Genomic DNA, 55,917 nt, shown 5'->3' with positions numbered 1-55,917 from the left:
TTTACACATTCCTCTAATGTGATTGACTGCATCATATTTTTTTTAATATAAAATAACCATTTTGATCAATCACATCGATAGAGTGCGTAAAGAGTACACAAAAGCGACTGTATATAATAAAACTCTTTTGGTATAGTTTCAACTTTTTAATTAGCCATCCCAATTCCAAATGAATGAAACATTCTTCACTCATCATCCATACATCACATATGTGTTTTTATTTATTTATTCTTAACAACTGTGTAATGTAAAGATGATGAGTAGAGAACTTATTGCAAATCACAATCCAGTACTATGATGATCAAGATGGTGCCTGCATGGTTCAAGTAGTAGTACTGCAGCTAACTTGTAAACATACTTATTTTTTATTTCTAGTTTTTTTCCTGGGCAGTTTGAGGGGCCGGTAAGGGGATCCGAACTCCCTCTAAGAGCCCCTTGGTCGACCATATATAGGGACGTCCATTATATATATGGAGCAGCTAGCTAGGTATAAGGGGATCAGAGTGGCCGGGGAGATGCCAATCCGCCATGCAGCTTGAAAATGGTTGACCCAGAATGATCATCCTTCTTTAATTAATTATATGTGTCATTTCTAGAAATTTGCATTATAATTTATTAAGATGCATGGATTAAGAATGGTTGCTAGCTCTAGCTAGTTGAATTTGATGGCACACGCAACGTGCATGGTCCGATGTTTTTTCGGTGCACAATCAAATTAAGAATGTTATGTAAACATATATATATATATATATATATATATATTTCTTAATTTATCCCATAAAAGTAACAGCTAGCTTGGTTCATAAATTAAAAGGCTGGTGTAGTTGGACATCCTAGCCACCAAAAAGGCCATATCTTTCCTATTTGCAGTACCCACCTCGGCCACCAGATCATCAACAAATATATTTTCTAAAGCGAATTAAAAAGAAAACGACGTCACTTGCGGCCTCTAGCTAGCTAGATTATTATTTAATTTATACCACAAAGGCAGGCATGTTTAACACAATAACCCAAGATCAAGTGAACTTTTAAATTGATGTACAATGACTCAATTGAATAGACAGTTCCACTATTTGGATTCTAAATATATAATGCAAGTTATAATGGGAAACCAACTTTTTTTTATTTTATCCATTTCTTGGACTATGTAATCATATCATTTGGCTGATGATTGACACTTGTCCATACTTTTCAACGGCATATATATTATATTACTATGTGCCCTTCATTTTCGGATTGTTAAACTCAAAAAGCTTTAACATTGGTTGATAATCTAATAAGATCGAATCTTATTGGTCCACTCAATTCATATCACGTGGGTTCAGCCAATGGAAAGCCGAGCTCCGGAACAGGCCCCAAACCCTAGATAGTGTGTTTTATTGTGTTGACCCAGCTAGCTGGCCTTCAAGCACTAGATTAATATTGCATGAGATTCTTAACTTAGTACAAGAACTTTACAAGCAGATAGATAGCAATGGTAACGATCGAGATGTTAAGGTAAAGTTGTGAGTGCCGATCGAATATAAATAATTACTTTCCTAAAAGCATGCATATAAAAAAATAATATAAGATTATTAATTTTTAATTATATTGAGATCGAGGTTCACTACTGGTCCATCATCTATATATATATATATGGTGCTAAATTTAAAGTAGGCGTGCGATCGAAGGGCTAGCTAGTCTCGATTGGCTAACCTTGACGACGTTGCTCACGTGTATCGATCATGTCAGTGAATCAGCTATATATATTGACATTTATCAATGTTGTGCTCCCATGCGTTCGGAGGCTCGGTTTAAATCTTAGTCGCAACAAGTTATAACATATATATGTATGTTTGTATGTATATGTATGCATGCAAGTCATGCACGTCTAGCTTTTGAAAGTTGAACATCAAGTACCTCGGACAATTACATTAATTACATGCATGGAGTGCTAACTTACATATATATAGAGAGATTTATGTAAAGGGATTAATTCTTATTGCAAGGAATTCAAGATCAGTTGTGTCCTGGAAATTACTTCTCTCTCTCTCTCTCTCTCTCTCTCTCTCTCTCTCTCTCTCTCTCTCTATATTATATATATATATATAAACGTGTACTCATGTGTACATGATGATTTTAATTAAAAGCTAGCACGAGCCATGGGAGTGGGTACATTACGTAGTACTACTGCTTATGAATTAGTGCGACGTTAAATGCTTATAAAAGAACAATATGATCAAGCGTTTTAATTAACATGAATCTTTTCAATTGTTTGTACATATATTTTTGTAAGAAATTAAAGATTGGGAAACGAATTAGAAGGTGAGAAATATATATCAAGAATTAAGAACATTTATTGAGTGAATTTTTGTACATGATCGAATCCTATCAATTAATGATATATATGCATGAGCAAGGAACGAACCTTGTCGTCATGATCTCATTGCTAATATTAAAAGTTGATCGATGATATTGTCAATGTCTCACATGCATGGCAAGATACCGTTTCGATCTGTTCACGCTCGTTAGTTGGTGAGATCTTTCCTTACTATACACGCTATATTAATTTGCTTAAATGAGGTGTGGTTCCCTCTTCAAGAATATGGTGCATTTAATCATATAAATATACCTTGCATATGATCATGAATAGTCTAGCTCATTGCCACTTAATTGCATGTATAAATAATTTTATATACCTGCATGCTAGGAATTAAAGGATCGATGTTGGTGATGATATATAGTCATTAGTCGTCTTCATTAATGTTGATCAGAAGTTTATTTCAAAAGACATAATTAACTTGCTGCATATATATATATATATATATATATGAGTTATGCTATATACATTCACTTTTACGTACTCTTTACGCACATATATAAGTATATATTGATGTAATTGGTCAAATAAGTTATTTTATATTAAAAAAAAGTGATACAGCTAATTACATCAATGAAGTATACAAAGAATACGTAACAGTAACTGCACATAGATTTTTTAATATATATATATATATATATATATATATAATATATTGTACATATATATATTGCTCCTAGAAGTACTGTACTGGCCGGACTAATTAGTAGTTGAAATATGGCGTTAAATTTAGAGTGACGATATATATAACCATTTTTATAATTGTTTTTTTCACAACTTTATTTTAAATAAAAAGAATTTATATAATATATAAAAATCAAATCAATTGAAAAACAATAAAAGGTTCATTAATGTTTTTTACGATGTATTACTATATATCACATCGATGGTTGTGAAATGGGTCGTAAAATTGGGTACGTAACTATATCATTATTCTTAATTTAACCTCCTCTTCTGTTCAAGTTAAGTTAATTAATTAATTTCATCTCCTGTCGATTATTTTTAGTTTAATTAACTAAAAAATTCATAAAAATACAGGTTGTTGTTCTTTGGGATAAAATTATATATGTGAGAACAATTAATTAATAATTAGTTCGTTATATATCCACATATTTTAATTTGTTGATAAAATTAATTAGAATAATATTGTATTAACTTATTATGATCATGAGGATGATAATAACGCTGTTGGCCATTTCGCTACTATAATGCACCAAAATGACGCTTATCTAGCTAGCTCCCTCATGATCAAGACGTGTATTAATTAACTTAAACTTCAATAATTTCATTACCAAATATTTTAATATATCAATCATGTTGAACCACGAACCCCCTTCGGCTTTCATAGTATCGATCGCATGCACCCTGTTGTTGATGACTTGCTCTTGGAAGGACCTTCCTTTCCATCTTAAGCATATATATGATTATCATCATCCAAAAGATTATCTCTTTTTATTTTAATTTCCCATTTAATGCAAAAATTGGTAGAATAACTGATTAATATTTGATCAGATTGAAAAATTATGTTACATGATATAATTTAATTTAAAAAATAAATTATAAAATTTGATTTGTAAATAATTATTAATCTATTCTCAAGCCGGTGTGTAAATTAGCTAACATAGTACAATTCATATAAGTTAATTTTCCAAATCTATATATATATACTACTATATATTAATTACAACAAGAATAAATCTTCACTGAGCAGAAGATATCATATGATCTTATACTTTTTCGCTAAATAGTACAGGACCAATATCTGAAAGATTAATGCCTTTGCAGATTTATTTTCATATCAAAAGAATAGATATATAATTAAAGTGGTCCATGCAGGGATTGTACTGATCTGAGAGAATTAATTAAGTATATATAATTGTGAGTCGGTTTTACTATACTCATTTAATTCCGTCCTTATAAATTGATTTAATTTCAATTCGATATTCGAGCCCTCGTTTTTCAACATTCGCAGTACTTGTACTGGCCCTCCTTCCAATATATTCATTATTTCAATGAATTATAAAATCCATGCAGCATTAACGTATGGTTTAGTTAATATCATTAGTACTTAAAGTCAATTATCGCGCGCGCACTACCAAAGAAGTAGCTTTTCATGAACAAGTTGTTCAATGGCTTGTGAGGGGTAACTTGCCATCACGTGCAGGCCGTTACGCGGTACGTGCAACTCAAGTTGCAGTTAAAATAGTACTCATCAAGATATAATATGGTAATGGTAAAATGTAACCACATGAGGAAGGTCTAAGGTACATCTGAATCTATAGACGTCATTGTTAGGTTTGTCGTAGGTGACATAAATCAAGTCCAACATTTTTAATTAAAATAAATTCTAATACCATTTATAATATTATAAGTACTGAGGTTCAAGTCATATCTACGATTTATTATACTCTAAAAAATATAACGTAGGATCAGACATACCGTACATCCTTATTATTCAATATGAAATATCACATAAAACTTTGTAAAACTAAAAAAATATTTGAATGGATAAAGGATCATAAAATATTTATTAATCAAACATTAAAAGTACCCTTTAGGAATCAATCCCCTTAATTGAATGGTCGGTTGTTAAAATTGATTGTCAATAATTACTGGTGAGGACCAAAATGATAATGTTATCTATTTGAACCTCAGTAGATAATATCGTCATTTTGCACCATCACATTTACTAATAATTAAAACTTGATTATTAATATTAGTACGAAATTAAATATTTTTTAGAGTGCATTTCATAATTGATCTTAGGGTAAAAATATACAAAATCATCTATTGTCTAAAAACTTTCATTCATTAAAAACGATGAATTTAGGGATTATTTCCTGATTTTATTTTTTCACTCAATAAATATATTTTCGAATATATGGAAACATTAACACCTCTACCAACATTTGAATAAATTTTTTAAAAAGTGGTTTTGAAACATAAAAATCATGTCAACCATTTCCCAAGTTTGAGGATGGTACTACCTTAACGCACTCAATTTGAAATCGAGACGAACTACAATTCGGCAGTGCCAACTTCACCTGTCTTGTCAGAAGAGGGACAGGAGTGACAGAGAATCAGGTACTTCATAGTTATCGCCAAACAGAAAATAAAAACATTAAACGAAGATGAACACCTTGTGGTTGAGGATATTTTGCAGGCACGATCGCCAATTTCCTAATTTGGTAACCTTAAGCGAACGAAAACCCCAGCCTTTTATTTCCCCCAGCTCTCATTTTCAGTTCTCCACGTCTGGACTGACACGTGGCCCACCGAGCTTAGTAGGATCGGATCGGCAGCACAGAACCACGGTACCTTATTATTATCATCATCAAAATGACCAGATTATCCTCCTCAAAATGTTATTTTATTTTAATCATATAAGTCGGATGTGACATCATCCGCATCGTGCTTGGTGAAAGTCCGTGACATATTCTACCAATGGCATTCTACGATATTTCACTATAATGTGATGTGATTTGGCTAAACCAGATGAAGACAAAATTGTGAATCCACCTGTATTTATTTATTTCCTTATCTATTTGATCCTGTGGAAAATACTCTTATAATTAATTTCTACCGCTAATTTATATCATTGTGAGTTTTTTATTTTTTTATTAATATTTTTTTTACTTAATAATTAAGTAAATATTTTTTAATAATATTATGATTTTTTTTATTTTTTAAAATATATTTAAATATGTTAAAAAAATACATATAAAAAAATACAAAAAAAAAAAAAAAACATCCTAAAACAACTAGTTGGAGCTCTCAGCAGTAGGAATGGCACCGCTCTTGATCATATAGATTGTTTTTTTTGCTCGATCTAGTCTATCTTTATCATTGAACTTTTCTTTCCTTTATTAGGTAGGAAACATGAACGTCGTTTTATATATTTAATTTGGGTGCAAGTTGTAACACTTTTGTTTTTTTCTTAAACTATTCTAGAGACCTGTTGATTATAAGACGTTGCATTATAAAATTATCGTACATGATTACTGAAATAAGTAAGAGTGTAGAAGATTAGAAGTATTATTATTAATATATATATATATTACAAAATTATTAATATATCAATGCATATATAGATTTTTCACTATTTAATAAACTACCCTTTTTGTCCGCTTTTCCCTCACTATTGTTATGATTATACTTTAGTTCTGGCAGAAGACCATTCATACTTAGCTTAAGAAATGCAAGAGAGATATATGGTATAATAAAATTATAAATATTCAAGATGTTGGATCAATGGATGATGGTATAATAAAATTAAAAATAATTTATGTTCCTCATTCGATCGAGGAACATAAATTATTTTAAAGTTCGCAGTGGGCACATGTACGTGATTAATGCCCGAGCAAAAACGGTGAAAAGTTATAAAAAAAAAAAATACTAAATACAAGTCTTAAATATATAAACTTTACATAAAATTTTTGTAAAAAAATTAGGTTCTACCAAGAAAAAGTGAGTTTCTCAGACATTTTCTTAATAGATTCATTTTTTTTAAAGAAAAATTTTACTTATTAGCCTCACACCACATATAATTTTTTTTCCTCTTATCAAATATGTGATATATGGATAATGAGTAGATGAAATCAATTAGTTTATAAAGAATGCAAACAATTTTTTTTTTTAGAAATAAAAAAAAAATAAATAAAATGTGATGTGTAGTATATGAGGATGATAAGTAGCAAAACTCTTTTATAAATAATATGTGTGAAGTTTGTGTATTTGGAATTTGTATATATAATTAGTCTAAAGAAAAAGAGAGAAATAGAAACTAATTAAAAACTATGCATAGATGAATAGTTTCAATCTACATGTAGGGTGACAACCTTCTATATTTAATTTATCATAATCAGATGAAGAGTATTTTTCAAAGATTATCAAAGTATTTTAGATTAGGTATATTTTACAAAATTCGTTGATAAAATGCTCTAACGGTTAATGACCCATAAACGGAACACAAATCCATCATGACCAGAATTTCGGATTCGAAAAGTTACTCAAATCGGGAATTGATTTGGTCGTCTTTTGTGACAATGACAGACTCCAGTCACGTTAGCCCTACTTCCCACCAAACCGGTTCGCGTACTCGTTGGCCATTCGAAAGAAACAAAAGGGCAGTCTCGTCTCCCCAAATCTTTTGGATAAAAGCGAAATTCCCAAAAATAGGAACTACGGTCTACGTATGCGAAGACCCCACGCGTCGGTGATCTATAAGGTGGACGGCCCAGTTGCCAAGAATCATTAAACAATTCTAGTTCCAAGCAACCTATTGGTCCACGTGTCAAAACAGTGAAACTAGAGCGGTTTTCTTAGCCCAAAACAGCTGGTTTTTCAGTCCTCAGCATTTACTTTCCTTATATAGTAGCTTTCTGCTGATGTTCATCAGTACGACCAAAGCCAAAACGATTTGGAAACCTCGGTTTGTCTTCACTACTTCGAACCACCACCATGTAAGACCGCTTTTTTTCTTTTTCTCTTTCTGTTCTCGTAACTTTTTTTTTTTCTCGGAAAATATCTTGTTTTTCTTTCTTTCCAGATTCATATATTCATCCTTTCTCAGAAAAGTTGTGTTTGTTTCTGCTTTTTCTATATTTTCCGATCAATGATTTCCCTACCAGCCGATCTGGAACGGCGACCACCTTTCTTAGTCGCTCACTATAATTTATCTTGCAAATATACATATATATCTTTACTGATTTGTCATTCTTTTCTTTAGAAAATAAGAAAAAGCTAGGGTTGGAAGGCCGGGATGGGGAGGGGGAAGATTGTGATAAGGAGGATCGACAATTCGACGAGCAGGCAAGTGACTTTCTCGAAGCGGAGGAACGGCTTGCTGAAGAAGGCGAAGGAGCTGGCCATACTTTGCGACGCCGAGGTCGGAGTGGTGATCTTCTCCAGCACTGGCAAGCTTTATGATTTCGCCAGCACCAGGTCCTAACTTTCTCTCTCTAACATCTTCTCCTTCTTGATCTTCCCCTTCTGAATCTCCGTTTAATTACTTTCTCGTCATATGTATATATGTATATTGTTCCTTATTGATATCTTGATGCTATTACTGTTGAGAATGGCATTATGCAGTCGATCTGTAGCTTGAGATTCGCGTACTCTAATTTTTTCCTCTAGTGTGATACTTCCTGTTGATGACTGACAATTATAATAATTTATGTTAAAAGAACGGGAAATTTGATCGGTATTAAGGTATGGTAAATGTTAATGTGTTGTAATGAGGTAACAGTACTTGTCTAACCTTATTATAGAAGAAATTAGTTTTGGAGGATAAACTTAGGGTTGGAGAACTGGCGCCGCATGATCATATATGCATGTACCACAAATGCTTGAAATTATTTTAGGACTAAGGTAGCAATGTTATGTAGTCTTTTGTTTATGAGATATATATATATATAGTTTCGTTTGTTTTATCTGTTCACGTAAAAATGTGCTTGACTTAATATTATTATTTAGCGTTAATGTAACACGGTTGTTGATCACCTTTTTCTGGTTGATTAATGCGATGGGAGGCATGGCATGGGATTCTATGTATATATCTATCAATCGATTTAGGAGCCTAGGAGTTAGATATGCTATAGATGATCAATAGCTTTATAAGCTAAACTAGGGAAATGTTTTGGGCTATAGTAATGTATAGGAGAATACTGTTGCAGTGTCAAAATGTACTACTTTTTAGTTGGCCATGAGCTAGATCGAGTTGGTTAGAACAACAGGCAGCATCAGGCTTTGATAATATAAGCTTGGAATGCTACAGTATTTGGGGATTTACACTTGGAAAAGGAGCTAATTCATTGGAAGTGTTATATCCAGTGTTGGCATATTTAATTATCAGTAAAAGTACTGGAAAAAAAGTTATGGCTGAGGTCGATCTGACAGTAATTTCCAGTATAAGCTTCATTAGATCGAGTTCATGAATCGAAGTTGCTCTTAAGTTTCAAGTATTAAGCTCAAACTTGACTGTAGAGGATTAATGCGGCTTCTCTCTTCAGAAGATATATATCTTCTCTCTTCAGAAGATATATATATATATATATTTGCAATTTGCTTTGCAAGTCCGATCCTACATTAATTTTAATTCTATATAATGTACTGGTATTGTTTCTTTCACCTAATTCTTGTACTTGAATCTGCCATGATATATGTTCGAATTTTCTCAAGACAATAATGGAAAAGATCCACACATAGCCGAAAAAGATTGAGTTTTTGGTTTCTAACGTTTTTAATGATTTCTAAACCATCATGAATAATGAATAGCTAGCCACATGCAAATTCCAATTGCGGCTTAACTTTTTAAGAGATTTTGTAGCATATTAGGTGCTGATCATTTTGTAAGTGGTAAGACAAAGATGGTCATGTTGATGATAGAGTTACACTTACAAAGATAGAAGAACGTTTGAGATCAAATAGTGGCGGTAGTGGCATTGATATGTCAGCAGGGGTGTCAATATGTGACACGACATGTTAACTCAACACGAACATGACATGATAAAAGAGGGTTTAGCTTTAATGAGTTTGGGTCAAAACGGGTTGACCCGTTAAGACACAAGTGCTTAATGGATTAATAACTGGTCAACATGGTTGACCCGTTATAATCCATTAAAAAAGTTAAATTTACAATTATACTCTTATACTTAAAAATAAAATTATTGAAATTTTAATTTCAATATTTTATTATTTGGATTGTAATTTTGGACTTGTAGTTAGTTTTCTATTTTTTTTATAAATATTGTGATTTTAACATTTATATAAAATTATGCTAAATTTAACTAAGTCAAACGGGTTAATTTCATGTATGTTCAACCCATTTACATAAACGGGTCAAAACGGGATTAACACGTATGACACAACCCGTTATGTTAATGAGTCACGTTAAAGTTTGAGATTTTGACACGATATGCTTAATGGGTCGGGTTGGGATTGACCTATATAATATAATATATATTTCTTGACATGACACGAACACTACCCATTAACACAATTTGATACCTCTAGATATGTGGCCGGATGCATTATTTTGGTCAATTAAACGCGAGCAATGGTGTACGTTACCTACATATAAATATATATATATAGATATATATATATAATATAATATAATATATAGGACGTTTCTCGAAGAATTGGTGGATAACGATAAAGGGAGCTAGCAGTAGTGGAAGAATACCCTCCTGTACAAATTCTTATGATTGAAGTTAGCAGCTTTGAAAACATGCATGATATGATAATCTTTTTTCCTTAATTTTTAATTAGGTAATGAGGTTGAAAAATTGGGAAAAAAAATGAGAGCAAATTAATTAGCTAGGTTGGCAACTTGGCATTCATGACTTCCGGCGGCCTGAAATCGGCTAGTACTGATCATGATCATGATTATTGTTTTGGTGGTGATGATCCACTAGTACTTGATCTATATATGCATGATCATTGGAGTTGTCAGAAGTTGGCCGAGATGAATCCTTGAACAAATCACAACTTTTGGCTATTTGAACCAATCTGACACTCATGATATTCGTTCGGTTAGTTAAACTTTATCTTTCCACATTTCTCGATAGCGCGTATATATATATCAGCGACGTTACTATATATAAACCATAGCTTTAAAGAAGACTAGAACCCTCATTGAAATTTATCAGACCAAAAACTACATATCCCACATATATATAACGACGTATATTATTAAAGAATGGGCAAAGCCATGTTCAGTACATGAACCGTTGCATATATTTAAACGTACGTGTAGTAATGAAGGAATTGAAGAAGATGAGACATGATTGCAATACTACTAGCTAGTAACTATCGAACATGATGTCGAACTTGCATGTTAGACTTCAGGAAATCCATGCATCGGCCATGTGTATATATGGAGATCGAAGATCATCACAAAGAGGGACAGCCTCCTGTCCCTCTTTTTGCCTCTCCCTTTCTCTATGTCGCACTCTGGTCTCTTTACTATATATGTATATGAAAAATTCTATATACCATACTAACATCTCACTTTCATCCTATTAAATAAGATGTTGCACATTTATCATTATTAAATAATCATTTATTACATGCTTCTTTATCATCTAATAGTGATGAATGTATCACATACTACTTAGTGTGATGAAAGTGAAATGGTAGTGTGGTGTATAGCATTACTGATCTATGTATATATATGAGATTGGAAGAAAGAGATCACTGACGAGAAATGAGAAGATAGAGCATGCAAAAGGCTAAAAAGATGCAGAGTTATTGACTTCAGAAACTCTAAGTTAAAGATCATTAGGGGGTTGTGTATAGTCTACATGGTTGGACGTTGTGTTGGGGGCTATTGATTTTCCAACATCTTATTATCCCAACAATTCACTCAACTCTCATTCGAAAATAGATTTCATTACAAAGTTTGCCTAATCACGGGATCCCTAAACCAATATTTTCAGTGATCAATTTCAATCGATTTGTCGAGTTGAGTCAAATGGCTGTTAACTTTTCTAAGCATATAAACATTAGTACGTAGCTGAACAATTGCAATTGGGAATATTAGAGTACTAACATTCGCTTAGCCAAATGCCAATTCATTTTCAAAATTTGAAGAAATAGAGATGTAATCATTTGCATTGAAGTAGTCAAAATTGTCAAATACTAGTGGTTTCAAATATGAGCTACAATATTTCTAAACGTTTCTTCATATATATATTTGAAGATGAACATTTTTATTCTAAAATATCAGACCCAACTGCTCATAACTGCTTCAATATATTAAGATCTACTTATATATTATACTTGGTCTTTTATATTATACTTGGTATCAACCATTATTCATCAAATAACTTTTAGATCGTTGCCTCTAGCTTTTATATATATGTAGCTGTGTTTTAGGGATATATGGTTCTTTGATTAAATTCTAGCTGGTTAATTAGGGCATGAGTTTGTAAAATACATGAATTATATATATGGTTCTTCTTCCAGTTCTCCCCAAAAGAACCCAAATTAAAAATAATAATTTCTTTTGGTGGCTGGTTAGCCACCCATCCTCGTTAAAAATAAAAAATAAAATTACTCCAATGCTCTTAAAATAGGTATTCCTTTCACTTTTCCGGAAGTTGTGAGAATGCCTATTCCTCACCTTAAAAATGCAGCCACACAAAATACAAATTACTAACTATTCCTTAAAAATAGCCAGTCCTTTCCAATACTCTTATTCAATGAATCAAGCGTACTCTTAAGATTGTTATTACCAACGAACATCACCATCGCTTGCTAAATTTAGAATCATTCCTTCACTGCCATTAAGGGCAAAAGCCATTAGAATTAATCATCTATTTGCAAGTGTCCGAAAAATAAAAGGGCGAAGTTCAGAGTCCAAACAGACACCAACAAACCAACAACACACAAGACAATGATTTAATCACAACAAATCATACAAAACAAAACAAAACACGATAACTACTTGGAATATCTTTCAACTAGAAGGAAAAAATCACAAGACCATGATTCCTCAATAGCCTCAAGGTCTTCCTTATGGTTCTTTTATTACTAGAAAGGAGGATCACCACCCAACAAAATGCACACCTGTCTAGGGCCCTCTTGACCAAGACATTCTTTTAATAAAAATAAAATAAAAATTGAAGAGTAATTTTAGAGTATAGATGATGCAGAGCTCTCATCTTATATATGACAAAGTATCACGCAATTAAAATTGCTGTGTACGTAAGCACTAATTTTCAGGGCTCACCTAACCATTAGTCAAGTTAGTGGACCATAAAATAGGAGACTGGTTAGTATGAATGTATGATTTAGGACTTGTTTGTAGTTGCGGTAGGAGTTTTAAAAAGCACTTAAAATAGTCTTAAAAACTATTTAATAAAAAAAGTTAGATTGTTTGGGTGTTGCATATTAAAGTATTTGTAATCTCGAATAAGCTAAAAAGTATGTTTGAAGAAAAACATCATTAAACTTGCTTTTCAGAATAATGCGAAATGTAACTTGAATTTTAAAAAGTTTGTTAATGGAAGAAAATACCCATACAACTTTAAGATACTTGAAAATTCAAACTCTCAAGGATATGGCCATAATTTTTAAAAATTTAAATAATCGTCATTTCTACCTTAAAAGCCACTTTTTTAATTTATTTTCAAATATATTAACATAAAATGTTTGAAAGTGCTTTAAACATATGGTTACCAAAGAGTACATAACTTTTTAATAGTAAAACTTACTATTTTAGTTATAAGCAATAAAACTTAGTTATATTTTGCACCGCAATCCCAAACATACACTCAATAGACAATTGAATCAACCGTTAGCGCCCGACCATGTGTAGATTCCTATCTAATTTTGGGTCGATTCCTCCTTTGTAGTTCCAAAAACCTGTGATTTCACCAAATTCAAGTTTGTTGATTCAACCGTTACCAAACTAATACTTATTATGTTTAGTGCTTCTATTCCGTATAATATAAATCTTGTAGTGTGCATGTCTCAAGTTAGGGCCCATAGCAGCGGGCTTCATTTCAGGGCTAAGAGTAGCGGGTCTATACCGAGGGCCCAAAATTGTGGGCCGCAACCTAGGGCCCAATCAGGCGGGTCGCAACCCAGGATCCAAATAGGCGGGTCTAGATCCGAGCCAACAAATTTCGCGAACCCGAGCCCTAGCCCGATACCCTCCACCGAGCTTCACAGCCTTGGGTTCGTGCCGGACAGCATACCGACGGCGAGGGGTCAAGTTGCGAGGATACAGACGTCGTTGATGGAGGTAGTGGGGGTCGCCGGAGTTCTGCACACAATAGTCCTTGTTAGGCGTAGACTCTCGGGTTCCTTCGTCTCTAGAGACCCAGAGCTCGCTGATGAGGGGTGCTGGGGTGTTTCTGGTCCCGGCGGCAGGGTCGGTGAAACTAGTTGAGGAGCTCGAGTTGGCTGAGGTTGAAGATGACTCAGATGATTTCATGCATTCTGTGGAAGATGAACTTTTCATCCCCGATGCCTGTGGTTTGGAGGAGTTTTCAATGGGGAGTGAGTTTCAGAATCAGAATAATACGATGGGGAATCCTATCCCATTAAAATATTATTTTCCAGATCAAGCATCAGATTAGGTTATACATAAAGTTAAAGAAATTCAACATGTTGTGGGAATTGAATGTGATGGGTATGAGGAGTAGTTTATAGCCTTGACTATGGAAGCTGGACACCACCAAGAAAAGAGGAGGAACACAAAGAAAAGTCAGAAATTAAAAAGATTGATGTAGTTGATGAACTCGGAAGCAAGTTCCAGCAGGAATAAGGCAAAAGGGAAGGGGCTGAATGTTCTCCAATGAAGCCCAAGATTGTATCTTGGAATGTCCGGGGTCTAAATGAGGTAGAGAAGCATCTTCGGATTCGACGTCTACTCCGTGAGTGGAAAGCGGACATAGTATGCTTACAGGAGACAAAGCTGAAGATGATTAGTAGGAGGATTATTTAGAGTTTATGGAGTAATATTTATGTGGACTAGGTATATTTGGCCTCTTTAGGGGCTTCGGGAGGAGTTGTGGTAATGTGAGATATACGGGTGGTAGAGAAAGTGGAGGAGTACATAGGGAGATATATGGTAGCTTGTTCTTTTAAGTGTGTGTCAGATGATTTCTTGTGGGCATTTGTAGGTGTGTATGGGCCTAACTTAGATGTCGATAGAAGTTTATTGTGGGATGAACTTGCAGGGGTACAAAGTTGGTGGGAGCTCCCTTGGTGTATTGGGGGGGATTTCAATGTGGTTTGTTTCCAGAGTGAAAGTCTGGGAAGTAGAAGATTGAGGCCAGCAAGCCTGGAGTTCTCAGAGTGTATCTTTGATTTGAACTTGATAGATCTTCCACTAGCAGAGGGTCCAGCTACTTGGTCAAACAATCAGACTTGGTCCCGCTTGGATCGTTTTTTGATTTCTCCTGAGTTTGGAAGCCATTTTCTAGACGTATGGCAAAAGCATTTGATTCGTATAACTTCGGACCATTGGCCTATTCTGCTGGATTGTGGAGGTGTTCGTAACAGCAGAAGGTATTTTAAGTTCGAAAATATGTGGTTGAAGTCATAAGGTTTTGTGGAAAGGGTTAAACTATGGTGGACTTCGTATCAATTTGAAGGTACACCCAGTTTCATTTTTGCAAACAAACTGAAAGCCTTAAAAAGGGATCTAAAGGAGTGGAATAAACCATCTTTTGGTAATGTGGAGGACAACAAAAATACCAAATTGATGAAAATTCAGTATTTAGAAAGGCTGCAAGAAGGGAGGCCACTTAATGAGGAGGAACAAGCACAAAAAATTTTGTTGGTTGTTGATCTTGAGATAATAATCTTACAGGAAGAAATCTCATGGCGTCAAAAATTAAGAGCTCTTTGGTTGAAGGAAGGGGACCGTAGTACGAAGTTTTTCCATAGAATTGCAAACTCACATAGAAGAAATAATAACATTGAAGTGCTGAGAATTGAGGGGGTCGAGAATAGAGAAGAAGAGGTTATTCAAGTCCATGTGGTTGTTTTCTTTGAAAAGCTTCTCACGGAGGAGGTGGGTTGGAGGCCTACTTTAGATGGATTGGCTTTTGACACTATTGAACCAGGGGATGTTACCAGATTGGAGAGGGCTTTTGAAGAGGAAGAGGTATTTGAAGTGGTAAGAAAGATGGCAAAAGATAAGGCTCCCAGACCGGATGGTTTCTCTATGGATTTTTTCCAAGTGTGCTGGGAGGTGATTAAAGCGGATCTTTTGAAGGTATTTCAAGAGTTCTTCTTGTTAGGAAAATTTGAGAAAAGTCTTAACACTACTTTTCTTGCATTAATCCCTAAAAAGGTAGGGGCCATTGAGATTACAGATTTTCGGCCTATTAGTTTAGTGAATGGTGCTTATAAGATCATTGCAAAAGTGCTTGCCATTCGATTAAGTGGGATATTGGGAAAGATTGTTACTAAACCACAAAATGCTTTTGTTAAGGGAAGACAGATCCTTGATGCGGCTCTAATTGCCAATGAATACTTCGACAGTAGACTGAAGACTGGCAAATCAGGGATTATGTGCAAATTAGATATGGAAAAGGCGTACGACCATGTTAATTGAGATTTCCTTCTTTATTTACTGGGTAGGTGTGGGTTTGGAGAGAGGTGGAGGTCTTGGATTAGATGGTGTATATCTACTGTACGGTTCTCGGTGTTGATTAATGGTAGCCCAGAGGGTTTCTTCCCAAGCTCTTGTGGCTTGAGACAAGGGGATCCGTGGGGATCCATTATCTCCTTTACTTTTTGTCATTGTTATGGAGGCATTAAGTAGGATGATCTCAGCCTTAGTGACTAATGGTTCTATCAGTGGTTTCCAGATTGGATCACTGAGTAGGGGTAATTCAACTGTTTCTCATTTGTTGTTTGCAAATGACAAGCTTATCATGTGCGAGGCTGATCAAGCTCAGTTGAGGGCTGTGAAGGCACTGCTGCTGTGTTTTGAAGCAGTGTCTGGTTTGAAAGTGAATTATGATAAATCTGAGTTGGTACCGATTGGAGAAGTTCAAGATATAAGGGATCTGATTGGCATTTTGGGTTGTAAAATTGCGTCTCTACCTATGACTTATCTGGGATTGCCGTTGGGTATAGCACCGAAGTCTCGTATGATTTGGGATACAGTGATTGAAAAAGCAGAGAGGAGACTAGCAGGGTGGAAGAGAATGTATTTATCGAAAGGGGGCCAGACTACTTTAATCAAAAGTACACTTTCTAACATATCCACCTACTTTCTATCCTTATTCTCTTTACCGGCAAGTGTGGCGGGTCGAATTGAGAAGTTACAGAGAGATTTTCTGTGGGTGGGGTTTAGGAGATGAGTTTAAATTCCACTTAGTTAAGTGAGGGATGGTACGTCGTCCTATTTCCAATGGCGGTTTGGGTGTCAGAAATTTGAGAGTTTTTAATCGGGCTTTACTTGGCAAATGGTTGTGGCGATATACCAAGGAACCAGAGGCCTTATGGAAGACTGTGATCGAGAGCAAATATGGTGATCTAGGAGAGGGGTGGTGTACCAGAGAAGTTAGAGGAACATCGGGAATGGGGTTATGGAAACATATTAGAAGAGGATGTGAGGTTTTCCATTGATACACTAGATTGCACTTGGGGACAGGTGTCAAGATCAGATTTTGGAAGGATGCATGGTGTAGTACCAGTGTTCTACTAGATCTGTTTCCGTCTCTTTTCTTGATTGCAAGCAACAAAGATGCCACAGTGGTGGAGGTTATGGAAGTCTCAAGTATGAACATTCACTGGAACATCAATTTCAAACGAGCGGCACATGATTGGGAGATGTAAAGTTTTGTAGATTTTTATAGTCTCTTATATTCTGTTTGTCCAAACATTCAGCAGGAAGATGAGTTGTGGTGGCATCCTGCAGGGAAATGGGGGTTCCCTGCTCACTCTTTCTATAAGGTTCTCACACAAGTTCTAGAGATACAGTTTCCTTGGAGAAAGATTTGGCGTCATAAGGCTCCTCCCAAAGCCTCTTTCTTTGTGTGGACAGCGTCTTTGGGTAAGATCCTCACTACGGATAATCTAAGAAAGATGATGATAATTATTGCAAATTGGTGTTGTATGTGCAAAAGCGGGAGGTGAGTCGGTAAATCATCTACTTTTATACTGTGAGATAGCCAAGACTATTTGGGATGAGGTGTTTAAAAGAATGGATATGGCGTGGGTTATGCTAGAAACAGTTTTGGATGTATTGGCATGCTGGAATTCTATCCGTGGGGTGAGATAGATCAAAGCAGTGTGGAAGATGATCCCTATCTGTTTTATGTGGTGTTTATGGCAGGAACGCAATGAGAGGACTTTTGAAGATAAAGAGAGATCTTTGGAGGAGCTAAAATTATTATTTTTTAGGACTCTTTGTACTTGGGCCATTGCTGTAGACTTAAATGGCATGGACATTCATGAATTCCTAGTTTCTAATATGCCTACATAATTAGGGCATTTTCTTTGTATATTGACACTTGGTGATTTAATAAAGTCAATAAATAAATCTTGTAGTGGATCAAATAAAACAAGCCTTTCGAACTAGTACTTTAGTAATCGACTTTATCGATTCTTCAACAAACGTTGGTTATTCGATCAAACTTTATATGAATTTCAAACTTTAAACGTTGGTGATAAATCTTGCATTTTGAATTTGAGTCTCATGATTCAAAGCAAATAAGTCAACATCAAAATGGATTTGTTGTGAAGAATGGCAAAAACTCCTTGATTTGGTATTTTGTTGGCCAAAAATTGTATTTTTCTATGGCAAACTCAATTGCTTATAGAATTTGGAGCAAACAGGGAGCAGATGAAGTCCTTTCCTCTAAAACTAACTATATTTTCTTCAATTGGATTGCATGAAAGCTTAAATTAAATTTTAGAGAGACTCATGCAAATGGCCAATAGGCCACAGTCCTTAAAAAATGGCATCCTAGTTTGTCTTTCCTCAAAGAGGATTTATGGTATGTCCCTCTTTGGGTTCAACTTCATAGAGAGCCTCTCGATTATTGGATTGTGGTAGGCTTAAGTAACCGCTTCACACAAACAAGCTTACAACTCCCAAAAAAGAAAAGAAAAGAAAAAAGAAACAGCCTTGCTCACATTTTGTAGTAGTTAAGGCCTCCAAGGCCTAATTTAAGACTATTGTAATCAATGTGAAAATGGTGACTGATCAATATTCTTTTGGAGTAAAACTAAAAGCCTCTAGCGTATACTCTCTACAAAGTCCTCGGACATACCAATGTCCAATGTATGCTTAAATCAAGCTCAAGCAGAAGATTCTATAATATGTTCCTTAGCATGTAAGGTATTTTCCTATTCAATATAATTGTATATATTTATAAGTTGGTATGGAGAAAACACGCTCCACAACATCTAATGTCTTAAATTTGCAAAAGTTTAAATTTCTACTATGTCAATATTGTGGAGTGTTCTCCACAACATCTTGCAAGTAGAAGTACTCAACTTGAAATCATTGACAATTATAATGAGTAAGTAAATTACCATTACCATATGAGTTGTATCAATGATGTTAATTGCAAAATTTCAATTCATGCCCCCATCCATAAGGGCTTGCTAGAGCTATAGACAATAATCTCTACGTTGGATTGAAATAAGTCTTCACTATTGAACCTACTCAACCAAGCCTTACTTTTCCTTTTTGTTATGCCAAGTGATTTGCCTGGTTTTACCTAGCCTTAGCCTACAATGTTTGAAAAGAGCTAGACAACATTTTTCTGCGTATACAACATTTAACACCACTTCTACTTCCAATTAATAAGGGAACTATGCCGAAAACAAATAAATAAATAAATAAATAATGTCCTTGTAATGCCCCGAGGGAAGTCTAAGTCGTATCAAGATTATATTCCACTAGGACTAGTCAATTGTATAGTTGAAAATGATTAAAATCATTATAAAGAGTAAAAACTTCTATGTTCACTCTAGGAATGAAAACTGACTGTAGCGGTTCGGTTTGTCAAAAACCGAAACCAATCAATATGGATGTTTTTGAGAGGAAGACCGACCAAACTGGCTAATGGGTAGGAGGAATACCAGTCATATCGATTCCGGTAGTTTCTCAGTTGGTTCTTTGTCGGTGGTAGAGTGTGAACGTGGTTTTGAGAGAGGAGAGAGAGTGAGAGAGCCTCTAGAGAAGAATTGTGGGGGCGGGGGGATTGAAGACAATAGGTTAAAGCGAAACGACACCGTTGGTTCGTCATTTCACTTATATATTTTTTTGTATATGTTCCGGCCAGTTCCTAACTCCGGCGGCCAGTTCTCATCGATTCTTGTACACCCCTAACTCACTCACTATGAGGTAATATAATCCCATTGGAGTTCTGCAATAAAATTTAGTCAACGTCTACGAGGTGTCAAATTCGTTTTGTAGAGGAAGGGTGTTTTCCCAAGGAAACGGTGATAGGACTCGAATTGCTTAGAAACCTTTTGGGCGCCTTTCACTTGTTTGTTTGAGTTAATAGAAACCTTTTGGGCGTCTTCACATGGTTCAATGTTCTACTAACACCAACAACATAGACTATATCCAATACGCCTAAACTACTCCCTACCAAACTGGCTCTTCATAGTATGCATCAAAGTACTAACCACAGTTGCATGACATTTCATTTCTTTATATATTCTTTCCTTTCTCACCTGCAAGTCTCCCTTTGAAGCTTAACTAGGAGTGAACTTCAAGTGGAGGGCTAACCAACTTTGTCTTGCTTAGGTTTTATCATTTCTAATACCTTCTCAATGGCCAGTTTTGGAGATAACCAAAGCTCTAGATTTTGCACATCACGAGACATCTTCAAAAAACATTGGTGGTCCCAATTCTTTCATGGAAGTACCTATGATATGTTGACCGTTGGCCATGTTGCTAAACAATTATCAAACTTCTTGTACAAATACATAATGATCCTGTGTCAAAAAAAAAAAAAAAACATAACGATCCGAGCTGTTTTCTTGTACTTGTGATGCCCCCCTAAAGGAATCAAACTTCTTGTTCCATCACTGCATTGCTTGTTTTCTTGTACAATTATCAAACTGCTAAACAATAATGTACAGATCAAACTTCATTACCTTCACCACCTAAGAAGTACTTTGGTTTCTCTGCCCTCCTAAGCTCTTCAATGTTTTGACCTTCAAGAATTTGCTTCTTCTTCTTGTTCAGAACAGTTCTGTACATAAAAACAGTGTAGTCAAGGAAGATACACAGCTGTGCCTTGTCGACAAGGTTTCTGGATATGAAGAATTGTTCAATACTCAGAACCCCTTCAGAATGCCGACACAAAAAATCTTTTCCGGTCAAAACACCCATCCATCAAGAGGAACCAAAAGAAAGGGAGAAGGGAGATATCAGATTAACTGCATTCCTCATTACCACACCCAGAAGAAGATAGGCAGTTTAGTATGAGAGAGCATGTAATGTGATTTTTCAGAAAATGAATCAATTCATTCATGCACTCTTAACTATCCATCAACCTAACTGCACTCACAGCTTACTCAGTATTTTTTCTTCTTCGAGGAAATGAATGAATCCATGTTTCCCTGTTAGTTTCCTCAATATTGAACTACATTTTGCATTATAGCATTTACATCCAATTCATTGATCAATACAAATGATTCTTTTAAAGCATTTAATTCAGAACGCATATATGAAGTAATGGGGCCCGGGTTAGAAACAATGAATTTTAAGCAAAAATACTTGCAAGTAAAAACTAACGTCATGCATATCAAGATTGTTTCAAGATTCAAGTGAGTCTCAAAAGCAAGTAAAAACTAACGTCATGCATATCAAGATTGTTTCAAGATTCAAGTGAGTCTCAAAAATAAAATAAAAAAAGGAAAGAAGTATAACATGGAACGTGAAAACATATCTCCAGGTTTGTCTCTAGTGATTTGTCCAATTGCAGCTGGATTTGCTCATACTGTTGTCCCGCCACTTGACCTAAGCTAACACACTTAAGAGCAAGTACAGTTGAATTTTGTCTACGAGATTGGGTGGCCTAGATGGAAAATTTCTTCACAAGTTACTAGACTAAAGATATATTCTTATAGTACATGTTCACCGCATAGTGATTCTTGAAAACATGTGGTAACCTTTTTTTGTAAAATATGTGATAAACAGCAAAGAGTGCATCTCTGATACAATTTGAATGCTTTTACCAGCATGAAATCAGTAATTGAACGGTACCATAAATCAAAAGAGGAACATCACCAACTTGGGAACCCAACCTCAGAAGTCAAGGTATTCCTCAGTACTCAGAACTCAATACTTTTTTTCTGTGAATTTATATTCAAGGCATGAGATCCCTTAATGGTGAAGTCAAGGTATTCTTCAGTCCCAGACCTCATATTTTTTTCAAATTCACTACTCTTCCAAGTGTTGCTGATTCTAAAAGCATAGACATATATATCATTCTATATTCATGCCTACCCATAGAGCAACAAAGACATCATGCTCTTTGGTTGTGCCTAGCATGTACTCTATATGCCTATCCTGTTAAACTTAGAGCTAGAAACAGCGTCAGCATTTTACATAAATTAATACTGTCAACATCTAATGACAGCATACAAATTTTGAAACAAAAACATCCTAAAACAGTTGATGGACGACCACCGTATTTTGTCTCCTCACATTTTTCTCCAAAAACATAAGCTAATGGTACTTAATGTCAACATCCCAAGGAAGGAAAATAAGAACAAGTAAGCTTAAAAATTGAAGACAATAACTTAGCTTGGTAAGCTCTAATATACCCATGTTATTCGCACCAATAAGCTAAGCCACTTCTAGGACCAAGCCTTTCTTGGTACAAAGAATGTCCTGTCAAACATAACAAACTGTAGATAAAGATGTTGGAAAACAGAAGTGAAATAACCAGGCATGATGTAATCAGCAAAATGTTGTCATGCCTTAGGATAACACCTTGGTCTCTGGCACTTGGAATTAACAGAAATATTCTAAAATAAATTTCATCCTTTCCAAACTGAGGTTAATAAAAATAAAAGAACTGGAAGATACAGATATTAAAATAATCAGAAATAAATAAAATACCATAACATAAATGTGCAGCACATCAACTCATGCCATTTAGTTCTGAGTCTTCTGACATAGATTTGATTTCAAACATCGTCACATGTATTCCAAGAGAAAGAACATGGAGAAGGATTCATTGCTGACCTTAGAATCAGGAACCCAACAGTGAGTGAGAGAAAAAGAAATCCCCAGTCGAGAATAAACATACTGCAAGAATAATAGCAAAGAGCAACCAGATATTAGCTTCTGAAGTGTTAGGCAGAAAGCTCGACTCTTATGAATGATGCTAATATCAGGAACCTAATGTCAAAATTTCTTAATGATATGTAGCATCAAATTCAATCAAGCCGCATCTAAAAGTCTATAGAACAAAAGCTTCACAAATACATTACTGAGCTGTACAAACACATTAAGGCCAAGCACTACGATACCACTGTGGCTACCCACACATCTTGTCAACACAATGAAAGAAGCTGTTTTAATATACAACTCAACAGAGCCTTATCCAGCATGGTGGTCAGCGTGATCAGGTATGATAAGATACTTTGGTTGACATTCTACCTACCATAATCCTCCCTTATCTGGGCTTGGGAGTGGCAGTGCAAGGATACAGACTGCCTCAAGCCTTTGGCATTGAAGATTGAAAAAGACTGCAGATAAGTTATCTCTGCATCTGGTAAGGAAAAACACACCCAGTATGCAGTATGCAGGAAAGATGTGCAACATATATTCAACCCAACCATACAAAATTCACACAATACTAATGAGAACAAGTTGTCACAAAGGATGAGTAGTGCAATAGATTACCGTCATTACCTTCTCACAATAGAATTCAGCAAGCAGAGTTGCATAAATATTGAACTGTCAGTGATTTCAGCCACTTCTACAATGAGTGATAGCTTCTTTTGACCTACCAATTTCTGACTGTATGCATTAAATGCCCCATACCCAAAAAGAAGTCAATAAACTAGATTGTTAAAAAAGCAAAAATAAAGTAACAACATACTGCTCATGACGTCACTTTTGATGTTCGAATACGAGCAATTTTGATGCATTCCACTCTTAGTTCAGTCACAGTCATACCAGTTCTCCATTTAGGCACATCACAGTGTACCTTGATACCTTACCCCTGAAATTAAATGAACGTGCATCCTTGGCCAAAATATGATGCAAAAACACAGAAGTGCAGAGTAAACATGAAAGATTGATGGAATAAAATTCTATAAAAATGGGAAGTGCAACACGAAACATATAATGTAAATCTATCAAAGGGTGCACAATGAGGCAGATCAGTGAAGAATATTTTCCAGAGAAGGGCGAGCTTCAATACTGAACAGTAACAATAAAATACATTCATACAAAGTCCATTTTTGTAACATAAGGTCAGACTATAATCTGATCTGCTGTAGTCAAGACCATGGTGCTTAGTTCACAATTGCAGAAGGTAAAGCAGCCAAAAAACCACTTCGTGTGCCTTGAAGAAGCTCCTGATAGCTGCACTATTATTTCAAAATAAATCCATTAAAAGATAGTTCGTTTGCCTTGACAGATCAGTAGGGAAAGAATATCAGCATAAATTCAAAAAATGAATTATTGAAGTGCAGTGGGAAGATATATGGATTTCCTGCCTTGAAGAAGCTCCTGATAGCTGCACTATTATTTCAAAATAAATCCATTAAAAGATAGTTCGTTTGCCTTGACAGATCAGTAGGGAAAGAATATCAGCATAAATTCAAAAAATGAATTATTGAAGTGCAGTGGGAAGATATATGGATTTCCTCCCAAGTTCAAAACAAAGGGAGTAGAATATAGTTCTGAAATAAGCAATCAAATATTTCAGTTTCCCAAATGCATAGAAGCCAATTCCAAAATGTTGAAAGCTGCTTCCTGTTGCAATTGCTTCTGAAACCGAGTTCCTCTTGATGAAGAAAAGGAGAAAAAGAGGTGTTTCAGTCGAAGCACGGACCTATGAACAGGGCTTAAACATAGTCACTGGTAAGACTCATCCTAGAAGTAATACAAACTTTCCTGGAAGGATCATCATAATTTTTTTCTAAAATTACATTCCTCCGGTCTTAAGCAGTGCATATAGAGAAGCTTAGAATTCCAGAAGAACGTGAGAGTAGGGACTGGCAAGAACATGAATTTCCACACTTTGGTCATTGCCTACCAATGTTCCAGTTTTCTCCATTACACGGGGGAGCCGATCATTTTGTCCTGACACCCCTAACTGGATATTCATCATTAGCAATATGCCTCAAATTTAAGTATATACCTTGAACTGACGCAACATATCATGATGTCACTAGAGTTTTTCAGCAATTTGCATGTAGTAACAACTAAAGAGCAACATTAAAGTAGTCCCTGTAGGCCTAAAATGATTCCAAAAAAAAAATCAGTATAATCATAAAGAGAGGGTTGAAGATTGTGAGAGAACCTTGCTCGAGTTAAGTACCTTATTGCTCAAATCTTTGTATCATTGTATGATTAGACAACAGTCCATAACAACACCAGTTTCTCATCCTTTGTAGATGTTATGAAATCTTGTTCTCCTTCCTCATCTTAGTAAGTGTTTTCCTTTGAATACTTCCTATGTATTTGGGCTTCTTCCCTAGCACTCTTTTTTTCTCCCTAAATGAAATTTTGGTATCTTTGCTCATAAGAAAAGAAAAAGAGTTGAAAATTATGTAGACTATGGGTTTAGAGGTACAATCCACATAAATATATTGTCAAGAGTCAATATTTGTTCTCGCAAACAAGAAACTATTGCCTTTCAATGCCCCCCTCCTGGCCCTCGAAATTAAAACATTATATACTTCCATTATTTCCAATTCGAAACTTGAAAATCAAAAAACGTAGGCCATACACAGAGACATAGGCACACCCACACACAAGTGATCAGCTAAATCCACTTAACAACACTAACATATCCATTATTAGGCATTACAGGCCAATTAATCACATCACAACAATATAAGTCTAATCCAGCACAAGTATCAACTTCACCCCTATCTCTCCAAACCTCTACCTAACGAGGTAAACAATATCACATAATTATTAATGCCTAAACAGTTGCATATTTGACATCACAACCAAAGGGTACTCACTGCAAAATAAATGGTAAATATAGTTCTGGAAATCTAGAACGAGCCCAAGCAAAACATTTACAATCCGAGTGAAGTTAGTCACCCAGAAACTATGAAAGGATAGGTGATCATTCCTTTGATATCTGCATATCCAAAACACCATGAGCACCGAAAGAATTCTCTTGAAACTAACAAAAGAGCTTTTACCACAAATCATTCCTGAACATAACCGCAAAAGCCTATCCTACCTAGAGCATAAAACATGACCAACTCCTTTTTTTGATTGGCACCGGGTGTCCAAGAACAGCGTCCCATCTGATCCCGGGGGGTGCACAGGATAAAACATGACCAACTCACAAGTGCAAAATTCAAACTCAACTCCTCAAAGCAAGAATTTCACAACAAATCGACAATATAAATCCATTCTGCTACTGATAATTGACTACTTTAATCCATTCTATTATTCAAAATCTATTTAACAACATAGATTTTGGAAGTTCCTAATCATGATCTTTCTTTGGTGGCCCACAACTACATTATTTTCAGGCTTATTTTGTGCTTTCAAACTGTTTTAACAGCCTAAATTCTCCAAAAAAGGCATTTTAGCCTCTTTTGTTAAAAATGTTGTTAAGCTTTTTTAAGAGGAGGAGTATTTTTTTTTTTTGGGGGGGGGGGGGGGGGCATCCTACCACTACAGTATGGGAAAATAGATCCTTTACAAATATGAGTCAGGACGTCTACTATGCATAAGGATCCAGTTATTATTATTATTATTATTTTTTCTGTAAGAACCCAATTAATACAAAAAGAATTCAGTTGGTTTAGGACTTAGTTGGGTTGAGAAAAACATAGGGCAAGAGACATGCACCAATAATGATACTAAATAGATTTCATCAAATCCTATCGACTAGAACCTACAACAAATGATTGAAAAAATAAAACTTATATCATCTGTTCTTACAGTCAGTTTCAATATCATGCTGTTAAATGTTTTTCAGAATAAACCTTATTGTCAAAAGAAATGGGTTGTTTAAGGAATATACCAGAAGAGTTCATCTGCTCACAAAGAAAAAGGGAAAAGACAACCGCAAAAAAAGGACAACAAAAATATTTTTCATGTTGATTAAAAATTAGAGAAGAGTGGTTCTTTTACACTTATCTTTGAAGAAAGGGTAGCTGTAACTACTACGAGCATTTTCCTTCTTGTTAATAATTCAATGACATAACAACCACTCGAAAGGCTATGTCTAAGTATTTACAAAGTGAAACAAATCAAAGACCTAAAAGTCTATGTACGATCTAGCAGCAACACCTCCTTCCAACACCATATTGAGGGTTTTTTTTAAACATAACACTCTATTAAGAAAGTCAAGTAACCACTTCAAGACCCCAAAAGTTTATCAACCAAGGATCCTTTTAACATCTAGATACATGCATTAAAAATTAGAATTTATGCGTTTATGCTAGTAGTAGAAGCATGCACATACATAAATCTATATATATATATATATATAAGCACATAGTCCATACAAACAAATATAGCTGCATACATATAGACAAGGATAATGCACAAACACAAATACACATAGACAGACGTATATGTATCACGTACTTCTAACTGGAGTTGCTACAATTCTGTGCCTGTTGGTAGTTAGCATGTTAATTAAAATATTTTCCTTCTATAGATTGCATATGCAGCATTCCTTCTATGTATTGCCTATGCAACTATATATAGAAGGGGAATCTCTCCAAGGCAGGGCCCTTCGGACCCACCCCTATAGAGTAAACCCTGGTCCCGTGCATCACACCCTCGAAAGTTTCCCTCACGGAACTGGTTAAATTGTTAGTTTTTCACCAAGAGGTGTGGTCCCAAAGGATTGTTTGCACCCATGAGGTGTTGAACCTTGGACCTTGAAGGGAGTGATACCCCAAGACCAAGGCCTTCACCACTTGGGTCAACCCCTTGGGGTTTGCAACAACATGCTTCTTGGGTTATTAAAAAGATTTGATCATTTATTAATTTCAAATATGTTCATGCCAGTATTTGAATAGATAACTATTTGCTTTAGTATACTTGTGTTGATCAATTATGCTTTTTTTACTTTGCTAGTTTTGGCAAAGGGAGGCAGCAATGTTAAGGCAACAATTGCAGAACTTGCAAGAAAATCATCGGTACAGTCCTTTTCCTGTAAGATGGAATCTATCATAATACATACTAATCAAGAAAAAATGGCATAATAAAAATTAAGAAGTCCACTATAGGTAGGAAATTAATGGATCAGACACTAGTAAACATGAAGTCCACGTGTTCGACACCATTTAGACACAAAAAAGTCCTCGGTTTTCAGTTGAATATGTGCAGAACATTTGTATTCGCATATTGTTTGTGCAACATATCACAAAGCTCTTTCCTTGTCCCTCTTATAACTCATATCTCTTTGATGCCCAAGGACAGAAGTCATAATCTACAAATTTCAGCTATAGTATTTTAACTTGAAAATATGCCGTCTCTACTTTTCTCCTTGTGTACACACATATATACGTATTACATGGGCAAAGGTTTGTTACCTTTCAATTTATATTTTTGTCATTAATCTGGCCTTGAGATATGTACGTTCTCCTTTATATAGCTAAATGAAATTTTTTGTTTTAAGTTCAAAATGGAAAAGCCACCTATAAACTCAAAAGGCAGAGACATGTTATATATTCAACGTCTTGCAGTTTTTATGACCCAACTTTGTCACATTTTATAAACGAGGAGAAAAGGAAAAGGAGATAATATCATTTCTACCTAGCATTATTTGTAGAAAGACAACCTTCAGAACAATAAGTTTAAACATTTGTAGCATCCAAGCTTGCTAGAAATGACACCAACATTTTCTCTTGCCTTGAGACTAGCTCAAAACAAAAGCCCCAAATACTTTTCCCAAACCATGAGTATACGTTTGACACCTTGGTAATTGCCTCTAGTAATTTTAGAGACATCATTACTCTTCAGTAGATAAACCGTGCAAGAGAAAACTTGACTCCAACCAATTCCCCCCATGGGATTGGGTTGGAGTCAAGTTTTTGGCTTAATAACCCGCTTTTTTATTTTTATTTTCGGTGCTACTTTTGTTGTGTTTGGGATGATTGTTGGGGACTTCCACCTCACTGAATCTTGTATCCTTGTAACCGTTTAGTTTATCTATATAATGCTTAACTTGCCGAGAAAAAAAAAAAAAAAAAGATAAACCGTGCAAGAAAACTCAAGTTAAAACATGGAGCTCAAGTTTAGCAAGCAATACCAAGAAGTACAACAGAAAATTCTCGAAATAGATATTAGATCACATCATGATATAAAGTCAAGAAAGAGTGCAGAAACTTCTTGATCTTTTTACTTTCATCTAATGTATACTCCCTGTGTACTTGGATAGTGCATTGTTAATCATTAATAAAATTTACCTTATCAAAAAAACAGTGCATCAACTTTTTGTACATGCTAGCTAAAGAATTTCAATTGCAGAGACAAGGAATTGGGCAGTTAGAAGCTCATAGTAGGAAACAGAGTATTATCTCAAGCATAATCGTAGGATCATTCTCAAAGCATAGCATTCAGCAAAGGCAGCATTAAAAATGTTGAGGGTGCCAATAATGATATAGTATGAAGATATGGTCTCCTACATTTTCCATGCGTATCTCACAAAGGAATGTAATATGTTGAAGATGCAAATTTAAATGCTTTTAAACAATATCTATAAACATAACAGGCAAATGATGGGTGAAGAACTTTCTGGTTTGAATGTCAAAGAATTGCAGAATTTGGAGAACCAATTGGAAATGAGTCTACGGGGTGTTCGTATGAAAAAGGTTTGAAAGCCTCTTCCCATAACAAACACTCTTTCTATAGAATTGCAAATGCTTCAATATAAAAGCAAATGCATCTTACCATAACATTTGACTTTTGTAGGACCAAATTTTAATGGACGAAATAGAAGAATTAACCAGAAAGGTTAACCCTGGAAACAGTGGCTGCTTATGCTCATCTTCATTTATGTTACTAAATGCGAAGCTAAATTCAATTATCCTCATTGCAGGGAAACCAAATTCACCAGGAAAATGTTGAACTGTATAAGAAGGTAAACCTAATTCGTCAAGAAAACATGGAATTATATAAGAAGGTATTAATTGAAGAAACTAATACAAAGTTCAGTTACTTTTCTAAGGGTATTCTATTCAATCTTGAACTTATGCAAACTTGAGATGTTTATAGTCATCCTCAACAGAAAGTTTCGGATACCAGGTTTATGGACCAAGGGATGTGAATGGAGCAAACCGAACTTCCCTTCTCTTAGATGGTCTTGGCATTGGAGAGGACTCGCATGCACCTGTCCATCTCCAGCTTAGCCAGCCACAGCAACAAAACTATGAGACACCAACAAGAGCCACAAAATTGGGGTATATTACTCTCTGGAACCAAATATTTCAATCATGAATGCCAATTTACTTTCCTAAAGCATGATCCAAAACTGGTTTCCTTGATGACAGCAGCAGACTACAACTGCATTAGCAAAGAAGACACAACTGGGGATGGATAATGCTTCGTCTCTATCAATAAAATGGCCTATGGTTATAGATTTATGTTTTTATCAGTAAGGTATGCTATAAGAGCAATAGACAATTCAGCAAAAAGATACTTGTTTGAAATGATCAATGAAACCAGATACTTATGTAGCTTTATAAGATTAACTGTACTAAGACTAATTGAAATGGATTGCATGTGAACTGTCTTTTAGCAGACTTTAAGTCTTATCCTTGAAAGAAGCAAACTGACTAAAAGGTTGATAATAGTAATCTTTTTGGTAAATAGGACAGGTGAAAAAATATAACTAAAAACCAACACCAACATGTACTTCCAAGTAAGATTATAACTTATAGACAAGAATAACAACAAAAGCATCTCAAACAAAATACTCTGGGAACAAAACTGCATATTTCAGTTCAACGAAGGACATCAAAAAACAAAGTAATGCTGTACCTTCCTTCTTGTTCTAACCTGCACCATGTTATGCTCGCAACTTCAAGAAGTGATTTAATGATCTCTGTTGCAATAATAAAGCTCATAGTAGACCAACCAGGGGCATTAAAACATAGAGACAGTCTTCTTACATAAAGAGACAAAAGAAACAAGGCATGGCAGACTGTAATAAAAAAATGGTGAAAAAGAAACAAAGCATGTCATTTTCACAAAGAAGGTACAATCAGCACACAACTAGGCTCCGCAATCAAGGCTAACTTGAAATGATGAATTATAAAAAGGAAAGAGACTCGGACAATATGCACCACTGCTCTGTCTAACAATACAAATGCAGCTGTAGAACATGACTAAACTAATAAACTCAATCGAGATTTATTAAGCTATCTGGAAGCAAACATTTGTTAAATTTAAAATTAGCAATATTCAATATTAACAACTATCAAAATCAATTTGCAAGGACCAGTTGTCATAGTTTTAGAATACGATGTTTCACTTATCAGGCAGAACTTCAAGGGCACTGCGATCTAGAAATTGGAAAGAAGATCCAGAGCCCTTTTGGTTCAACAAGGGTCACTGCTGGTCTACTTAAAATAACAGAGCTAAATTGATCATTCTGGGCCACTATTTCGATATGTATGTATCCAGATTATAGCTTTGCATCAAGGTGCAAGACAAGATCCATAATTAAGATGAACACACCAACTCAACAAGGATAAGGACCAAGGCATCCAGTCCAGTGTCACGAGTATCTTGCACAGAAAAACAGTTTCCCTTCCAACAAATGCAAGGTCATGTAACATCACATATGGGATTTGGAAATGATTTGGGAACAGAGAGAACACGGTATAAACATAAACCAATAACAACTACAAAAAGATAAACCAATTACCAGACTTTAACTACCGGGCCTTCCACAGAGACAACTTGCAAAAAGAGTCCCAAAAGCTCTTTACCAAAAATACATCCATAAAGAAATATTAAAATGCCTCAAAACCATTTCAAATTGAACTCCTTAAAAAAGAAGTGTATTTGCATAAATTGATTAAAAAAAAAAAAAAGGTCAAGGTCATCAGTTCAGATGATAAAAAAACCCTCCACTTCAGTTTGATCATTAATAATCTCCATATTTAAGATCAAAGCGCCCACTTGTCAAGGACAAAGAATAAGGCATGCAGTCCAGTGTCATTTGTATCTTGCAACAGAAAAATGGTTTCCACTTCAACAAATGCAAGGTCATGTTTTTTTTATTTATTGGCACCAGGTGTCCAGAAACAGCGTCCCGACTAATCACGGGAGTGCAAAGGCCCTTGGAAATGAGTTTTCCGCAAGTGCACCTCAAGTAATTCAAGAGAACAATCTCCCAATCCAATGGCCCCTAGAGATTGTTTGCACCCAAGGAGATTTGAACCTTAGATTTAGGGAGAGCATACCCCCAAGCCCAAGTCCTTACCACTTGAGCCAACCCTTAGGGCTTATAAATGAAAGGTCATGTAACATCATATTTGGGACCCTGGACTTATTTGGGAACAGTGAGAACACAATTTGGTCATTATAACCTCCAACAAGAAAACTTATCATGGGTTGCATCAAATACCTGTAAGACTATGTAACAAATCTAGTTGCAGTGCTCAGGATGATTAAAAAAATGTTGGAGTTTTATACTCAAAACAATAATGCATCACATCAAGAGATAAAGCCAACACTAGTGGCGAAGAAAATCTCCAGAAGGACACTAATAGCTCACATATTCCTAAATTATATGTCTTTGCGGAATTGGTATGGAAAAACTAGATATATGCAAGAGGAATCTATTATTATTAGAAACAATCGTCTGAAATTTATATCAAAATGCATAACTTAGCAAAAATTAAGTTATTTTTTGTAACGGACTTAATGTCCATGACTTTCTACTTTCTGTTGTAAACTATATTTAGATACTTCTAATGTATACCCCCTGTGTACTTGGACTTTGCCTATTATTATGAATAAAACTTCTTGATTACCAATCAAAAAAATATATATTAGAAACATTCCTCTGGAATTTATATCAAAATGCATGACTTAAAAAAAATTAAATACGACGAAGATTCAATTTTCCCATTTAAAATAAAACTTCAAAAAAAAATTATAAAGTAGTTTTTGGTGAAGAGATACACCATCATGGCAGTTACTTTGAAACAATTTAAAACATGTCAATAACTTCAAAACTTATAATGGAGTGTATTAATGAGCCACAAGATCACCATCCATTTACCACTTTCTATTTAAGGCTACAATGATCCATTTTACGCTGTAAATAGATCTAAGCATTCGAGAGACTCATCTATCCAATGAAATTAGGCATTGCTAATGTATACAGAATGGTGGTAAATAATTCCAAATCATCGAATGTTTTCTGGTTTATGTAGCCTCTTGCAATGAAGATACCAATGTCAACAAACTTATCAAAGAAAATGGATGTTTCATACTCATTTGGTTGGTCCAATGCCTGACTCAACTAGTTCTACATTGCTCAATGGGAACAAGAAAATGCTTAAATCTTGTCATTGAGGTTGACCAGTATTGAGTCTAATATTTGCACTAGTTTGATACATTTGGACACCGCTCAAGAGGTGTGAATGCATCTCAAACAAATGTATTAGGGTGTTGAGAAAATAACCCGTATTTATGAGTTGTGTAAGCAATTCTTTGAGTTCAAAAAGGTACTTTGGGCCTGGAAGAGTATTATTCTCAAGTGATGAGCAAACGTGAAGAACTAAAAATGTATCAACCTATCACTTCTGATGTTTCAAGTATGCAACATCAACGTGAAGAATTCAATGTTGTTCGGTTTCTTGTTGGCTTGAAACCTGAGTATGAGTCAGTGCTTTCTCAAATTTTGGCAAGTCCACAGCTTCTCTCGTTTCTTGATGTGTTCTCCTGACTTCAACGTGCCACATTATCTAGACAAGGATCTCAATTGCCTTCTGATCAGATTAATGAGAGATCCGCTTTGGTTGCTTCATATGTTGCTCTTGGTGGGCATGAAGGCCGAGGCAGTAGAGATGCACATGGGAGCATGATGCCAAAGGTAATCACACTCAAGGTCGTGAATCTCGTAAGTGCACCCATTGTGGTCGCACTAGCCACTCGGTGGACTATTGTTGGGATCTACATGGTAGACCATCCGGGTCCGCTAATCAAGCCATTTGCCAAGATGCTACATCACCACCAATGAGCTCCAACTTGACTCAAGATATGATTAGCATCTTGAAGGATGAGTATGATCAGCTCTTGCCTATTCAGGTATAGCGTTCGCATGGCTTGTCTCATCTACTCAAGATCTATGGATCATCGATTCAAGAGCTAAAGAACATTTGATCGGTTTGTCTTATTCCTTATCTAAATTTGATACTATGACATCTCCAAAGAGTGTTACTTTTGCTAAAGTTACAAGCATTGGATTCACTAAGCTTAATAATTCTATATCCTTGTCATATGTTCTATACGCTCCCTCCTAGTTTTCCCTTTAGTTTGTTGTCTATTAGTAAAATTACTCAATCTTCAAGATCTCAAGACTGGGAAGAAGATTGGTATGGGCATGAAGCTGGTGGTCTATATTATTTTGATGTCAAACAGTCACCCACTCAAGCCTCACATCCTCATCATTATCTGCTTTTGAATGACATTGCTGCCTTGGACACCCTTCTCTTTCTCTTTTGAAACGTCAAGTTAGGAATCTTGCAAATGTGTCTTTCTTTCCTTGTGAAGCATGTCAACTTAGCAAACACCATCATGTCTTTTGTACCATCGAGCATCTAGTCATTTTGAATTGGTTCACTCTGATATATGGGGGACCAATCAACATTGTATCTAACAAGTTTCAGTATTTTGTTACATTTGTTGATGACTACTCATGTATGACATGGTTGTTTCTGATGAAGGTACGATCTGAATTTCTTTCTATATTCAAAGTCTTTCGAGAAGAAATTCAAACTCAATTTAGGCTCCATTTAGATACAAAAACACTCTAAACCCATCTCATTTCATCTCATCGTTACAACTTTCCCAAATTTTCATTCAATATATAATAAACAATTCAATTTTTTCAAATTTCAAAACAATAATAATATTAAAAAATAATATTCTAACAATATTTTATTCAACTTATCTAAAATTATCTCATCTCATCTCACTATTCAAATGAGTCCTTATGCAAAAAGTTCAAGTTTTGCATTCTAACAATGCTAAAGAATATCAATCTAGTGTCTTTGCTACTTAAGTAATAAAGGAATTGTTATTCAAAGTTCATGTCCTTGTACACCCCAACATAATAGGGTGGCTGAATGCAAAAATCACTATTTATTAGATATAACCCGAGCACTTTGACTGCACATGCATGTTCCTAAACATTTTTTGAGTGATGGTGTTCTTACTACGTGTCACCTCATTAACCGTATGCCTTCATCAGTCCTTGATGGTTCATCTCCCTTCCCCATTTTGTTCCCTTCCTCTCCCTTCTCTATCTTGTTCTCTTCCTCTCCCTCAAAAAATCTTTGAATGTGTTTGCTATGTTCATAACCACGGCCTAGGCTTTGATAAGTTTGATCCACGTGCTATCAAGTGTTTCTTTGTTAATTATTCCAGGACTCAAAAAGGATATCGCTGCTATAGTCATATTCTCATACGCTTCACCAGTGCTGATGTCACCTTCTTTAAGTACATACCCTATTTCTCGGACACTTTTTTATTGTTGAATGACTTCCCTTGTTCCTTTACAGGTGTACTCGCGTCGCTTCCGACCCCCGGCTCCTATGCCTCCACCAACCTTGTCTCCATCTTCAGATCCTAAGTTATCTAGTGCTTCAAACTCTACACCTACTACTCTCTAAAAAGGTACTCATTTTTGGGTTACTCAACAACTAATTAACCAGTATGTCTCTTGTCATGCCTTATCTCCATCATTCTTTCTCAACTTTCAAAACTTTCTGTTCCTAAGATAGTTCAGGATGTTTTATCTGATTCGGGATTGAGGACAGTTATAAAAAATGAAATGGATGCTCTTGACCATAATGGGACATGGGATCTTGTTCTCCTACCATCTGGTAAACAACTTTTTGGTTGTAGACGGGTATCTACAATCAAATTCCATCATGATGGTTCTGTGGAACATCTAAAAGCCCCCTTGGTTGCTAAGGGTTACATTCAAACTTATGGCATTGATTACGACAATACATTCTCCCTGGTTGCCAAAATTTCTTTTGTTCGAGTATTCATCTCTCTTGCTAATAATTTGGCTTGGCCCTTATTTCAGTTGGATGTTAAAAATACTTTTCTACATGGCAACTTAAATGAGGACGTTGATATAGAGCAACCGCCTGGGTTTGTTGCTCAAGGGGAGTGTCGTGGTACTGTGTGCAAGTTAAAAAATGCATTATATGGTTTGAAACAATATTCTCAAGCATGGTTTGGGAGGTTCTCTAATGTTGTATTGGCATTTGGTCTTCATAGATGCCAAATAGACCATTCGATATTTCACCTACATAGTGATGCAAGTCATATCTTGTTGGTTAAATATGTAGATGACATTGTAATTAGTGGAAGTGACTCAACTGGAATTGCTGGTCTGAAAATTTTTTTACATGATCAGTTTCGGACAAAAGACTTGGGCAAGTTTAGATATTTTCTTGGAATTGAAGTCGGTATTAACCTATCTCAAAGAAAATATGTATTTGACCTTCTGGAAAAAACTGGCACGTTGGGTACACGACCTATTAACACTCTCATGGACCCAAATCATAAACTCTTGAAAGAGGAAAGATAGTTGTTTGGAGATCTAAATGGGTATCAAAAACTTGTTGGGAAATTGAGTTATCTTACTATCACTAGACCTGATATCTCTTACGCAGTGAATGTAGTGAGTCAATTTCTACAAACGCTCAAGGTCTCACATTGGGATGCTGTAATCCATATTCTTCGTTATCTTAAGTGATCTCCTAGCTTTGGATTGTTATATAGACCAAATGGACATCTTATAGTTGAAGTTTTTTCAGATGCTGATGGGAGCAAGATCTCCTTCAGATAGAAAATCTACTACTGGATATTGTACTTTTGTGGGAGGCAACTTGGTTACTTGGAAGAGTAAGAAGCAAACCATAGTAGCTCGGTCTGAGTGAGCTGACATGGTTGCAACACTTTCTTCAAGAGATTGGGTTTTCACTCATGTCCCTCTTCAATTATTTTGCGATAATCAAGCTACAGTGCATATTGCCTCTCATCCTGTGTTCCATGAGAAAACTAAATACATTGATATTGATTGTCACTTCATTCGATATAAGATACTAAGTGGTGGCATTTATACACCCTTTGTGGATGCTGCTGATTAACTTGCAGATATTTTTACTAAGTCATTGTGTTATAGTCAATTAAAGCTTTATTTGTACCAAGCTAAGTGTACGTCCCAGCTTGAGGAGTGTTAGAGGACATGGTTGTAATTAGTGTAACTTGTGAGGGTATAACTATCAATTGCATGTAATATTTTTTTTTTTATAAGTAAATATATATCAATTGTATGTAATATATATATATAAATATTGTTGAACATCAATGAATAATAGCAAGTATTCTCTCTATGTTCGACTACAAAATGAAACATACAATGGTGAGACCCCTGTTGGACTAGGTTCCAATGGTTTCGAGGTGTTATGTGAGGTGGCACAACAAGTTATGGAAGAAAAAGGTCGTAACACTACAGCTCGAAACGAACAAAGTTGTATAAGGTTGTACTATTGAGCATTTTAACCACATACATCCGCCGAATTTGCTGAAGAAGCTTACCCCACCAATTAGGAGGACTAAATACAATATATTGAGGGGATACTCAAAGTCCTTCGTCACACTTCTCTAACCTCCTCAACTAATGTGGCAATATGGTGTTACATCCAACTACTATAAAGCAATGTACGAAACTTTCTAAAGTAAAAGTAGCACGATGAGGACACCATGAGTGTGAACAACATATTTTATACGATGTTCATATCTGAATTTTCACTAATCGAGTATAAGAATATGGTAAATAAGATCCCACATTGCTTAAGAGGGAGAAGTTATTGCGCTTTAAAATAATTCCAAGGGCCTCTAATTGTAAACTTGACTAGTCATTTTGGAGTATAAGCTGAGGTGTGGCTTTGGCTTTCTTTAGGTTGCTACAAAATTTGTAGTGTAAGAATGAATCCCTAGGAGAAGAGATGCGATCATCTTAGTACTTCTATGAGCTTATAAAAAAGTACATTGATATAATTTGAAGACATTACCAACTCAAATCTAAACTCTAAAAAGTAAAAACACATTTTTAAAAATTAGACCAAATGCAAATTGTACACATAATATTTCAAGTAAAACTAAAGGCAGGAAAGACCTCAACACTCTTGCCTGAATCAAACGAGCAAGCACAACCCTCAATAGTATTTGATCACATGACACAATAAAGGTATAGCTAGGGGAAAATACCAAGCATTACATTAGTAATACAAGGATTCAGCACTATTCCTCAGAAAAAACAATAATAATAATAATAATAAGCTCACACTACACACCCAGAAGCAATCGTGTTTAATTTTTATCTTGAGGTCTCTAGATGATTGGAAAGCAAATATTTATTGATACTTTTGTTTTAACTTCTTAACGTTGTGAATCTTTTATGTTAGATTTGCCTTCAAGAGTTTATTTTGTATTCGACCCATTTACTAGGGTTTCCTTGGCTGCAGCTTCTTGATGAAATTTATTTACTTTTAACAAAAACATATATCATTCTTGAAGAGCAATCAACATCACAAGTTCACAGAATGTGTACATGTTAATGAAAGCAATTATGTGTTGTTCATCAAAACTTGTTAAAATAGAACATAAACATCAATAACTATAATCTCAGCAACCAATCTTATAGAATGAAATGGATTTGATTTAGATTAAAAACTAAAAAAAAAGATTTCATGATATACTGTTACAGATCCCAAAGAATTCGATTTGATCTTTAATGGAGATACCTTCTTTTTTTAAAAAAAAATTAAAACAAGATTTGATATTTTTTGTTCATAATTGGAAAACATAAGAACAGCAACATATGTTCAATGGTTTTACCTGGCGCTGTTTTAATTTCTTTGTTCTTACATTTAACATATATGCTAGGATCATATGGTATGACTTTTGTGCAAGAGTGGGAATATCATGGGTCTTGCCTAGAAAGCTGGTGCACTTTCTAACAAGTTGGAGAGGCCACCAAGGAAACCTACAAGTGACAACAATATGGAAGATGGCTCCAATACATATGTGTTGCTGCATTTGAAGAGAGAGAAATGATAGAAGTTTTGAAGACTGCAAGAGGACAATAGATGAGCTGAAAGCTTTCTTTCTAAAACCTTGTTCCTTAGGGCAAGGACGACAGATTTTAACAGGCAAAATGTCCATGAATTTCATATTACAGTTGAAAATCCTACTTGCGTATTCCTCATGCATACGTCCTCTTGGGCTATGCCTATTATCATATGAACAAAATTTCTTGATTACCCATAAAAAAAATACTCAATATGTACAAAATCCCACACATTAAAATTCCTCATCCAGTGGCTTTCTTGACGTTATTTATATTTTAAAAAAAAAAATATGTATCGTTTCAGAACAACCCAATCAGCAACAAAATACATACCACAATCCCAAGTAGTGAACCAACTAAGCCTACCCCAAGTATCCCATGTATTTGGTAGTCCATGTTCCCAAACATACCATATCCTAGGTAAGCTTCCCATATAATATATATGCTCACTTGCCCCTCCACCTCCCAAAAAAGTATTCAAAGAAATAACTACTTACCCCTAGCTCACCTAATAAACAAACACAAAAAAAAATTGAGATATATAGTACTACTATCATGATTATTTACTGCCATGGGCGTTTTGGGTGGAAACTGTGGAATTTTGTTGGCGTACACAAATAAGATTATAGAGACTATGGTACCACAATCATCATGACAAGTACTGCCATGGGCACTTTGTGTGGCAAGTGTGCAAGTGCAAGTATGTTTGTATTCCCATCTAATCATGTACGTGGATGTATGATAAAAAAAGACTACCAAATGATGCAACCAATCAAATCGAGGAATCAAGTATCTTCCGTTTCCAATCAAACGTAAGGGGGCCAAAAAAGTTTGGTTCACAATATTTTATGTGGTTTTCCCTCATAAACTTATCTGAAAGACCCATAATTATTACTACTGAACTCCTAACCTGCAAGTATGATGTTCTCCAGGAATAAAATCCATAAATCATAGCAATGGTACAAATCCTTTTTCCTCTAAGTAATAGCAATGACAGAATCGTGTAGAATACAGTCTAAAATAACTTGATAACTGGCAGCAAGCCGTATAGGCTATAGCCCATGACATAGGATTCCACATATCGGTGAAAGAAAATGTCAATTTTCAAAATAAGTTAAAGCTATAAAGGGAATGACCCAGCAAGATAAAAGCTAACTATACCATCCACTATACATACACCGGAAAAAGAAGATACAAAAACTACCTCAACCGAACAAGAGAGAGCAAGAATCGTAATTCGCACCTGATGGCTGGAGACCGTCTGTGCTTTGAATCAAAATCCGCTTTCTTTTAACTATTATCTGAAAAGATTCCAAATCGTAAATAATTAAACGCGGTTGTTTAAAGATATCTGTTGCGGAGTCTATCTAGATTCTAGACAATAACATTTTTCAGTGGAAGTTTTGCAGCTATAAATGTCAAAAACAGAAGGTAGAATGGGAAATTTATTGAACAGCTAAGTTAGCTAGGGCAAGCAACGTGTCTGTGATAAGATACACTATCTCAACGTTATCATCCCGCGATTTCTCGGCAGCAAAGCGCGTCCTAAATAGAAACTATCTCAACTCTCATAGCCATCTTGTTCCCGCGAAAATACACTGCAACGTAGAAAAAAGAACAAAACCAAAATCGAGATCTTGTAAAACCTTCTAGGAACAAATTACGACTAGAGAAGCCGTGCAAACCCAATGACAATAAAGTCGCAATCTCAGGCCGAAAAATAGGATAGCAATCGGTGGAAGAAACGGAGAGAAAAATAAACGAAACACGGAGGGGAATACGGAATCCGGTCAGAGCCGAAACAGAAGGAAATTCTACCAGCGTGGGCAGGGATTCCAACAAGTAGATTTTAAAAAGCTGGGGATGCCCCCACTAGATCTAACACGTAATCAATCACTCCGGGCAGCTTTTTCGGTTTTTAACTCTTTGGTTTGCTTTCCCTTGCTCTGATTCGTTATTTAAAAAAAAAAAAAAAAAAAGGAAGACTCTACAGCCACCGCTGGAGCTCCGTGGATTCCGTTAAATTTTTTTAATATTTTTAAATATTTTTTAAAAAAATATTTATAATATTATTAAAAAATATTTATTTAATCATTAAGTAAAATAAAACGATAGCCGAGAGCGGAGAGCTACCAACCGGAAAAGTAATAATTTTTTTTTTTTTAATGCTCGTATTCTCCTAGATTGTATTTTTTTAGTTTAGGGAGTTATAGCCACTGCTTCATCGAAGCAAACAGGCCATTTACTAATATCACAAGAGAGAAATGGTCAGCTTCATAAGCCTTGAGTTGTAAATAGTCTGAGAGACTCAAACTATTGAAATGCTGACAATTGTCTCTTCTTCTTTTTTTCCGTGTTCCAATGCATAGAACTCAACTCACTGTACAGAAAGATGTACAAAATCACGAAAAAACTGAGATATTTTTAAAAGATAAATTCTCCCCAGAATTATATTACAATTTCCCTAATTACGTTATATGTTGAAGAGATTAGTGTTTCTTCTTTTGTTGTTTACAAGTCTTTCTATTTTTTTTTTTATGAATTTATATTTGAATTATATTTGAGAAGCAGATGATAATTATTTTATTTACTCACCTTAAGAGTGCAAGTTCACTGCAAAAGATTTTTCACAAGTATACAGAATAATTCAAAAAAAATATCCATCAACCCTTATGGCTCCTAAAAATTATTTGGATACAAAGATATTTGAATCTTGATCTTGGATGGAGTATACCGCCAAGCCCAAAATTTTTCCCACTTGAGCGGTCGAGCCAACACCTAAGGATTGTGACGGGAAACGCTACTCCACGGCAGAGTCCTTAAGACTCACCTATACAACCTAAACCCAAGTTTTACAACATACAGACTGATTTCTAATTCCTTCTTTTTTTTCATTTAGAAAACAGATTTTATTTCCTTTCACTTTTTAATTCAAAGTTTTTTTACGAGCTCGTTTGTTTTCATAATTTTTTTCTTCTAAACTCATCTAATTTAATCATTATAATTTTTTTAAATTTCTATTCAAAATCAAATAAACTCAACTTTTTTAAATTTTAAAATAAAAATAATATTAATAAAATATATTCTAATAATATTTTATTAAATTTTTAACTTTAATCTTATATACAAAAATAAATGAAGCCTTAATAGCGCATCATGGACTTCATAAACTCACTATAAGAAATTAGTTTGTTCATGGTCAGATATTTACAACGAAAAAATAATAATTTATTACGAGAATAGATAATTTATTGTCTTAAATATCTTACTACAAATAAACATTTTTATAGTATAAAATATATTATTTGTCATTAATAAAATGCATAATAACAAAATCATCACAAATTTGACGAATCAATTTCATGATTTAATTAAAAAAAAAAGGATTAACGAGAGAGAAGACTACCTTATTTTATGGCTGAAACCAGCCCAATCCTGGCAAATTTTCTATCCCTCGCCCTTTGCCCAGCTTCCATGGGCGGACGTTGTGTGGCCTTGCCCATCCATATTCAAAGGAGGGCACCATATTTCCTTGGAAGTTTTCGTTCCTAATCCTCATCTGACTCAATCGTTGAGTTATTAGATAAATAAGAGAGGGAAAATATTACATATGAAATTGCATTCAACAAAAATTATAATTTTATACAAACAAGCAAATCAATTCCAAAATGGATTGAAATCTATATATATATATATATATATATATATACACACACACACGGAGTCCCATAAATCACATGAAAATACAAAAAAAAAAAAGAATACACCTAACCCTGGCCTTAATCGAAGGAATCTCGAAAATTTGTTTCACTAGGAGCAATGGAGCTCTAACTGGCAATAATGATATCCATTGTTCAGAAGAAAGACGCGCAAGTGGTAGTTGAAAAAAAGGAGAGAACAGAACATCAAGATAGTACGGTTAAAACATTTTGATCTTATTTAACCGGGAATTTCCGGTCACTCAAACCCAAAAAAAACCAATGTTTCACCGTACTTCGATATAACAGATAATATTTTGTGTATATAGAGACAAATCGGTGTTTAACAAGCGGGCTTATATCCAGTCGTTGCCTACATGTTAGCGATAACGAGGAGAAATTTTCATCCACCATTCTGTAGACAGAAATCGTCATGAAAACTCGAGAGCGCTTACTTGAAAATTTTTAACAAGATATCGCGTAACAGCATGCCCCATCTTGTGCAACAAAAAAGCGAGGACAAAAACGACATAGGACCGCTATGCCCAATGGGCAAGAAGCTCTTGCCGCGCTGCGCCGATATGAATGGCGTGGTTGGAGAACCAACCGCACCACGCGAGGACTACATCGGCAAAAACGATGGATACGTGTCGATCCAGAGAGTGACCACGTAGAATAACCTAAATCCACCCAATAATAAGGTTTAATAATGTGACTCAATGAACGAGTACAACCTGAAAACGCGGTCAATTCTCATCCTAGCGTTTTTGTTTTAGGTTCTTTTTTTCTATTCTCATCCAGAGGCATCTCGGAAACAAAGTACGATTTACAAGCACAATAAACTATAAAGAAACAAAACATTAGGAATTTAGGAAGTACAAAAGTAAAAGGTATTCGAGGACCGGTGATTACTCGTGTCGAAACCTGGGACTACGTACGGTACTAGTAATGTACAGCTTTAATACTTTATATATCTCACGACTCACACTAAAATTTAAAATAATCTCCTGGCATGACAGTTGCAATCAAGATATTTTCTGAATTAATAAGTCACATGAAAAATTTATCAAGTTAGTGACGTAAGATCGACCATAGTAGCTACCAAGCATGTATCTGCCGATAAAATCAAAGGTATTGGCAGACGAACACTGATTTAAAGGAAAAATTGTTACAAGCATCTTTTAATTAAGTAAAGTTTTTACAAGCATGTATTGGATAATCTGTACACATATTATATATTCTGGGATCCACTGAAATCATATGTATAGGAAGATAAAGATACAATTATAAATAATAATAAAAACACGGATCTAATGACTTCAAATTACAACTCCTAAAATAATAAAGTAAAAACCATTATACCCTCAGATCCAAATTAAGCAAGGGTTTTTGGACTTAAATATTTCTCCTCACTACACATGATATATTCTCGTCTACCAACAAAGCATCTAAAATGTGCCCAATTTCACTAACGGAGTGAAATAATACTAGCTGTGTGTATAACTCTGAACATCTATAGACTATAATGTATATATTTTCTACGGTTAAGAGTCATGTAACCAGGACGTTAAAAATTAAGTTGCGTTTGGACGTTGAGGTTATCTCAAATGATTTGAGTTGATATATAAATTGTAATATTTTATGAATTCTATTAAAATATATTTTAATATAAATAAATTAAAATATGTGTTTGAATGTATAAAAGTACAGGTGTTGATACCATATTCTGGAAGTATAAGTAAATTTAATTCAATTCAGCCCATTGCCTCAACTAAATTAGCTAGATGTTGGACATTTCAAGAAGATCTAGATTTGTCAAACAGTTTAAGTCAGGCCTTGAACACTAGTTACTTATCTTTTCTTGTCCCTAATCCTATTTAGGAAGATTTATCCATAGATTTTATTTTAGGTCTTCCTCATACATAAGGGTAGTAGACTATGCTTTTGGTTATCATTGACAGGTTTTTCAAGATGACACAATATTTATTATGTAAAGACCTCATGATATATATATATATATATACCTGTTATATATACGTATATATAACTATGAATATATGCCAACAAATATATATAACCATGATTTATATTAATTATAATCACGATCTAAAAAAAAGTATCCAACTTATATATTTGTCTATAATATGTATGATGTGTGTATTCTATATACATATCTATTTATATATATTGTGATTATTCTTTCTTGAGATCAGGCTGCGTGGAGTTTCTATGTTGATGGCAATTCTAATTTCTAAATCTGCATAGTTGATTCTAGAAAACTTTATTCGTAGCATATGTGGAGATAAGCCAAAACATTGTGATCATGCATTAACTCAAGCCTAGTTCGCATACAACAATGTTGTTCATAGTGGTACTTGCATAGAGGTCCCGTTTCGCGGTATAGTGGTAGTCATGTACATGAAAATGCCAAGATTCGCACTGAAGCGGACCTACCTAGGATATCTGCCTTGAGTAATGCAACACAAATATGGCAGAGCAAGTACAAACAATTCGAGTAGAAGAAAGGTCGGATGATATAAATGCAAAGTACAACGCAAAAGTATAGGAACCATATTCAACTACACGAACTCCAAGAATGTGACATGGTGATTTTTGTGACTTTTTTTTCTTTCCAAAGTTACGATACGTGTGAATTTATAGATGTATAAATGTGATGAGATGAATTTAAATTAAAATTAAAAATTAAATAAAATATTATTAAAATATATTATTTTAATATTAATTTTATTTTAAGATTTAAAAAAATTAAATTATTTATTTTATTTGGCGTAAAAATTTAAAATAATTATAATAATTAGATTAAATATAAAAATAAATAAAAATAAAATGAGATGAATTGAAAAGATTCGTTAAAATTAAAAAATTAATTTGTCTAAACATGAATCCTACAAACTTGGTTTTACATGCCAACCTGTCAGTAAATTTTATTTTGAGTTGAATCTTTTAGTTAATTTTTTTTTGTAAAAAATTTGTATAGACATGCATGCTACAAGAATATTGGCTTTTTCTGGCGACTATAATTGCCGAAAATTCAAATAATAGGCAAAGTGACTAGAAATAAGTGGTTTATGAATCTTATAGCAAGCTCAAACTAAAGAAGTATGGGTCATTTACCAGTACATGAACATAATTGATTCACTAGAGAACATGAAAAACCTTTTTATATGGCTGACTTATGTAGGTTTGGCAAGTGGAATGAGACACAAAATTCTCATCTATCTCATCATTATAACTTTTTTAAATTCTCACAAAATATAATAAACAATTTAATTTTTTCAAATCTCAACAAAATGAAGGGTCAATTTGTAAATTTCCTTCAGGAGGAAGGCATTGTTACCTAATATTTAATGTCTGGCACATCACAACAAAATGGTGTTGCAGAAAAAATGAACCGTACGCTAATGGATATGTCAAGGAGCATGATTAGTAAATCTAACATGAAACTTTCCTTGTGGAGTGAAGCTCTTAAAACTACTGTGTATATATTGAATAGGGTTTCATCTAAGTCTGTATCTAAGACACATTTTGAGTTGTGGAAAGGGTTACACATTTTGATTTATAATCCTAACATAAAGAAGTTAGACCCAATGACAATTAGCGATTTCTTTATTGGGTATCCAAGTAACTCCAAATTATATAAATTTTATTGTCTCAGTCATAACCCTAGAATTGTCGAATCTAAAAATGCAAGATTTCTTTAGGAGGTTGAACCTAGTAGGAGTGTCAATCCTTAAGAGGTCATTTTTTAGAAAACACATGAACATACTACTTTGTCTTCTTTTGGAGGAATAATGGTTGTCTTAAGGCAAAATAAATCGCGACATCATGCGGTGACACCAATTTAATAACAACATGTCCCCGTAAATGAGGTTCAACCTGAAGTTATTCCTCATTTACAGTCTGAGCCAATTGAGTCATGATCTCCAAATGATGAAGTAGTGGCTCTAAGAAGATCCTCAAGAATACGTAGGACTGCTATTCCAGATGATTACATTGTATACATAACTGAGTCTGATTTTGACGTTGGACTTCCAGAAGACCCAATTACGTTTTCACAAGCCATGAGTGGAAATAAATCTACATTTTGGTTGGATGCCATGAGGAATAAGTTAGAATCCATTTGTAAGAATTAAGTTTGGGATCTCGTCGAATTACTAGAAGGGGCAGCAACAGTTGGCTGCAAATGAGTTTATAAAACCAAACGAAATTCTTCTGGTAATGTCGAGCGATATAAAACTAGACTTGTCGCTAAAAGATTCACTCAGAAGGAATGCATAGATTATCATGAAACCTTCTCTCCGGTCTCTAAGAATGATTCATTTTTTTTATAAGTAGAATAAGTATTTATTAATCCAAACAACTGTCAATTACAAAGTCAAAAAATGCCCTATTATGTAGGTGCATTAGAAACTAAGTCGTCATGAAAATCCATATCATTAAAATCCACAACAATGACCCAAGTACAAAGAGTTCTAAAAAGTAAAATTTTTAGTTCCGCCATAAATCTCTCTTTGTCTTCAAAAGTCATCTCATTGCGCTTCTGCCACAAGCACCACATAATACAAATAAGAATCATCTTCCAACCACTTTGATCTGTCGCACACCTAGAATTGAGGTCCAGCAAGCCAAAACATCCAACACGGTTTCCGGCATAACCCACGCTATGTCCATTCTGTTAAACACTTCATCCCATAGAGTCCTGACTACCTCACACTGTAAAAGTAAATGATTCACCAACTCACCACATCTTTTACACATGCAAAACCAATCTACAATGATTATCCTCCTCTTTCTCAGATTACCCGTCGTGAGAATCTTGCCTAAAGACATTGTCCACACAAGGAAAGAAGCTTTGAGAGGAGCCTTATGTCGCCAAAGTTTTCTCCAGAGAAACTGTATCTCAGGAACTTGTGTGAGTACCTTGTAGAAGGAACAAACAGTGAACACCCCTTTCCCTGCTGGACTCCACCACAAATCATCTTTATGCTGGATATTTGGACGACAAGAATACAAGAGACTATAAAAATCTACAAGACTCCCCATCTCCCAATCCTATGCTGCCCGGTTGAAGTTGATGTTCCAGTGAATGTTCCTTCCTGCGACTTCCATAACCTCCGCCACCATGGCATCTTTAGCATTTGCGATTAAGAAAAGTGTAGGAAAAAGTCTTGTAAAGCACTATTGGTACACCATACATCCTTCCAAAATCTGATCTTGGAGCCTGTACCCAATTGCAGTCTAGTGTGTTGACGGAAGACCTCCCACCCTCTTCTAATATGTTTCCATAGCCCCATTCCAGTGGCCCTTCTAACTTCTCTAGTACACCAATCCTCCCATAAATCACCATATTTATTCTCGATCACAGTCTTCCATAAGGCTTCTGGTTCATTGATATATCGCCACAACCATTTGCCAAGTAACGCCCGATTGAACAACTTCAAATTTCTGATACCCAAACAACCATTAGAGATAGGACAGCACACCATTTCTCACTTGACTAGATGGAATTTAAAGTCTTCTCCTAAGCCCCCCAACAGAAAATCTCTCTGTAACTTCTCAAGTCGACCCGCCACACTTGCCGATACAGGAAATAATGATAAGAAGTAAGTAGGTAGATTAGAAAGTGTACTTTTGATTAGTGTAATTCGGTCCCCTTTTGACAAGTACATTATCTTCCAATCTGTCAGTCTCCTCTTTACTTTTTCAATCACTGTATCCCAAATCGAGTGTGCCTTCGAGGCTATACCTAGCGATAATCTCAAGTAACTCATAGGAAAAGACGCTATCTTACAACCCAGTGTGCCATCTAAGAATGATTCATTGAGGATAATCATGGCTTTATTAGCTCATTTTGATTTAGAACTACATCAAATGGATGTGAAAACGGTTTTTCTTAATGGAGAACTTGATGAAGTGGTATACATGAAACAACCTAAGGGTATTAGTGATGATAGTCAGAAAGTATGCAAGTTGAAGAAGTCTATTTATAAATTAAAACAAGTTTCCCGTCAATGGTATTTAAAGTTTCACAAAATTGTTATCTCATACAGTTTTATCGAGAATCTTGTTGATCAAAGTATATCCTTAAGGTCAGTGGGAGCAAATACAATTTTCCTAGTCCTGTATTAGACGATATTCTTCTTGCAAGTAGTGATTTGAGCTTACTTCATGAGACTAAACAATTTCTCTCCCAAAACTTTAAAATGAAGGATATGGGTGAAGCCTCTTATGTCATTGGCATAGAAATTTACAGACATGAAACAAAGAGTTTTAGGACTGTCTCGAAAGGCCTACATTGAAAAGATTTTACAAAGATTCGGAATGAAAGATTGTAAAGTCTTTGTAGCTCCCATAATCAAAGGTGATAAATTTCATAGAAGTCAATCACTTGAAAATGCATTGGAACAAGAGCAGATTAAAAGTGTGCCTTATGCATCTGCAGTGAGTAGCTTGATGTATGCTCAAGTATGAACCCGTCAAGACATATGTCTAGCAGTTGGATTATTGGTTGCTATCAAAGTAATCCAGGTCTTCAATATTGGATAGTTGCAAAGAAGGTGATGTGATATTTGTAAGGAACCAAAAACTACATGTTAACCTACAGGCATATAGAAAATTTGCAAGTGATTTGCTATTCAAATTCAGATTTAACCGGTTGTGTAGACACCAGAAAGTCTATTTCTGTGTATATCTTTCTTCTTGCTGAAGGAGCTATATCTTGGAAGAGTACGAAATAATTTGTAGTTGCTATGCCTAACATGGAGACATAATTCATTGCGTGCTATGAAGCAACGACACAAGCCGTGTGGTTGAAAATTTTTATTTCTGGTCTCAAGATTGTCGATTCCATTCAAAGACCAATAAAGATTCTTTGTGATAAAACCGCTGCAGTGTTCTTCTCAAACAACAATAAAAGCGGAAGCAGAAGCAAGTATATCGACATAAGTATTTAAATGTGAGAGAGAGCATAAAAAATAATGTGGTGTATATTGAGCACACAGGTACAGATTTGATGTTAGCTAATCCAATGACCAAAGGTTTACCGATAAAACAGTTTCAGGGTCATGTGGATCGTATGGACCTATTTAAAGTATAATTTCTCTCATGTTGCTATATATTTCACAAAGAATAAAGTTGAATTCAGTTTCAGTTTTATGCATAAAGTAACGAATTCGTTATATCCATTGGGTAATAATTTAAGTTAGACCTGAATGACTTTTATTAGTTGTTCATAAAGTATTTTAAGGGATACAATGTATTGTGACGCATGGAAGGAAAATGCTCACTATAGAGAGCAATACCGCTATGGTTCGTGTATAGGATACCTTGATAGAATTGAGGGCATTATTTTTTGGTCATTTTAGTTTTACCTATTAAGTGAACCAAGTGGGAGAATGTTTAAGACTTTTGGTTTGATTTTCCTATAAAACCATTTGTCTTCCCTAAAGTGGTTTACTTCATCTAAGATGATTCACTTCATCTATCAAGCATAGATAATTGCCCTTAATAAGTAAACTAGTTAACCATTGTTATTTTTTTATGGATGAAATAATGAGGGCAGCCCAAAAGTTGTAGGAGTAATAAGTAAGGGTCCCTAGTCTTACCTATAAAAAGGGGCTTGTATTTTCCATCAGACTCACCCAAAAAATTCTAAGACAAAAGACTAGAAGTCTATTCCTTACAAAAAATCTCTACTCTCTTTTATAGGTTTTTCAGTTTTCAAACCTAAATGGCTAGAGGTAAAAAATTCTATAGATCTCTTTATTATTTATTTTTTATTCTTTTAAAAAGTTTTACATAACAGTGGCACAAAACATTATGTCCCAACTGATGTTCAATGGACTTTAGAATGCACGAGGAATTTTAAAATGATGGCCGTAATAATTTTTACATAGTTTTTAATTTGCTTCTTTCCTTATTTTTAAGTGACTTAGAACTACGATTTAGACTATATACGAATACGAATGGCCAAAGAGAGTACTGCATACTCCTTAACATGCTTCAAGTAACAGAACCTTTTTCCAATTGGTTTTCTCCCCGTGACTTAATAATTTCAAAAGAAGATGAGTTCTCTTTTGTACAACGTATATTCGTACTAATTTAAAAACAAAAACAAAAAAAATGTATATTCGACGTACTACATTCTTCTATGCTTCGTTTGAATTTATAAACTATCTCAATTCATCTTATTTTCATCATTACAAATTTCTTAAATTTTCATACAAAATATAATATACAATTTAACTTTTTTAAATTTTAAACTAATAATAATATTAAAAAATAATATTTTAAAAATATTTTATTCTATTATTTACTAACAACCTAACTCATCACTAAATCAAACACTCCTAAGTAACCAGCTTGCAATATACAATCTGATCTCTTCCTAGCACCCTCCTCAACCCCTCCAAAGACCCATAGATCACCTAAAGATCAGACAAAATGATTATGGTAGGGACTATAGGGCATTACGATCATGATTACGCGCTGGGGTCCAGGAAAAGCATAGTAAGTAGGATTATATATTGTCAATTACTTACGTGGACAAATTATGTCTGGTACTACCACATCTTATGTGCTAGTAAGTTAGTAACACATCATCACGAGGAGGAAAAAAAGAAGCGAGGTACTCGCATAAATATTTTATGCTGTTTCCTTTATAAACTTGCGTGAAAGGACCATGAATATTCGTACGGAGCTCGTTAGTTGAAATTATGATGACTCTCCAGCGAAAAAAATTGTAAATTATAGTAAAGGACCGATTCTTACAGATTACCAGTGCATAAAAACTTATATCCAGTCATATAAAATTCGTACATTACCGATCCAAAAAATCCATACATCAATGAAACAAGAAAGGCGAATGCATCGATTAAGATAGAGTTTAAATTCAAGTTAAAGCCATAAAAGAAATGATCTAGCAAGTTAAAAAGCCAACCGTACGTACTAACCACCATACATAAACCGGCAAAAAAATATCTAAAGATTCGAAGAGGAAGTGCTTTAAAACAGAAAGATTGAGAGAAAGAGTCGAATTACTAACCTGATGGCTGAAGACAAGTCTTGCTTTGAAACAAACCCGGTTTTCTTGGATTGTTATCTGAAATATTCAAAAACGAAATAAACAAGACGTAGCACTCTTTAGGACCCGTTCACACACGGTACGGAGCTTTTTCCGTGCTCTATTTGCCCGCTAGAAATGTCAGAAATAGAGAGTAGAGTGAGAAACCTTATGAGCAGCCGAGCTAGCTAGGGCTAGCAACGTGTCTGGGATAAGATTCTCGGCAGCCAAGCGGATCCAAAAAGAAATCTACTCAAGTTCATTGTGCTCCAAAGAAAAGGTTCTGCAACGAAGAAAAGATAAGAACAATAGCAATATCGAGATCTAGTAAAACATTCGACAAAGGAATTAATTATGACGAGCGAAACCTTGCAATGCGAAAATATACGCTTGGAAAAAACAGCGATGCAAACCCTAGGTCAAGAAAATACAATCTCAGGCGGACAATATAATAGTAATCGGTGGCTGAAGAAACAGAGAAAGAGAAGAACTGGAACGCGAAGGAATAGAGAGGATCTGCTTCATGAGAAAAGACAACGAAATTGGACTGAGAGAAAGCTGGCGAAAGAGAGAGCTAAGAGCCTAGAGCCATGAAAAATATCTGAGATATGAAAGAACAGAACTTCAGAAAAGTAAAGGCATTTAAATAGCTGGGGATGCCCCCACTAGATCTAACACGTAGACAATGAATCGGGTCCTTTTTCGGCTTTTTCTCCTTCGCTTTCTCTTTGATTTGTCTTTTTTTTCTTTTTTCTTTTTTCTTTTTTTCATTCACTTTTCAATATTACAGGTGGTAATTTGTTTCTCCTATATCGAGTTTGTAAGAGAAATGATCAACTAATTTATTATGGATTTTAAATTACTATTAAATAAAATAATATTTTTTTCAAATTTAATTTTGCTTTTTGGTTTTGATTTGATGTATTTAAAATTTGAAAAAATTATATTTCATAAGGAAGTAGTAGACAAATTGTAGATGAATTGTTAGTGTATCAATAAACTATCAACTAATTTACTACTCTTAAACTATTATTGAATAAAATAATATTTTTTTAAAATTTGATTTTGCTTTTTGGGTTTGATTTGATGTATCTAAAATTTGAAAACATTATATTTCATAAGGAAGTAGTAGACAAATTGTAAATGGATTGTTAGTGTATCAATAAACCATTAACTAATTTACTACTCTTAAACTACTATTGAATAAAATAATATTTTTTTTTAAATTTGATTTTGCTTTTTGGGTTTGATTTGATGTATCTAAAATTTGAAAAAATTATATTTTATAAGGAAGTAGTGGACAAATTGTAGATGGGTTGTTAGTGTATCAATAAACTACCAACTAATTTACTACTCTTAAACTACTATTGAATAAAATAATATTTTTTTAAAATTTGATTTTGCTTTTTGGTTTTGATTTGATGTATTTAAGATTTGAAAAAATTATATTTTATAAGAAAGTAGTAGATAAATTATAGATGAGTTGTTAGTGTATCACTACTCAGTTTGTAATGTTCGAGAAGCGGGGATCGCTCTACTTCATCATACCAAACAGATACCTTAATATTGTCCATACAAGTTATGAAAGATTTTTTTTTTTAAAGTAATGACAAACACATTATATATTGTAACATATTGTATAATAATGTTATAAAATAATTAAGAGTATTTTTATAAAATAATGTTAATTTTATAAGATTTTTTATAAAAATACTCTTCATTTAAAATATATTTGTGTAAAGTATTGTGAAAAATATTGTGTAAATCATTTTTCTTCTTTTAAATATTGAAATATTGAGGTTTTAATTAGAAAAATAATTTAAATAAATTTTAAAAATTAATGAATTAAATGTAGAGTAAAACAATATCTGAATTTATAGTGTAAATAATTCGATATTGAAACAATTTTTTGTTATACCAACTATCGCATAACCGCAAATTAATTATTGTTAATATTTTTAATCTTATAATCACATAACACCAGTAAAAAATAATCGCAGTGCTGCTAGTAGTAGCATGTGCATGTCCAAACTCCAAACCATCATCATTGGGATTTTCAAATAAGATACAAATGAACACTGAACAATACCTGTTTTTCTCGTTAAAACCGCGGCTATTCCTGCGCCGATCAGAACTTCTGTGGCCTGACGCGGTTGGCAATCCAATCAAGAGCTTTGTTACACAATCTCTCCTACATTTCATATTCTATATTATTTTAAATTTTTTAAATTTTTAATATTTTTTTTAAATTTTTTTTTGAGTTTATTTTTTTTAAATTATTTATTTATTATTTATATAATAAATATTTAATAAAAGAAAAAAATAATAAAAATTAAAAATAATGTAAAGTGTGGAGGTTGTATGAATAGTTGGAAGTTGACCGAACGCAGGTTTTATAACGTGGCTCAATGGCCGAACGCAGACTCGACGCGTGGTCTATGTACCTAACATAGCCTTTTTGTTTTAGGCCCTTTTTCGCATCCAGAGCCAAGAGGCATCGCGGAAAGAAAGTTCCGAACTGAAAAACAAAAATAAAGAAACAAAAAGAAATAGAAAGAACAAAAGTGAACGTACCCTAACGACAGGTGATAGAAGCGTGTAGAACATTATAAAGATCGAAGATAATTTTTTATCCAAAACGTACCGCATTCTGTACGTTGTTAATTATCCCATTAAAATAACTTAAGAGGGGGGAGATATTTTGTTCTCCGAAGTGACACTTGTAGCCTATATATTTTCTACTTGAGGTTGAACGATCCAATGTAGTAAACCCTTTATCTTGACTCAAGATTAACCTAATATTTGGTGTATTCTTTTATAAACTATTTGATTTTATCTACTCATCAATCATAGATCACATATTTAGTAAGAAAAAAATTAAAAAATAAAATATTTATATATAATGTGTGGTGTGAAAATGATAAATAGAATTTTTTTTTATTTTATTTTTAGATCATACTTACTGTCACGTGAAAACAAAAAATAGTGAAGTCCAAAAAGATGGTATTGTCTAATGGGCCAATGGCATGAAGCTAGATAAGATAGAAAGATTGTATATAATGTTGGGTGGATTTACAGGAACTAAACCCCTAAGCCCAATATATAAGATAGAAAGATTGGAATAAATAAGGGCCTAAAATCACAGGCCTACCATCCTCAAATCAGGTAACTGTCCAAAACTCTCTAACATACGTTTTATGATCTGCATGAAATGTTGCTAATTGATTACAAAGAAACTTATAAAGGGAGAAGAGAAATGTTCTTGTTAATCTTTTTTTTTTTATTAACGATTATATAAACTATGCAGTATATTTTAAGTGATTGATATATTAAATTAGTATAAATAAGGATTATGAACTCTAATATAAATACTGGGATTCCGCAAAGGAGCAAATCCCATTAATAAAATGACTTTTAGCAAATTCACTCAGTCCCTCTACTGATAAAAGTTGTTGGTAAGAACTAACTTGGATGTTAGAAAGTCTCCCGGCTCCCGCTTGGCAAGCTCCGGCAATAATTGTTTTCATCACAGATTGTGGTTGTAGGAATACAAGATTGGTGATGTGGCACTCCAAGAGTTGGACTGCATCAACATGAAGGTTAATTGTAATAACTCTTTTTTTTTTTTTAAATTGATAATGGTTTTATTCATCCCTGAGCTTCATTTTTTTTTTTTCAGGTATTCATTCCTGAGTTGGTTTCTTTTACTTCTCTTTTATCATCTAACAATGTTTATTAGTGCTCTTCCTCTTGCATGTGAGCTAATACAATTCTTAA

General features: G+C 34.5%; 1 protein-coding gene and 1 long non-coding RNA gene across 5 annotated transcripts; one reads left to right on the top strand and one right to left on the bottom strand.

Annotated features, from left to right (window-relative positions):
* The first annotated feature begins 7,758 nt into the window (after window positions 1-7,758).
* Window positions 7,759-30,993, top strand: LOC109004814 (MADS-box transcription factor 23-like). 4 transcript variants are annotated; one of them, XM_035695732.1, is made up of 9 exons: window positions 7,759-7,821; window positions 8,088-8,302; window positions 22,040-22,118; window positions 28,104-28,165; window positions 29,743-29,842; window positions 29,943-29,984; window positions 30,070-30,153; window positions 30,276-30,430; window positions 30,524-30,993. In XM_035695732.1, exons 2-9 carry the CDS (start codon window positions 8,121-8,123, stop codon window positions 30,540-30,542), a joined length of 723 nt encoding a protein of 240 aa, XP_035551625.1. In that variant the 5' UTR covers window positions 7,759-7,821; window positions 8,088-8,120; the 3' UTR covers window positions 30,543-30,993. The 4 variants fall into 4 exon arrangements, with proteins under 4 accessions (XP_035551625.1, XP_035551624.1, XP_035551626.1 ...); XM_035695731.1 differs by having other exon boundaries at window positions 7,760-7,821; window positions 30,521-30,993; XM_035695733.1 differs by having other exon boundaries at window positions 7,760-7,821; window positions 30,070-30,111; window positions 30,276-30,993.
* A 9,610-nt stretch (window positions 30,994-40,603) lies between these two features.
* Window positions 40,604-52,730, bottom strand: LOC108984083. The gene is made up of 5 exons (XR_001994964.2): window positions 52,509-52,730; window positions 52,309-52,423; window positions 52,123-52,179; window positions 42,767-42,919; window positions 40,604-40,661 (listed from the first exon to the last, which is right to left on the bottom strand). It is a non-coding gene; the product is annotated as an uncharacterized LOC108984083 (long non-coding RNA).
* Window positions 52,731-55,917: the final 3,187 nt, after the last annotated feature.

This window comes from Juglans regia, chromosome 11 (genome assembly GCF_001411555.2).
Source record: "Juglans regia cultivar Chandler chromosome 11, Walnut 2.0, whole genome shotgun sequence".
Lineage (NCBI taxonomy): Eukaryota > Viridiplantae > Streptophyta > Magnoliopsida > Fagales > Juglandaceae > Juglans > Juglans regia.
Note: the sequence above shows the minus strand (reverse complement) of the source record. Positions and strands in the feature narration are given on the sequence as shown.

Bases quoted from the DNA above. Each gene is read 5' to 3' on its own strand.
- LOC109004814 (XM_035695730.1), top strand. From the start codon at position 8,121: ATGGGGAGGGGGAAGATTGTGATAAGGAGGATCGACAATTCGACGAGC. The intron at 8,303-22,039 runs GTCCTAACTTTC...TGCTTTTACCAG, and splicing joins TATGATTTCGCCAGCACCAG to CATGAAATCAGTAATTGAAC. The intron at 29,985-30,069 runs GTTAACCCTGGA...TCCTCATTGCAG, and splicing joins TAGAAGAATTAACCAGAAAG to GGAAACCAAATTCACCAGGA.